The sequence below is a fragment of the Corylus avellana genome, chromosome 9, assembly GCF_965113065.1.
Source record: "Corylus avellana chromosome 9, dhCorAvel1.hap1.2, whole genome shotgun sequence".
Lineage (NCBI taxonomy): Eukaryota > Viridiplantae > Streptophyta > Magnoliopsida > Fagales > Betulaceae > Corylus > Corylus avellana.
Window position 1 is genome coordinate 11896826 of NC_142498.1, and position 70418 is coordinate 11967243.

At 38.7% G+C, this 70418-nt stretch overlaps 2 protein-coding genes across 3 annotated transcripts; both read left to right on the plus strand.

The window, feature by feature from the left end:
• Positions 1-1884: 1884 nt before the first annotated feature.
• Positions 1885-46276, plus strand: OVA4 (Nucleotidylyl transferase superfamily protein). Of its 2 annotated transcripts, XM_059604511.2 has the most exons (15): positions 1892-2094; positions 2174-2326; positions 3211-3298; positions 12690-12731; positions 15656-15745; positions 15851-15973; positions 27873-27944; positions 28250-28362; positions 28498-28519; positions 28605-28670; positions 29237-29293; positions 30844-30890; positions 31034-31115; positions 41724-41813; positions 45746-46276. In XM_059604511.2, the coding sequence occupies exons 1-15, from the start codon at positions 2024-2026 to the stop codon at positions 45878-45880; spliced, it is 1251 nt and encodes a 416-aa protein (XP_059460494.1). In that variant the 5' UTR covers positions 1892-2023; the 3' UTR covers positions 45881-46276. The 2 variants fall into 2 exon arrangements, with proteins under 2 accessions (XP_059460495.1, XP_059460494.1); XM_059604512.2 differs by lacking the exon at positions 41724-41813 and having other exon boundaries at positions 1885-2094.
• Positions 46277-54857: 8581 nt separating this feature from the next.
• LOC132190617 (histidine-containing phosphotransfer protein 4-like) lies at positions 54858-56414 on the plus strand. Its single transcript, XM_059605653.2, has 6 exons — positions 54858-54914; positions 55570-55700; positions 55800-55868; positions 55991-56062; positions 56148-56220; positions 56328-56414. The coding sequence occupies exons 1-6, from the start codon at positions 54858-54860 to the stop codon at positions 56376-56378; spliced, it is 453 nt and encodes a 150-aa protein (XP_059461636.1). The 3' UTR covers positions 56379-56414.
• Positions 56415-70418: the final 14004 nt, after the last annotated feature.

Below are 70418 nucleotides of genomic sequence, written 5' to 3' on the forward strand. Positions count from 1 at the left end.
ACCCCTCAAGCGTCTATCTGATAAGATTTTCGATTGTGCCAAGTTTGGAACATTGATCTCAGCCTCCTTGTACTACATTGAATACAACAAACATGGTCGAATAAACCTTTGGTTCATGCTTTTATGTTCTTTTTTTGAAGATTCTCCTATTTCCTAGTACTTTTTCTGATTCTTTTGCTAAACATTATTATTCATAAAACTTGTAGTGTTCTCCCCCTTTGAATCATCTTTCCAACGGTTTTTGAATGTTCCAAATCCAGGTTGAAATGGGCCAAAACAATCAAAATTACCAAGCTTGTCTTGAATTGGCCGGTTCAAATGAACCAGGTGGTGCGAATGAACCAAACCGGGGATGATTGAACCGGCGCTTGGTGTTGGCAGCTCGGCGCACCACGTGGCTCAGTTTCTTAGCTGGGCAATGTGGCATGGGTCAAATGCTGGGTCGGGTCACAAATTCAATCAGTTCACGAGTTGGGCTTCGGGTTTGGGTAGTCCAATGGATTGGGTTGCAAGGCTTCAACCATTGAATGGGCTTGGGATCCTAGGGCTAACTTCAGGGTTGTGTACTTCCACTTCGGGCCAGGGTGGAATGGTGTTGTCCCATTTTGGGCCTAGGGTAACCGCATCTCAACTTGATTGCGGGCCTAGGGTAGACCTGCCCCAAAAGTGAAATGGCATTGTCCCATTTTGCTGGGACGACGCTGTTTCCAAATGAGGCATTGGAATACACCTTTATTGTAGTGGATGAAACGGTGTTGTCCAACTTAGATGGGATGGTGTCGTTTCGTATAGGGTTGAGGGGGACGTTGTTTTTGGTCCTTTGGGATCTTCTTCTTCCTACTGTGGATCTTCTTCCTCCTCCAGTGTAGAATTCAAACCAAAGTCCTCAAATGAAGAAACCCTTGAATTTTCTTCTTCCTCCCACATTTCAGAAGTGAGATTCTTGTTTGGAGATGAAATTTCAGTCTTGTCAATAAGAACCTTTTATGGAAAAAAAATATTTTTTAAATCCTTTAATGGCAGACTGATAAACTATTTCCCATCTATTTCTTCCAACAAGTATCTTCTTCTTAATGCTTAAGTGTTGCCTGTATATTTCAAGCCACTCACAATAATCACAATAGATTTTTCTTTCGTCTTTTCAAAAGTTTGATGTAGATTGTAGAAGGCCACTATTGAAGCCAAACCAATTACTTGCCTATTGATGGTTTGCTGAATATCAGACAAAGAATTTGAGAGTTTTAAATTTTCTCTTGATCTTCCATAACCTAGTTTTGATACCACATAACATTTTTGATAGTTGATTGTACACAATTTTTTTCCTCTTTAGGGTGGAAATCAAATGGAGGATTAAGAAAAAATATGAGAAGCAATCATAAGAAAAATTAGTCAGAATAGTGTTCTTATTGGACTCTATTTATAGAGTCTCAATTCATTGAAATTATTACCTTTCATGGGGATAATTAGGTATAGGATGACCACACTTATTACAGACTGATCACCTCTACATCATTAGATCAACCCCCGCCTATTTTGAGGTGGCTGAACCACCCTCGAAATCATTGTTGGGGACGACCCGGCCACCCCATAATTTTTTTTTTAATTATAATTTTATGATTTTATTTTATATCCATTCAAACATAATCTTAACTTTTTTTTTTTTTTTTTTTTTTTTTCATTTCGATATTTACAATTTTGAGTTGAATTAATTAATTTTTTTATAAAAAAATATCACGTCAAGCCATTCTAAATGCTCTTTAGACCAGAGTCCGGACTATGACAAAAGTTATTCTCACAAAAAATTGGTTGTCTCGCCATGTACGTTGCCAGTCGTATCACCTCCGGGCTCCAACATGATGTTTTGCATGGGCTTCGAGACCAAAATTGATGACACCCACGCCGATCCAGTCCTCTAAGCCCTTCTGTCCTGGGCCCAACTTTCTTGCGTTTCACACAACCAGTCGGATAAAACCTCTGGACGCAAAACCGCGAAAGGTCGAGAAAGGCAAGGACGAAGAAGAAGATGAGTCGCTCAGTTCTTTCCCACTTCCTCACTCTCTCACACTCCCCATGTTCACGCTTTACTCCGTCACTGTACTCTCTCTTTCTCTCTGCCCAATGTAGTAGTATATCTCTGCTTTTATCGTTAACGATTGCGTTTTATGTGGAGCAGGTGCTGTGGATTTCCGGTGAAGTACATGGAAGGAACTGGTTTGGTTCGTCGTTCTCGGCGTCCCATTGGACTCCGTGGCACCGGTTTCCCGTCCATTTGCAGTGTTTCCGCCTCTGAACCAGTTGTGCAAGAGAGTTCTCCAAGCTCTGCCAAGTAATTCCGTCTTCTATTTGATTATTATTGCTGTTATACCGCTGATTATCTAGTTTGATTTATTGGTCATGAGGGAGCATCTGGGTTACTTGGCTGAAACCAAATTATAAATTATGTGTGTTATAAAGTTAGTGATTTATTAGTATGGAAACAAATGAGACCTATAATTAAAAAAGAAATGGAAACCGATTGTGTAAAAGTAGTAATAATCCAATAAATGCAAGACAATTGAAGAGTGCGAGGCTGCTTTGCTTGAAATACAAAAATTGTAGACAAATCAAGGAGCTCGGTCTTTTGGGATTCGATTGAATTGTTTTCCTGGGAACTCAATACTTGGTATTGACAATGAAGAATAAGATTACATTATTTTGTAAGTGTGTTACCAGGGTTTGGCCAATATACATTCAGTTAAAGGATGCTTTTCATTTCAGAAATTCATGAAATCTAAGTTCAATCACTATGAATTTAACTTAATATTCATTAGCTTCGAATCGAGGGAAAATGGTTTAACATAAGTAGCACTTGGAGAATTTACTGTACCACCCAAATTTAATTTCAAGATATTACTTATTACTTTTTTAAACTCATTTTATATGTGTGTGTGCACCAGTGTATTTTTTGTTAGAGAAATGCTAGAGCATATACTCCCATACTTCTTCATTTTTTTTTTTGTTTTTTTTTTTAAGATCAACTAGATTTGGAGGACCCACCTAAGTGAAGGTGGATTTAATGGTTGATTTTTTATTTATTTATTTATTTATTTTAATTATGGAGAAGGATGGGAGACGGATAGGAATGGATGCTCTAGCATTTCTCTTTTAGTTATATTTAAACTCACATGTATTTGGATGTGTGTTCAATTAAGTTGAAGCATTGTTTCACAGGAAGAGGGTAGTTTCTGGAGTTCAACCAACTGGATCTATTCACCTGGGAAATTATCTTGGCGCCATAAAGAATTGGATTCCGCTTCAGGTTGTTTTGATTTTTCTCTGATATGCTCTTTACCAAAATCTGAACACATTGTTAGTTGCGTATTAGATAATACCATAGCATCATCTCCTAATGTTCCCATTTCTTAGAGAACTCCCAAAATCAGTTTATATTTTTTGTGACCACATGCATGTTGCTGTTGTTGCTTCCACAGCTGGTTTTCTCCCTCACTATTAAGAGCAACACTCTTTGAGCAGGAAAAGCATCCCTTACCTTTAAGTTTCCTGTCTAACTACATTCCATAAATAGGGGCTTATTATGATTTGTCTCTCTTGTTGGCGCAAGGCGACATTTTCTCCTTCTGTGTTTGTTCCTTGGGGTTGGCGGGGTTGTTTACTTTGGTTTTGATTGTTGACGATGCTCTTGGTGAGTTGGTTCTATGTAGAGGCCAACGCTTGAGGTTTTGGTGGCTGAAGGGAGATCAGTTCTTTGCTTGGTTGAAAGTAGACAAGGGTTTTCCCGAGTTGTGTTATTGGGTAAGATGGGTGTTGCCTGGTTGAAAACCACGGTGGAGGCGCTGATTCGTATGGCAAAGGTGAGAGTTTCTCAAATCGCATCGGGATGGGAACAAGGCCTTCATTGTTTAGAGAGGTTCTATCAGGTTAGACTAGTATCAAGAGGTGGCCGAGTATGTAGTGGATGGTTTTAGAGGTCTTATCCCAGAGGGGTGAGAAGGGTTGGGATGGAGAAGTTTTACCTTTGAATTGAGAAAGGTGGTGGCTTTTTTTGATTCCTCTCTCGATACGGGGAGCAGCATTTTGTTTCTGCACCATTGGTGGCTCTTAGTCAGTTGGTGTGAGAGGCTTTTCCTCGGTTTCAATGGGTAAGAACGTAGTGTTAAGAGGTGGCAGAAGAACGTATATGGATGTGTTGGGTTGGATGGGGCAGTTGCAAGGGTGCCCTTGAGCACCAGTAGTGAAGGCAGAGCTAGTGCCTCGTTCCTCTATACCTTAGGGTCATATAAGGAATGAGCTCCATGCAAGGATTTGGGTCAAAAGAATGCTGCTTGAGGTACGTTTGCAGACTTGTCCATTCCCTTATTTTGCACTGCACCTTGAGACGAGGTTGTGCGAAGGGGTGACATGGTGGATATCTGTGGGAACCTTCTAAATTGGAGAAGCCAGTTGGAGAAATTAAAAGGGGAGGTGGACTAGAGTTAGTGATAGTTGTTTAGGGGCTGAATTCTACTGGGCTGGAGGGTTCTAAGGCTCATCTCGTGTTAATATCTCCTAGTCTAAGTCATAGCCCATTTTCGAAGGAGAAAGCTCATATTGTGGTCAATAAGCATAAAGATCATCCTCTCCAGCATTTGAAGCACACGATTCATCTCGAGCTTAGTTTTAAGTGGGCTCTGAACAAACGGATTGGAAAGGCCACTACTTTAGGTAAGGACCGGAAATTGCAGTGGGTTTTGGGAGCCCAGTGGTTGGTAGGTGCTCCGCCTAGCTTTGCGGCCCTTCAGTGGACTTGCCGGCAGTTTTTGTTTCCAAGATAGACAATGAGCTAGTTTTGTAGACTCCTTCGGGTTCTAAAGTGCCGGCTGGTAACCTTCCGTCCACGGTGGAACCTTTGGTGATCTGATTGAAGAACATTGTCTTCCCCTCCCTCCCCAGATTTCGTTGGTGATGTGGCTGAGTTGGTTCGTTTTCTTCGTGGGCCATTCATTGCGATTTCTGGTGGCAATGATTGTAGGCCTAGAGGTATGCCTCGCCTGGTAAGGCTAGTAGGCATTAACGAAGGCTCTATGGTTGATCCTGTTTGCTTGAGTAATGTGGATATGAGTGCCAAGTTAGTTCCTCTACCTTCAGAGGTGAAGATTTCCCCTGGCTGAAATGTGGACAAGTTTGTCCCCTTTCCTTCTAAGGTGTTTTCCTCTAAGTTTAGAACTTTGTTGACTAACCAGAGTTAGTTTTTGTTGCCGGTGGGGGGGAGGGGGGGGGGGGGGGGGGGGGTAAGCTGGAGTCGTTTCTCTCCTCTTTTCCTTCTTCCAAAGAGGTGTTGCAGGGGGTAGTGCGAGTGTAGAGAAGGATTAAGGTATTGACTTTGCTGAGTTGGTTGGGGTTGTTGTGGGTAGGAGTGATGCTCTTGTAACCTAGCCTTGTCTAGATGTGGATTTTTTCTTTGAGGAGGAGCCACCTCTTTGAGATTCTGTCCAGCAGTTACTAATAAGAAAAAAGAAGGGACATTGTCTTCAACCTGGGTTGTGCAAATAGTGAAGGAAATTCGTCATTTTGTGGGGCTTTCGTGTGGGGGTTTTGAAGAGGAGCTTCTACTCTTGTTTGCGGTCATTGAAGCAAGCCACTCTAAGCAAGTTTCGGCCTCTTGCTCGAATTTGGGAAAAAAAGATAATAGCGAATTAAGAAAGTTATCTTGTTCTATAAACTATGATGCGATAAGTGGTAGTGCTAGCCATGGTAGAATCAAGGGGAGGGTTGCAAGTGTTTTTTATGAAGCCCAAGTTGGTATCTTGGAATGTGAGAGGGTTGAATGAGGGTGACAAGCGCTTGAGAGTCAGAAATGTTCTTAGGAAGTGGAAGACGGATATTATTTGTCTGTAGGAATGTAAATTGGACCACATTTCCAGTAGTGTTGTGCGAAGCTTGTGGGGATGTCAACATGTGGATTTGTGCTACTCAGCTTTTAGAGGTGCCTTTGGTGGAATCTTGCTTATGTGGTATAAGTGGGTTGTGGAGAAGATCGAAGAGTGCGAGGGAGTTTACTGTTACTTGCTCCTTTAGAAATGTCGAAGATGGTTTCTCTTGGGCTTGTGTGGAGGGGGGGGGGGGGGGGGGGGGTTATGGGCCTAATTCCAACTGCGATGGAAGGTACTTATGGGAGGAGTTGGCTAGCTTGCTTAATTGGTGGAATCTGTTGTGGTGCATTGGTGGAGACTTCGACGTCACCCGTTTTCCTATTGAAAGACCAGGTGAAACTCGTTTAGTCTCACTATGATGGAGTTTTCTAATTTTATTTTTCAGTAGGGACTCATGGATCTTCCCCTTGTAGGGAGGACTTTTACGTGGTCTAATAATCAGGTTTCCCTTTCTTGGTCAAGAATTGATAGGTTTCTTGTCTCTTGGGAATGGGAAGTTAATTTTTTTGATTTATTTTAGAAAAGCTTGCATATGTTGTGCTTAGACCCCTTCCTCATTCTCCTTGATTGTGGTGGTATTCATGGGGGCAAAAGATCTATTAAGTTTGGGAACATGTGGATAAAGCCTGAAGGCTTTGTGGACAGGGTGAGCTAGTGGTGGTCTTCTTATCACTTTCAAGGCTCTTCTAGTTTCATTTTGGCTCCTAAACTTAAGACCTTGAAAGTTGATTTAAAAATTTGGAATGAGTAGGTGTTTGACAATGTGGAGTCCCATAAAAAAAAATATTTTAGAGGAGTTTCATGTTCTTGAGGGATTGGAGGAAGAGAGAGCTTTAGTTGCTTAAGAGAACTTGAGGAAAATCATGGTTATCAATGAATTGCAAAAAGTTACTTTATTGGAGCAGATTAGTTGGAGCCTAAAGTCAAGGGGTCTATGGCTAGAAAAGGGTGATAAATGCACAAAGTTTTTCTATTGGTTGGCAAACTTGAATAGGAGAAACAATTGCACTGAATCATTGTTAGTAAATGGCTTAGTTTCTTTTAATCCATTTGCTATCAAAGAACATATTGTACAATTCTATAATAGTTTTTTTTTTTTAAGAATAGTTCAGCTGGCGGCCCATGCTAGATAACCTGGTTTTGACTCCATAGATGCGGAGGAGGCCTCTTGGTTAGTGAGATCGTTTGAGGAGAGTGAGGTCCTTGAGGTGGTGAAAGGTATGGACACTGATAAGGGGTCAAGTCCCAATGGTTTTTCTATGGCATTTTTACAAGCTTACTAGGATGCGATCAAGGCAGGCATTATGGAGGTGTTCCATGATTTTCATGCTAGCAGTAAGTTTGAAAAATGCCTTAATGCCACCTTCATTGCTCTCATTTCGAAGAAATCCAGAGCTATTGATCTTAAGGACTTCCGACCTATTAGTCTTGTGAGTGGAGTTTGTAAGATTATTACCAAAGTCCTTGCCAATGGTTTGAGAAGGGTGTTGTGGAGAAGATAATTTAGAAGCCCTAGAATGCTTTTGTTAATGGTAGGCAAATCCTTGACTATGTTCTCATAACAAATGAATGTATGGATTGTAGGATCAAATCTGGTGTGCCAGGGGTGCTTTGCAAATTGGATATTGAGAAGGCCTATGATAATGTCAAATGGGAGTTCTTACTTTATTTGTTGAGGAGGTGTGATTTTGGGGGAGAAATGGTGCTCTTGGATAGCACATAGTATTTCTTTGGTGTTTTTTATTTTATTTTTTGTTTTTGTGAATGACAATACATTTGGCTTCTTCAATGGCTCTTGTGGTTTTATACAAGGAGATCCTTTGTCACTTTTTTTTGTTTGTTATTGTTATGGAGGCTTTAAGTAAAATGCTTTCTACAATAGTTAATGAGGGTTTTCTCTCAGGCTTTTATGTGGGGTCTAGGCACATTGATGTGGTTAACATATCACACTTGCTGTTTGCGGATGACACTTTAGTTTTTTGTGGGGCCCATATTGACTACCTTCTGTATCTTCATGCTTTATTTTTTTGTTTCAACGTTGTTTCTGGTTAGAAAGTTAATTTGGCCAAGTCAGAGTTGGTTCATGTGGATAATATTGATAATGTGGATGGGTTTGCTAGCATTCTGAATTGCGGGGTTTTATTCGTTTCCTTTGAAGTATCTTGATCTTCCATTGATGGGAGGCTTTAAGGCCAAGTCAATTTTGGAAGGGTGCTATTGAAAAGATAGGGCGTAGGTTGGGTAGGTGGAAAATGATGTATTTGTCAAAGTGTGACAGGTTTACCTTCATCAAGAGCACGCGTTCCAATTTGCCTATGTATTTCATGTCTCTTTTCCCTCTTCTTGTTGGTGTTGCAAATCGCCTAGAGAAAGCTTCATCGAGATTTCTTATAGGGTGGGATTGGTGAAGTGTTCAAATTTCACTTGGTAAGGTGATATAAGGTTTGTTATCGAATCTCTGAGGGAGGATTGGGGGTTCGGAAGTTGCTAGTGTTCAATCGTGCTCTTTTAAGAAAATAGCTATGCTATGGGCATGAGAGAGAGGCTTGGTGGAGAGTTGTGATGGATTCTAAATTTGACAGTTCCCTCTTGGGTCGTATGGGGTGTGGTTATAGAAGAATATCATGAGGGGTTGGGGGATATTTTCTAGTTATACCAGATTTGAGGTGAGAGATGGCTCCAAGATTAGATTTTGGCATGATCTGTGGTTTGGGGATAAGGCCCTTAAGGAAGCTTTTCTGGATTTATATAGTATTGCTTGCATGAAGGATGCTTCTGTAGCGGTTCTTTTGGAGTTTCCTAGTGGCTTCGATTAGTGGAACGTAAGCTTTGTTAGAGCGGCTCATGATTGGGAGGTGGATGTCTTTCTCTCGTTTTTCAATTTGTTGTATTCCTTTAGCACACATGGAGAGGTGAAGACAAGCTTTGGTGGGTCCCCTCCAAAAGAGGGTTGTTTGATGTTAGATCTGCCTACAATGTCCTGATCTCGTCAGCAGAAGTCACCAAGAACTTGCTTAAGGTTTTGAAGTTCTATCTTTGCAAGTTCAAGGCTAAGAAGGACTTGAAGTTGGATGTGGGTCTTCTTGTGGGTGAGGCAGTCAATATCTCGCCTGGTGTGTTGCCGTTGGTAGGTGGCCAGTGCACAGTTCCAAGTGGGTCTTCTAGGTTGGGCTTTTTTTGGCTTTAGAGCATAAGGGCGTGCTGGTGGTCATGGCGGAGCTATTCTTGGCCTCGACGACCTCGGCTGGTGAAGTTTGGCTTGTTGGGTATACTTCGGTGAGTCTAGATGTTGCTGGTGTCGTCCATCCGCTGGATGTGGTTCAAAGGTCGCCATCTGTTAAGAAATCCCAGACTGGTCGAGTGCTGATGCAGGCTTTCTTTGGCGGGGTTTTCTCAAACTAAGGTCGTCTGCGGTTTGGGGTTGTTCTCCTCCAGCAGGTTCTCATTCCCCAAAATTGCTAGATGTTTTTGACTCTTCTTCCACGCTGGTTAGTGATCATGGCGATGGGGAGGATGGGGAGTTTCCTTACCCTTTGGGAAATTTCCCCTGTCATGCCTTTAGACTGGGCTTCCTTATGTGTTACGGACCTTTGTTTCGTGGTGGGGATCCACGAAGGGCAAGAGGATCAGACTGTGGCTCTCCTAAAAGCCATTGAAGAGGATCATTATATGGAGGCTTGCTCTAATTCTATGGGTAGAAGGGAGCTTTTGAACCTAGAATGCTATATAAACTATGATTCTGAAGTGGAAAATGCAAGGCTCACGTTTTTTTAGCTTGGAGCGCTTGGGGTTTTCGGGTTTTTAGGGCTTCTGGTGTTCTGTGGGATTTCTTGGTTGGGTTCTGGTTGGTGTTAGGTGCTTCTTGTTGTATACTAGCTGTGTACCCAGAGGCCCCTTACGCTCTTTAACAAAAGTTTCCATTGCTTATCAAAAAAAAAATGAGGATAGTCCCTTCCCTTCGAACAATATTTGGCGTACTAAAGTTCCTTTGAGAGTGACTTTCTTTGCTTGGTCGGCAGCCCTAAGGTAGATCCTTACCATGGACAACCTTAGGAATCAGCATGTCCTTGTTGTCTATAGAGTTTTTGTGTAATGCTGCCTGTGTCAACCAGTGCAGCAGTGTTTGTATATATAGCCAAGAATGAATTACAAGTCATTGTTAATTTAAACTCTACAATACAATACCGGTTTAAACACTATAGGAGAATACTAGAGTCCTATAATAAGTCTTCTTCTTGTTGCTTATCATCCTTTGCTTTGTCTCTAGGAGTTTGAGTTTGAGTAGGTCTAATACACCCCCGCAATCTCGACGGTGGAGGTTTGACGTTGAGATTGGACTTTAGGATTGTGAACTTCTTGGAGACTAGAGGCTTTGTGAGAATGTCTGCCACTTGATCTTTTCCCGAAATGAATCCGACGTCTAGAATTTTGGAGGCCACTTTATCTCGTACAAAATGATAGTCAATGGCGATGTGCTTTGTTCAAGCATGGAACATTGGATTTGAAGTGAGATATGTCGCGCCAATATTGTCACAATGCCGAATTGGAGGATGAGATAAGGAGACTCCAAGTTCACCCAATAGAGACTGGATCAAATTGCGTGGTGATTGAGGTGACAAGAGAATCCTAATCAGCACCAAGTCCATTGAGGATGTAGGAGACAATATCGAAGTCCTCAAGAGGGTGACCAATGGCTGCTAGCATGTGAGCAAAGCCTTGGGCCTTTTGAAAATAATCGGTGATTGGCTGAGCACCTTTCTTCAAAGTGGCGAGTTGATGTCGGACTTGTATGAGCCGAGCTTGAGAGTGAGAAGAGAAGAGCTTCTCCAAAGTAAGCCATAACGAATGGGTGGTGGAAATCCCAACTACGAGGTAATAACCCGTCAGACAAAGTGGAAAGAAAAGCACTCATGAGGAGCTTATCTTGGTGATACCAAAGCCGATAATCGGGATTTGGAACCAGCATCCCAGAGGTAGAATCAGTAGTGAGTTTTGGTGGCTGGAATGCGTGCCATCAACGAAACCAATGAGATCATGACCTTCAAGAAAGGGAACAACAACAACAACAACCACCTTCCAAAGGGAATAGTTATCCCGTGTGAGTTTGAGGGTAATATGATGAGTGCCGTTGTGCAACGGATTTTGTGGTGCAACATACGTCATAGGTAGTGTGGTGGAAGAGGTGGTAGAGGAAGAAGGAGAAGTAATCATGAAAAAACAAATTGATGTTAGTCGTGTTGAGGCTCTGATACCATATAGAGTTTTTGTGTAATGCTGCCTGTGTCAACAAGTGCAACATTGTTTGTATATGTAGCCAAGAATGAATTACAAGTCATTACTAACTTAAACTCTACAATACAATACAAGTATAAATACTAGAGTCCTATCATAAGTCTTCTTCTTGATGCTTATCATCCTCTGTGTTGTCTCTAGGAGTTTGAGTTTGAGTAGGTCTAATATTGTCAATTGGTGTTGTATGTGCAAGATGAACGGGGAGTTTGTGGATCATCTTCTTTTGCATTGTGAGGTTGTTTGTGCCTTATGGAATGCTATCTTTAGTCGCTTTGGGTTGCCTTGGGTTATACTTAGATGAGTTGTAGACTTGTTTGCTTGTTGGAAGGGGGCTGTTGGTAGCACTCAGAGTGCAGTTTTGTGGAAGATGGTGCATTTTTACCTTCTATGGTGTTTTTGGAGGGAAAGAAATGATAGAAATTTCGGGGACCATGGGAGAACGATGATGGAACTTAAGTATTTTTTTCTTTATTATTCTTTATCTTTGGACAGCTGCGTTTGCCTTTCCTTATGTGCTTAGTTTTCGTGATTTTTTATTTTATTTTTTTATTTTTTATAATTTTTATTTTTCTTTCTAGCTAGGTGTTTCTCTTGTATACTTTCTATGTACCTAGGTTGCACTTTTCACTTTTAATAATATCTTGATTAGTTATCTTTTTTGACATAGATTAGCCTTTTTTTGTTTGGCTTGTCATCAATTTATAAACTATTGATGTGAAACATCTGGTGAAAATGTCTTGAAAATCACACCAGCGGTTAGAACCCAATGAGACAGTCTTAGGACCTTGAATAAGGTTGTTTAAATCACTGTAACTGTTTGGGCTCTAACAGAGTGAAATAAGTTTAACTGCTGTGAAGTTCTGGACGAATAATGTTCAGTATTAGTTCCCTTCTGATAATCAAATTACACCTTTTGCTAACTCCATTGGAAAGCATGTCAAATTTATTTGCACCTACTTACCACCGATTGCTGGTCTTAGTTTCTCGTTGGATTTCAAAAATTTGAGTTGCAGTGATGAGCTTGGAAGCATACGTTTTCAAATTCTTTCTTTTTGTAGAATGAGCGCCTTTTCTCTTTCTTCATAAGGAGTAACAATTTGCTAAGGCAAGGCTATGGATGACTATGTCAGTTTGTTATTGTATGCCCGTCATGTGTTGAGTGGGAGTCATATGTTTCACCATATTGAGTGATGGGATGAAATTTATGTTTTGTTTGAAAAACTGATTCACAAGTGCATATATTTAATTCAGCTTGCTAGATTAAACACAGAGTGAATGAGGTTTCCCTTCATTGCTCACAAATACCATTTTACGTCAGCTAAATGATCATGGTTAATAAATTCTATATTGCTCACTTTTCTTCAAGGAGGTGGTTGACAGTTTCAAACCATTACTTGCTTCTACATACTTCAATGAAAAAAATTTATTTTATTGACTTATTTTGTTTTACATGTTTTAACAAGCAATGCTGTGTTTTCAATCATGCAGAACACATATGATACTCTATTCTTTATTGTCGACCTCCATGCGGTATGTTTCATTCTTGAGTGACAACTTTTAAGTTATAAATAGTGATGTTATCTTTCTTGCTTTCTGGATGTATAGCCACAGGACTTAACAAGTATAAAAATTACTTTTTAATGTAAAAGATTGGATATGTTTCCTCAGCCCTGTGCCTTAGTGTCCTTTAATATCCTCTAAGCTCCTGGAACTCCACTTGAATAGCTTTTAGATTGTGTTGCATACTTGTTGTCTGGGTCTCTTATTCCAAAAATTTGTCAAACTCACTTATATCATTATGATTGAGCATGTATGCTTAATGCTTTACAGAGAACATTGCATCCATCGTCTTTTACTAGGTGGTGAGGATGGCATGCATTGTGGTTCATGGATGACAGGCAAAAGCAGCTTGTGTAGGGCTTCAATGCTTAATGTGAAGGAAGCAAAAATAATTGAAAAGATAATTTCTTAGAATGCAAGATAGAAATTTGGGCTGTCCTTTCATGTTGGGATAAGTGCAGTGTTGATGTGTAAGAGTTGACCAAGTTAATGGAGCAATATTCCTCCCTCAAACTGCCCTTTTGGGTGCCATTTTACTACTTACGTGAAGGTGTCTAAGAGCATTCACAGCAGACTCCCTTATAGGGAGTCTGTTCCCTAAGTTTAGGAAATATGTTCCAAAAACTGCAAAAAACATCCTACAGCAGACTCCCTAATGAACCCTAAACATTAGGATTGCTACAATGGAACCCAATGTTTTGGGTTCCACTACTACAATCCTTATGATTATTAAAATTTAAAAAAATATTCTCTCTCTTCTCTCCTTTCACAATTCTCTCTCATCTCTTTTTTTTTTTGATAAGTAAATGTAAGACTTACTTTTTGTCTTTGTTTCCGATTCCTATAAGTGTAGCTAAAAGGAATGAGAAAGTCCAAAGAGATTTCTTGTGGAGAGGAATGGGTGATGAGTCTAAGATGCATCTTGTAAGTTGGAATCAAGTTTGTTGTCCCCTACGCTATGGTGGCCTTGGCATTCGGAAGATGCACCATTTTAATTAAGCTCTTTTGGGAAAATGGCTTTGGAGATATGCGAATGAGAGCGAGGTTCTTTGGTGTAAGGTTATCAAAGCTAAGTATGAAGACAAGGAAGGTGGGTGGTGCACGAAGGAGGTTTCGGGCTCCCATGGTGTGGGCCTATGGAAGCACATTCGTCAAGGTTGGAATTTTTTTGCCAAAGGGATTCGGTTCGAGGTGGGGGAGGGTTCGAAAGTTCGTTTCTGGCATAATATTTGGTGTGGGGAGAATTCCTTGAAGCAAGCTTTTCCGTCCTTATTTAGTATCGCCAGACACCAAGCAGCTTGGGTGAAGGATAATTTTACTTGGAAGAGTGGGAGAGTTGAATGAAATGTCATTTTTGTTCAGCCCGTTCAAGATTGGGAGATGGATATGGTTTCTCCTTTCTTTGATCGGTTGTATTCTTGCAAGATTTTCATAGGCGTGGCAGATCGTATGTGCTGGATTTCGTCCAAGAAAGGAAAGTTTGAGGTTAAGTCGCTCTACAAGGCTTTGTCCCACTCCAATCAAGAGGTGTTTCCTTGGAAGAGCATTTGGCGCACTAAAGCTCCTATGCGAGTGGCTTTTTTTGGGTGGACAGCGGCTCTAGGCAAAATCTTGACACATGATACTTTGCGTAAGAGGAACATAGTAGTAATAGAGTGGTGTTGTATGTGCAAGAAGTCCGGAGAGACAGCCGATCATCTTCTTCTCCACTGTGAGCTCGCAAGTGCTCTTTGGCATTCGGTTTTTATTCGGTTTGGCTTGCATTGGGTCATGCCTTGCAGGGTGAGAGACTTGTTCGATAGTTGGTGGTCGGGAGGACGATCCCGAAGCGCGGTTGTGTGGAAGATGATCCCTCTGTGTCTTATGTGGTGTATATGAAATGAAAGAAATGCTAGATGTTTTGAAAATTTCACTAGGACTATAAAGAAATTGACCCATTTTTTCCTCTTTACTCTTTACTCTTGGATGGCCGCCTTGGCTAGCTCCTTTAGAGATTAGCTTTTCTGATTTTTTTTTTTTCATTTCTCTCTCTCTTAGGCGCTCTCTATTTATACCTCCCGTGAAAGTGGGTTGCGCCCCTTTGCGCTTTTGATATCTCTCATATATATAATATAATTAAAAAAATATATATTTTAATGATATAGGGAATGATTAAGGAAAGCTATTGGAGTATATTTTGACATAGGGAAGCAAAAAGTAGTCTGGATCCTTAAATGTAGGAAAAATGACGAGGAAGCTACTAGAAATGCTCTAACAAATAACCAGGCCTTTGTCATAAGGGCAAATAAAAAAGCCTCTGCATTTTTAAGTCGTGTAGCTATTCCTTAATTTATTATTCTGCAAGTGCTGCTTTTCTGGCTTAGTCAGTTTGGTATGAGCCCCTGGCTTTTGGGATCAAAAATTATATTGGAAGCTTGGGATCTGTTCCTATTTATATTTGGTTCTTAACTAGTTCAAACAGAAATGGTATTTTGTGATTTTGCTGTGCTAATTGAGCAGTCTAGACAAGTTCTTAATCATGGAACATGTTTACTTATAAAAAGAATGTGAGTAGCTACGTGAAGATCATTGGTCCAACTTATTATGTGCCCGTGCTTCTTAGGCTTTATATTGATCCCATATTTGAGTCTTTCTCCTAAGTAATCATATAGATATCAGTTATTTTGCCTGAAAGGTGCTACTTAAGCATCTTAAGGTTCTGGGAGTGGTTACTGGAATTGAATTCTAGCCCGTTTCTGCTCCCATATTAATATATTGTTCTCTTCAACAGAAATCAATGGACAGTGAAGGCTATGTTTTTAGTTGTACTTTCTAAATAATTTACTCTCATAGCAAATTGTTTCTTGTTTTTGTAGTATAGTATGGGCTGTTAACAGCTTCAGATTTGGTTACAGATTACATTACCGTATGAGACACAACAACTATCAAGGGCTACAAGGGATACTGCAGCCATTTATTTGGCATGTGGTGTGGACACTTCGAAGGTTTGAGGCGGCTATTCATCCTTGATAGTCTTGTTAAAATTATGTATTCAAGCTAAAAATATTTACATCTCCTTATAAATGAATGAATCTGAATTGTATATGCAGGCTTCTATTTTTGTTCAGTCTCATGTTCGTGCCCATGCAGAACTAATGTGGTTACTAAGTTCTGCAACGCCAATTGGTTGGCTCAACAAAATGATTCAATTTAAAGAGAAATCGCGCAAGGCGGTGCGTTTTTAGCTGTATGCCCATCCTCACTTAGTGTTTGCTTTGGTTTTTTTTCTTTGTTTATTTATATATTTATTTTATATGTACTATACTTGTACTTCTCATCCATAACCCCCAGGGGTTGGCTCAAGTGGTAAGGGCCTTGATCTTGGTAGCATTTTCATCAAGTTTAAAGTTCAAATCTCCTTAGGTGCAAACAATTTTTTGGAGCCAGTCCGCTTGCGAAACCAGAGTATTACCTGATCCGTGTAGAGGAGGTGCTTTGCATGGGTCAGAGGTTTACCCGACAGGAGTGGGTACATAAAGTGGCCCTGCCTTAAAGGGTTCCTCGTCATACCAAAAAAAAAAAAAAATTGTACTTCTCATCCATGAATTAAAATAATGTTGCATGTGAATCTGGTTGATGTGCAAGTGGTCAGATCAGTCCGGCTTGAAAATTAGTTAATAGTGGGAGAGTGATGCAGCAAACAGAACTTAGATCTAGAGTAGATCTGATATGAACGAGCCAAACAATTGACACTTACAAAGGGTTTAAGAAGAAATTTCAGCAATAGTCAAGACTATAGCAAAGAGAAGAAGATAAGATTGAAGTTGGAAGAATAAAATATCAATTGCCAGGCTTCAAAGAGTCCAAGAACTCAGATCTGAAATTTCATATATTAGGGAGAAAAAGGTTTCCTACTATTGACTCAAAAGAGGCTATTTATATTAGCCTTTAGTAACCTTAGAATTCTAGCCCGTCATCTTTCATGGAGCAATAAATCTTAACCATCCAATTTCATTAAAAGTCACATAACCTTTTTTAAATACTTTTTTTTTTTTGATAAATAACTAATTCATTAAAAAGCGTAAAGGGATGCAACCCTAATACACATGATGTATACAAAGAAAGGCCCACTAAAGGCGAAATGAAGAATAAAAAACCACAAATTGAGGCATAGTAGAAAACTGAGAAACATTAAATGCTCTTGCCCAATGGAAGAGGATATTGAGAAACAACTTTTTGAGCTCGTCTAGTGTCTTTTTTTGATTGTCAAAATATCGTGCATTCTGCTCTCCAAATAGTCCACATTAGACACAATGGGGCTATTCTCCACACCTCCTTTACTAAACAATTATCGCTTTGACCTTGCCAACATGCTAACAAATTGGCCACTATTCCATGCATGACCCATGTGACATCAAAAAGAGTAAATAACACACTTCATAAGGCTTGTGCCACTTCACAGTGAAGGAGGAGATGATTGATAGACTCCCAACTCTACTTACACATACAACACCATTCCACCACGATAATTCCTCTGTTACGCAGATTATTCAAAGTCAAAATCTTACCGAGAGTTGCCGTCCACACAAAGAAACTTACTCTCAATGGAATATTAACTTTCCATATACTCCTCCACGGGAAAGAAAAGACCCCCAATGTAGCTGTCTTTGAATAAGAAAGCACGTAAAAAAAAGACCTCACCTAAAAAATCTTTCGCTTTGAGGGATTCCACCAAATGCAATCCGCCACCCCTAGCCGTTGTCGAAAAGCATATAGCTTCCTAAAAAAAGCCACCACCACTGCTACATCCCAATCCTGGAGCGCGCGTAGAAAATGTACATTCCATTGGATAACACCATTAGAAAGCTGCATATTATCCCTAGCCCATGCCTCCTTATTTCTCGCAATACGAAATAATTCAAGGAATACTTTTTTTTTTGGGATAAGTAATTTGTATAAAACAAGAGTGCAGAGGGGCGCAACCCATTTACACGGGAAGTATAAAAGAAAGCGCCAAAATAGAAGAAGAGAAGAGAAAGAGGAAATCAGAGAAACTAATCGCTATAGGAGCAAGCCAAGTAGCAGTTCAAGTGAATAGGGTAAAGAAGAAGAAATGAATAAGCTCATCTAAAGTCCTAGTAGAATCGTCAAAACATCTGGCATTTCTTTCGCTCCAAACGCACCACATAAGACACAAATGAACCATCTTCCACACAACCGCACTTCTGGAACACCCTCCCTTCCACCAACTTGCATACAACTCCACCACCCCGCAGTCCAACCGGAGAAAGCTACACGCGTAGGCACCTTGGTGCGCTAGATACTCTTCTAAGGGAACCCCTCATGATCTGTCTTGGTTAATTCCTTGTAGAACAACTTTACCTCAAACCTGCCCTTTTTGGATCGGGACCAAAGAATATGATCCATGTTGCCATGAGAGATCTTACAAGAGTATAACTGATTGAAAAAAGAAAAGACGACATTCAGTTCCCAATCCTGGACGGAACGAATAAAGATGACATTCCACTCAACAATTCCATTCCTCCAAGTAAAGTTGTCCTTCACCCAGCTTCTTTGAATCTCACAATACTAAACAGAGACGGGAACACATTCTTCAAAGGTTGATCAGGACACCAAGTATCATGCCAAAAAGGAACTTTAGACCCTTCCTCCACCTTGAACCCAACACCTCTGGCAAAAATATCCCAACCTCTTCTAACATGCTTCCACAAACCCACCCCATGAGGCCCCGAAGCCTCCTTCGAACACCACCCACCTAACTGGTCTTCATACGTAGCTTTAATAACCTTGTACCATAGGGCCTCATTCTCAGTCGCATATCTTCAAAGCCATTTCCCCAAGAGAGCTTGGTTGAACACGCACATTACGGATGCCGAGACTGCCATCCTGAACAGGATGACAGACTTGATTCCAATTTATAAGATGCATTTTAGGTTCATCACCCATACCTCCCCACAAGAAATCTCTTTGTATTTTCTCAATTCTTTTGGCAACACCCACAAGAATATGGAACAAGGATAAGAAATACGTCGAAAGATTAAACAACGTACTCTTTTTTTTTTTTTTTTACATGTCCGCACAAGAGGGGGGAGGGGGATTCGAACTAGTGACCTTCGCTTCATTAAGCGTAGTCCCAGCCGATTGAACTACCTAGACAACGTACTCTTGATAAGCGTTAACAGCCCTCCCTTAGAAAGGTACAACTTCATCCACCCTGGCAACTGACGTTCCATATGAACAACCACTCCAGTCTGCATGGATGTATTCTTGAATGACGCCCCCAACAGAAGACCCAGATATTTCATAGGTAAAGCCGTAAAACTACACCCAAGGATGTTAGCAAGAGCTCCAATGTCTTCCACGTCTCCAATAGCAACCATTTCTGACTTACCTAGATTTACTCTCAATCCCAAGACAGCTTCAAAGCATAAAAGGATAAGGCGCACATAACGGATTTGTTCGGGAATAGCTTCAGAGAAAATCAGGTATCATCAGCAAATAAAGAATGAGAAATCACCAAATCTGAAAAGACCCTTTCCCCCATGGAGAAACCAGTCAAAAGACCTTGACCAATAGTAGCATCCACCATCCTACTCGGAACCTCCATAACCAACACAAAGAGTAAAGGAGAGAGAGGATCCCCTTGCCGAATACCCCTCGAGCTATTAAAGAAACCCTCCGGGGTTCCATTCACCAGGATGGAAAATCTTACCGTCAAAATACACCATTCAATCCAATCTCTCCATCTTTCACTAAAACCACAACGATGCAACAAATACAATAGAAAGTCCCAATTAACATGGTCATAAGCCTTTTCCAAGTCCAATTTGCAAATAATACCTGACTACCCCGATCTCAACCGACTATCCAAACATTCGTTAGCAATGAGCATAGAGTCTAAAATTTGACGACCACCAATGAAAGCATTTTGAGACTTGGAGATGATCTTTCCCATTACAGTTTTTAACCTTTAAGCAAGAACCTTAGAAAGATTTTATACATACCTCCCACCAAGCGAATAGGCCGAAAGTCCATAATTTCCTCCGCTTCCACCTTTTTCGGAACTAAGGGCACAAAAGTAGCATTCATGCTCGTCACCAGCTTGCGTCTTCGATGGAATTCAAAAAAAAAAAACAGCCATGACATCATGTTTTACCACGTCCCAACAAGCTTGAAAGAAAGCCATGGTGAAGCCATCCGGCCCCGAAGCCTTGTTGCCCTCCATACCTTTCACCACCTCCCAAACCTCTTTTTCCTCAAAAGCTCTTTCTAACCAAAATTTTTCCTCTACATCAATGGAAGAAAAAGCTTGATTATCCATTCTAGGTCTCCAAGCACTACGCTCAGAATATAAACTTTGATAGAACTGCACAATATGCTCTCTTATCCCCACAGGATCATAGGACCAGCTACCATTGATACGAAGCGCTTCCACTCAATTACTCCTCTGATGTGAATTGGCCACCTTATGAAAAAACCGAGTGTTTCTATCCCCCTCCTTCAACCATAGAGCTCTCGACTTTTGCCGCCAATGTATTTCCTCGCACAACAAGGTATTCTCCAACTCTTTCGTCACGTTAGCCTTTTTAATCTTATCCTCCTGATCTAGACCTCTCGTCTTAGCCATAACATCCAACTCCTGAATACCTTCCAATAATTCCTTTTTTTTTTCCTCCCAATGTCACCAAAAACCTCTTCATTCCATTTTTTAAGATCTAGCTTGAGGGATTTCAGCTTACAAGCTAAAGATGAAACTAGGTAAGCCTTCAAACATATAAGACCCCCACCAAGCTTTTACTTTGTCAACAAAGCCTTCAGACTTTAACCACATATTCTCAAATTTAAAGTACTTCCTCCCTCCACTAAGAGCCCCGCAATCCAAAAGCACGGGAAAATGATCAGAGAGGAGTCGTTGAAGTCTTACTTGAGAAACTGCTGGAAAATGATCCTCCCAATCCGAGGAGAATAAGAACCGATCAATTCTAGACCAAATCTCATTTTCTTGATTATTCGACCAAGTAAATTGACCCCCCACCAACGGGATATCCATCAAACCTTGATCAGAAATAAAGTCCGAGAAGTCCATCATGCCTGTAGAATAATTGGAATGACTAGACCGCTCACTAGGAAAACGGACAATATTAAAATCTTCCACCAATAATTCAAGGAATACTTCCTTTAGAGATTGATCCTCTTACCAAATATCATGCCAAAACCTAATAAGAGAACCATCTCTTACTCCAAATCTAATAAATCTCGGGAATACTCCCCACCCTTTCCTAATATGTTTCCACACTCCAACACCAAAAGGGCCCTCCACCAACTTAGTACACCAACCGCCATTCATGCACCCATATTTTACTTCTACAACCAGCCTCCAATACGCTTCCCTTTCCGTAGTTGATGCTGAACATAGATTATAGCTGCCCTTGAGAATAACAAGCAACATTCCACTAGAGAGGGCATACAACATGTGCATCATACGTGCATATCCTACAGGCATAACATCACAGCATCCTAGGGGATCACCCCTTGCAGCATCAAACCCTGCTGAATGCTGATATGATGGTGAAATCAGTAGCAAACTCAGAAACTATAGGAAACACAATATGCTGAAAGGCAAAAATATAATCATTGTTGCTAACTCCCCCACGACTCCTTGGTATATTTGCACAATATCCTTCTGCCCCCATGGTACCAACCTCATGTGCAGCTCCAATACCAGGATAGAACTTTCCTCCCTTGTGTCTATGCAATGATATATACAAGATCAATTTGTTCTGGTAAAATATTTCCTGTGTGCCATTTCCATGTTGAACATCCCAATCAACAATAAGCACTTTCTTAAACCCTGCAACCTGAGCTGCTAATGCAGCAATGACTGCATTATTGTGGAGGCAAAAGCTCATGGTCCGTCTTACACCAGTATGATGACCAGGAGGCCTAATCAGAGAAAAACCATTTTTGGCACTTGCAAAAAAAAATTGATGTAGCAAGATCAGCACACAAACCTGCTGCAAGCCTAGCAGATCGTGCTGAATGCTCATTGGCATGGTCAGGAGCGAAATAACTAGAGAGAATATGACTTGTAAGTTCAACGGTTTCAAGATGCTCCCAGGAATGGGCCATCTGAAGTTCTTTTATAATTTCTCTAGCAGAAATAGGATAGCATCTTCCTGGAAATATACCAGCTGTAGCAAGGCTAGCAGCAATAGCATGGAGACGATCTGGTCTTTTGGGATGTGGGTGTGACTTTATTTCAACTTTTGAGTCTAGCAACATTCTCCCATTAAACCTACTGCAGTGGAACAATTTGAGGTTGGAATTTAGGAGCCCTAGTCTTTTCCAAACCACACAATTTTATTGGGATGATGCTTTTCAATAGGCAATTTCAACTTTTCGGCTGCCTTTTTGGAAATAATGTTCTCACAACTACCCCATCAAGAACAACACCACACACCTTCCTACCTCAAAGAACTCTTGTTTGGAAGATATTATTCTGCCTCTAATCTTCTTCCTCCACTCTTGGTGTTGTCATCACTTGTCGTACCACCAAAAACTCTCCTTGTACTGGGTAGATATCAACATCCTCTTCCTCATCATCATAGTCATCATAAGTCGGCCCCAGTAGCATTTCTTCGTCTTCAAGTTCTACAAGGTTCACCCGCCACTGTGGACAAGCATATGAAGTGTGTCCCCTCTCTCATCATGCAAAACATTACACATGTGATCCAGACCCAGCCTTGGAAGAGGCTGGACCATAATTGCTTTGTGCTCTATATCTTACTACATCCTTTCCCTTTTCACTTCTGTCAATATTGGCATTATTTTTATCTGCTGTCCGGTTCATTATAGAAGTATCTTGACCAATCTTTTGAGCTGTTTGGCCATTACAAAAACTTTGAACAATTGTTGAACCGCTTTGTGTTGCACGCTCAGCTTTGCCAGACAAAGGTCTCCTTACACTGTAACACAACACCTGCTTTTTTGCCATTAAGGCACATTGTCGAGTATCTTCAAGATTAAATAAACGAACCACTCCCAATTCATCTGTAATGGGTTGGTTCAAGCTAGCAAGATAACCAGATGTCATCTGCTTGTTTGTCTCATTCAAACCAACTCGAATAGAGAGGTTGTTGAATTCTAAAGTGTGTTTCTCCACAAACGTCCCTTTTTGTTTCAATGAGTTGAATCCTTTTTTTTTTTTTTTTTTTTTTGATAAATAAGTAATTCATTGAAAAGCACAAAGGGGTGCAACCTAAGTACATAAGAAGTATACAAAGAAAGGCCCCACTAAAGGCAAAAAGAGGAACATAAAGATAAAAATTGAGGCATGGTGGAAATCTTAGGCACACTACAGGCGTCGGTCCAATGGAACAATGTTTGAATAATCTGCTTTTTGAGCTCTTCCATTGACCTTTCTTGATCTTCAAAACATCTTGCATTTCGCTCTCGCCAAATAATCCACTTAAGACACATTGGTGCTATTCGCCACACCTCCTTAGTTGAAATATTACCACGCTGACCACCCCAACAAGCTGACAAATCTGCCACCCCTCCAAACAAGACCCGTGTGACATCAAAAAGAGTAAATAATACTCTATAGTGCTCGTGCCACTTCACAATGAAGGAGAAGATGGTTGATACACTCACCACTTTGCTTACACATACAACGCCATCCCACCACAATGATACCTCTTTTACACAAGTTGTCCAAAGTCAGAATCTTTCCAAGAGTCGCCGTCCACACAAAGAAATTGACTCGTAATGGAATTTTGACTTTCCATATACTCCTCCATGGGAAAGAGGAAGTTTCTGTTTCCAAAGAAGAGAGCATGCGAAAAAAAGACTTTATCTCAAAGATATTTCATTTGGAAGGATTCCACAACATGCAGTCCGTCACTCCCATACGCTTGCGAAAAGCATATAACTTCCCAAAGAAAGCTGTCACCACCTCTACCTCCCAATTTTGGACAGCTCGTAAGAAAGGAACATTCCACTGTATAATGCCATTGGACAGTTGCATATGATCCTTAACCCATGCCTCCTTATTGCTAGCGATTCGAAATAATTCAGAAAAAGCTTCCTTCAAGGGCTGATTCCCACACCAATGATCTTGCCAAAACCTAATGTGGAAACCATCTCCTATTCCAAAATTGATAAATCTCGAGAAAACTTCCCATCCTCTTCGAATATGTTTCCACATTTCGACTCCATAAGGACCCTCCACCACTTTGGTACACCAACCTCCATTCATGCACCTAGGGATAGAACCAGGAAATTTTTTGGGAGGGGGCCAACCAAATTTTTTTATTAAAAAAAAAATATTTTGCTTGTTTTTTATGAACTAAAGACTACCCCAAACTATCATTATCGAATAAAAATTAAAAAATATTACAGTTTACTATTAAATAACTATACTTATTAAATAACAACTAAATAACTATAATTCTCACTGTCCCCACTTGCCTTGGAGCGCCCATTCTCACACTTCAATTCTCACACCCACACACACAATGCACGGCAAGTTTGGCAAGAAACAAGAAAATTGAAACTTGAAAAAATAAACAATAAAAAGTCACTGCACACTCTTGTCTCTTGCCATGTGTGTGGCCATTTACTCCCATTTCCCAAAACAAGTGAATAGCGGTCTCTTTTCTCTGATTCTAGAAATTTTGAAATGCAAGCCGGTTTTGCATGGGTAAGGCCGTAAGGGCCAAAAAAAAAAAAAAAAAAAAAAAAAAAAATTGATGGGTATGGCCCAAAAAATTTAAGAATAGGGTCAAAATTTTTTATTAGATAGGGCCAAAAAATTTAAAAATAGGGCCAAATAACTAAAATTAAAATTTTACTCTTTTGTTTGTTTGTTTGTTTTTACTTATAAATTTTTTATTTTTTATTTTTTTTTTTGGGGGGGGGGGAGGGGCATGGCCTATGCCGGTTCCCCCTCCCTCCGTCACTGCATGCACCCATGCTTGACCTCAACAACCAACTTTCAATATGCCTCCCTTTCCGTAGCATATCGATATAACCATTTATCCAATAAAGCGAGATTAAAAGTGCGCAAGTTTCGGATGCTCAAACCTCCACCTTTCATGGGCAAATAGATTTCCCATTTTACTAAATGGAATTTGGGCTCCTCATTTAGTCCATCCTATAGGAAATCTCGTTGTAGCTTCTCCAATCTTTTCGCCACACTCATCGGAATAGGAAATAGAGACAAGAAGTATGTAGGAAGGTTGGAGAAGGTGCTTTTAATCAGTGTGAGCCTCCCACCTTTTGATAGATACATTTTCTTCCAACCTGCCAATTTCCTTCCCATTTTCTCAACAATGTCATTCCAAATGGTGGTAGACTTGTAATGCGCCCCCAAAGGAAGACCCAAGTATTTCATAGGTAATCTTGCCACCCTACAACCAAAGATGCTTGCCAGCCTATCAACATTCTCCACCTCACCAATTGGAACAATCTCAGACTTTTCCAAGTTAACTTTTAGCCCCGAGACAGCTTCAAAGCATAGAAACAGACAACGCAAATTTCTGAGTTGATGCTCATTGGGACTGCAAAAGATCAATGTATCATAAACAAACAGCAAACGTGAGACACTAAGTCTAGGATTGTTTCTCTTCCCCACTGATAAGCCTGCCACAAGACCACTGTTTTTTGTAGCCTCCATCATCCTACTCAGCGCCTCCATCATACAATTCCATTGCATAATCAACCCACAAAAGTTGCTTCCGTAACTTCACTTTCATGTGCTCCCGTGTGTTGATTTTTGGCTTGCCTTGCTGAGCACGTTTTTTTCAACTCTCTTCCACCATTGAAGGTGCAGTACCCTTCAATTTAAGCTTCACAAACACCACCTTTCTGTCTTCACTTATCGACTTCCACACAAAATAAGTTTCTAAACTAGCTTCCCAATCTAAATGATCCTCTGCATGCTTCTTTCCAAAAAATCAGCAACTTCTGTCTTGATTCCTCCACAATTTAAGTCAACAGCATGCACTAACCAATCCTCCAATCCACCTCATGCTGCATGTTCTACGGGTCCTGCATCACGAAAAGGATTTTCATCTTCTATATCATTGCTTTCATTGTTAAGACCTTCTGGTATGTCCAAGGGCTCGTGTTTGCCTTCCAGTATCTCCATACGGGCTCCCACTAGTTCCCCTTGCTGAAGAGAGTGTACAGGCCGTGACAAATCTTCAATCATACACCTCATCTCAGCCATCTCTGTCTGCTGGCCTTGATTTCTGCTACCCCTACGACCCTCTACCATGACCAACTATATCTTTTTTTGATAAGTAAAAGGCATTATATAAAAAGCGCAAGGGGCGCAACCCATGTACACAGGAAGTATACAAAAGAGCCCACTACACGAGCTTCAAACTGAAAAAGACGCACATAGATCGATAAACTCCGTAAGCGTTGTAGCTTGCGAAGAAAACCCCATGACCCTCCAAGAGTAGAGTGTTTGGATCACCCTTTTCTTCAATTCTATAATTCCCATTTCACGATCCTCAAAGCTCCGCGCATTCCTTTCTCTCCATAATGACCACATTACACACAAAGGAGCCATCCTCCAAATGTACATGACTGTCCGCTTTCCCCTTTGCCCTCCCCAACTCCCCAAGCATTCCTTCAAACTCCCAGGCATCACCCACGTTATACCAAAGAGTTGGAGAATCATGTTCCATACCTCAACAGCAGTTTCGCAATGCACTAAAAGGTGATCAATAGATTCGCCACTCTTCTTGCACATACAACACCATTCCGTCACAATGATGTTCTTCTTCCGTAGGTTGTCCAATGTTAGAATTTTCCCCATAACTGCCGTCCATACGAAAAAAGCCACCCTCGGTGGAGCTTTACTCTTCCAAATAAGTTTCCATGGACCATCCACCGGGGCTGAATTTATTTTCACCTTGTAGAAAGACTTCACCTCAAAAATTTTCCTCTTTGAAGGCATCCAACAAATTTTATCTACCCCACCTTGCCTTACTTGTTGGGAATACAGCAATTCGAAGAATCTCGAAACCAACTATATCTTAAACTTGCAACCTTTGACCCAGATTTGAATTTTGTGGCTTTGATCTAGGATTTGTTGCTCTGATACCACTTGATGCAGCAAAGAGAACTTAGATCTAGAATAGATCTGATATGAACCAGCCAAAGATGCCACCTTTCTAGCAAATTGACACTTACAAAGGGTTGAAGAAGAATTCCAGCAGTAATCAAGACTATATAGCAAAGAGAAGTTGATAAGATTGAAGTTTTTTTTTGATAAGTAAGAAGATAAGATTGAAGTTGAAACATCAAAATATCAATTTCTAGGCTCCAAAGAGTCCAAGAACTCAGTACTGAAATTTCTTATATTAGAGAAGAAAAGGCTGCCTACAATGACTCAAAAAGAGGATATTTATATTACCCTTGAGTAACCCTAGAATCGTAGTCCATCTTTTATGGAACAAATAAAGCTTAATCATCCAACTTCATTAAAAGTTACATGCTAGTCACATGACCTTTTTAAAATACTAAAACATAATAATATAAAGCATAACATAATAACAAAAAGACTGGTCTTGAGATAGCTAATGAACTGGTTAAAATAGACTGGGAGCTTCTTTGCTCAGAGGAATCCAATTGATGAGAACTTTCTTCTATTAGTGAAATATAGTAAGTCCATAATCTAACATCAAGATCTAGGTTTGGTAGTGCCTAAGCACTTGGCATTGAAGACCACAGAAAAAAGGTTCCTATTTATGGTTTATTAATGAAGGCAGATGCAAAAGTTTGTGTTTTTGGATGTCAAAACCCACATTAAGATGTCCATAGTTCTAGGACAATATCATATTTCTGGGGATTTTTTTTATTTTTTATTTATTTTTTATTTTTTTTTATTTTTAAATTTAGTATTAATTATCATTTTCAACCCATAATCTACTCTTGTGCTTCTAAGGTGTAATGTTCAGGTTTTGATTTGAGATTGTTTGTTTTGCATAGAGGACCCCAGTTTCTCTCTTATTTTAGTCTTTCTGTGCACTTTACTGTCGACTGTATAATGTTTTCACTGATTCAAATTAATATGTTTCTTTCACTTTGATTTTTCAGGGCGATGAAAATGTTGCTGTTGCTCTTTTGACTTATCCTGTTCTAATGGCTTCTGATATTCTCTTATATCAGGTGGTCATCAACATCTGCAGCATTATGTAATTGGACATAGAAAATCTGTATCACTTAGTAGTTGGTATATGATTATTTGGATCTTGTCTATTTACTGATATTTTTGTTTCTTATGGACTTTTGAGGAAGCAAAAGAATCATTGTCTCTTAACTAGTGTAGTTGAGTTTCTATTGTCTGTATGATTTTGTATTTAATTGCAACGTGCTCAACATTATGGCTTGTGCTTAATCAGCTCCACATATTAATGTTAAGTTGATTACCCTGAAAATGTATGATTCTCATAAGCTGCAGCATGCCTCTGCAGTCTGACTTTGTACCTGTTGGTGAGGATCAGAAGCAGCATCTGGAGTTGACCCGTGAGCTGGCTGAGCGTGTTAATTATTTATATGGAGGAAGGAAGTTGAAGAAATTGGGTGGGTAAGAAGAAATTTTATTTTGACTTGGAAGTGGAAGCTACTAATGTAAAGAGGTTATGTATTTTCTATTTTTAGGCCCCCTTTTTATTTCTGCATTATTGACTTGACCCCTTATACTTTTATGTTCCGGTCACAGGCGAGGTGGTGCTATCTTTAAGGTGGGTTTGTTGAAACTCTTTAATTGAGCGCGTGAAGTATCATGGCAACTGGAACATTTTTTTCTAAATGTGTTTCTTGATATAGGTTCCTGAGCCCCTTATACCACCAGCTGGAGCCCGAGTTATGTCCCTCACTGATGGTCTTTCCAAGGTTTCCATAGTTCTTATTCCCCTGCTTTTCCATATGTATAGTTTTTATACATTAGAGTGTTGTGTGCCTTTTTTCTTAAAAAAATTTATCTATTAGGTAGGATGGCTATATTTATTGTATGGCATCAAACCAGGCAATAGATACAAGTGGAAACTAATTCAATATTAAATTGCTTGATATTGTCCCAACAGGAACTTTTTGCAATTTTACTTCAGTTGAACTGGAGTTTAAATTGGCCAAAAAAGAAACTAGATTGTATCTGGATGAAGTACAAGTTGGATTTCATGAGCGTTTTCCCATTTGTTAAGAAATATTGAATTTGAAGTAAATTTCAATTTCATGTGTGGATGGTATGCTACAAAAGGGCTTGGAGGGTTTTCTTTGAAGTTCAAATTTTATTGTAACTGGACATAAGTACTTCAATTACCTAGATAGGTATCATGAATTTCGATAGACCCTCCTGATCAATAAGTTATTATAACTAAGATTCTTTGAGGTTTTATATATAATTCTTATGAAAAGATTTTATATAATAATTGACATCTTTTGGAGGTTCAATATTACAGATGTCCAAGTCTGCTCCTTCTGATCTATCTCGAATCAACCTTCTCGATTCAAAAGATGTAAGTAGGCATACTTTATACATGTATGTGTAATGTAATTTAGTTTTGTTTAATAGATTTTATATTAACATGAGGTAATATATCATTGATGCTAACATCAAAGAGTACATGATAATATTGTTGTCATATGCATCAAGCATTGGCTGTCAGATTTAGCATAATGCCAAAGCAATTAGCTGTTGATCATATCATTGGTACCATGGAGGTAGTCTTTAATCTTGTATTTGATAACTTTTGATTTTGAGTATTGGATCATGCTAATATGTTGGTTACCATATGTGCTTTCACCAAGAGTGATTTGAAAAACAACTTGGGAGATTATTCATTGAGGTAAATAGAAATGTGAGTAGGCATTACATCGTCTCATTAGACTCCACACTGCAGTGATAGACCAGATCTGATGGCCAGGACGATTCCCCAAAGGTTGAAGCTGTCACTTCACTTTTTTGTGGCCTTTTAAAGGTTTCTAAAGTTTACTCTTGGGTTGGAGCTTTGATATTTTCATAGCATGGGGAGGCCAGATCCCCTGTGATACTTGAAGGGAGAACGGGAATTCATAAAGTCTACTGCTTTAGATTGTATTTGGATTCTGCCATTGCCTGGCTTGGAGGCGGACATTTTAGCTGAGGGGCAATTCTTACTATTCAGTGCAATTTCAGATCATCTCTTCACTGTTTTCCTTTTGTATATTCTTTTTTCGAGTTCTCCTTAATTCCTTTCTCAAAAATTTTTTTACTCCTTGATCAGTGAATCACTAAATGTGGAATAGGGTATAATTGATACATTGAAACTTTCAAGAAATCAGGGTTATCTACATTTAAGAGATATCTTGATAAGTCTCCCTAATGGGCTAATTTTGCTGTCTTCCAATATTACTTGTTATGTCCTGTTAATTTTTGCTTTTATCAATATCTCCCCCACCTCTTCTTCGTTTTAAACTATAGTGCATTGAGGCATTGATTTGCCACTGAAGTTCTCATCAATTGGCTCGCTATTTGTTCTATGACCTAATGTGGCTTCTGCACAGTCATTGAAATTGTATCTCCGAGTTCAAATTCATCTAGAATAATCTGAAAAACTTGGGGTTTTCACTAGAATGCCGACGATGTTTCTTGGCACCTTATCGAAATTAAAATTAACCGTTGTTTTTGAACATTAATTTGAATTTAGTGGTAAAAAACTATATGATGATGAGGTGGCCAATTCCTTTGAGCATTGAGTGGCAAAGTTAAAGTTGCTTTTAAATTCACAAGCAATTTGAAAATTCAAGTTTTGGTGCAACTTGATAAACAAAGTAGTTGATGTATTGGAACCTCTTGAGAGATGTTATCAGTTAGAGTCAACTTGTTTGCTCTTTACAATGAGACAATTGGTATTTGCTTTTGTTAACTCCGAGAATTTCAATTTTGAAAATCATATGTAGAGATATTCATCAAATTTTATCTTGCTTCTGATAAATTTGTGGGACATATAGTATCAGACTTTGCTAGTTCTTTGTCATTTTATTCCCCTCCTTTCATTTATTCTGAGTTGGCTTGTTTCTTTTGAAGGTAATAGCAAACAAGATAAAACGTTGCAAAACTGACTCGCTCAGTGGGTAAGTACTTAATCTCTGCATTTGCGATCTCATGAATTGTCTGCTCTTTTGATGGTCTGCATTGTTGGGATTATCCCGTCAATTGAATCGTTTTCTTCTCTAACCTCAATTCTATATCCTGTGTTTTCTGGTGATTTTTTCAGCTTGGAATTTGACAATCCAGAAAGACCAGAATGCAACAATCTTCTCTCTGTATATCAGCTCATTTCAGGGAAGACAAAAGAGGTCCTACAATTTCACCTATTATTTTTGTAGTTGATTAACCATAACTGCTTTTTATTTTTATTTTTATTACATAGGTAATCAAAATCCGTTAAAACGTAAAAGGGCACAACCAAGTATGGTGGAAGTATATAAGAGTAACAACTAACTAGAAAAAGAAAAGAAGATAACAAAGTCATGAAAATTAGAAATATGAAACAATTATAGGTAGCCGTTCGGTGGAATAGGGTTTTGAAGAAGGCCTTTTATTCCACCATTGTCTTTTCACTATTTTCAAAATTTCAATCATTTCTTTCTCTCAGGATGCATAACATTAAGTAGAACATGTTAAAGATGGAAACTACCGATATGCTATGATTTGATTCTCCTTGATTTATTCCTATTATTATTCTGATTATAATATTTCCTCATTTCTTTCCATATTAGTCTATAGGTCTCTTCTATTTAAACCTATGTAATCGTATGAAAGCTTTATTATCAAATAAGAGTTTTCCTTCTCTTTCTTTCTTTCTTTCTCTTCCACTTGGTATCAAAGATGAGTTTGGGTTCATTTTTTTCTTCTTCTTTTGCTCCATGTTTTTTCGTCCGTGGTGGTGTGACTAGTGCACCCACATCTTTGTGGTTGTGTGACTAAATGTTGCTCACCATCATCTAGGTCGCACCACCCACAGAAGGTACCACCAGCGTCCTTTGGGCCGTCCTTCCTGCAAATGGTGGCGATTTGGTGATCGCCTGATCCATCACGAGCACTAAACAATGTGTTTTTGATGTGTTGATCGTGAAAATAGCTGTCTCCTCTGTTTCTTTGGCACTTTCTGGTCTGTTTTGGACTTTTTGAGGCAGTGTGCCAAACGGTTTGGCAGGTCATCAATATTATTTTTTGAGTTGGTATAATGGCTGATTTTTAGTATTTTTTTTTTTTTTTTTTTTTTGTTTTGATAAGTAATGTTGTATATATAAAAAAAAAAAAAAAAAAAAAGCGCAAAATGCCTCTAAGTATATAAGAAAGTATACATAGGTAATCCAACCAAAGCCCAAACACAAAACACCCAAAAAAATCGAAAAATAATCCAAATCTAAAACCTGCAAAAAACCCAATAAAAGCCCTAAAAACCCAAAGCCCCTATTGCACCTCAGGGGGGAAGGAAAATACATTTTTAGACCCAAAAAACCCTCGCCTACCACTTCGCCGAAGAAGGCCTCCGACCTCTAGCATCAAAATTTATGGAGCATTCCAAATTTTTGAGCTCCCTCTTCTCCTTAACCTTTGAAGCAGAAATGTCAATTATAGGCTCTCTCTCCTTATCAGTGACTGAAAAAAGATCCAAAAGCCTTTTCTTGTCACCTCCCCAAGACAACCCCACCACGGGAGCGAAATTCACCGCATCAAGCACCACCTTGGAATAGCCCTCCACCGCCTCCATCGGAGTTTCTGCCACCACCTCGGCAAGAAGCTCCTTGTTTTTATTCAACTGCTTAGCAACTTTTTCCTTCACCCTCTGGGAATACCCCAGTTGAGACTTGGAGACAGAAGAATAAATGGGGGCACCACCCTCTGACATGCAAGGAAAAAATCGGCTAAGACTCACGCCCAGCTCAGCTGCCCCAAGGGAATGAGAAGAAGTCGAGACTCTAGAGCAGACCTGAGGTTCTACATTGTCAACCTTTGAGCCCTGAATAGATGAGAGCACCTCCTTCACCACCGGCATAGAGGGAGAAGCAGTTTTCGACCCTAAAAACCCCCGATGGATCAAATCTTTCACCGGAGCAGTGTTCTTATAAGCCTTAACAGCAACTTCCTCCATCACCAAAAACTCAAAGGCCTCCCTGACCCTACACAACTCCACCACCCCCATGGAGCTGTCATCCTTAAAACCCCGAGATGACAAGGATGCCTCCTTGACCACTGACGGAGAAGGAGAGACAACTCTTAGACGAAAAAACCCCGTCTGATCAAGCCTTTTGTCAGAGAAGGGATCCGCCAACCCAAAAAAAGAATCCTCCCTATCCCTACACAAAGGGCTTGCCGAAAAAATAACCACCGTAGATGAGACAGAGTTAACTGCTTGAGAAGCAGTAGTACTCACCGCAGCGATCTGCCGGACCGGCAAAGCTTCCGACACTCGCACCGACAACGGGTCCCAACCATCACCCGCAAGAGACTCAGGAGGCTGATCGTCCGTGAACACAAGCGCATCCAGCCGAACCTCAGACATCGGCGATGAAGGAGACTCCGGAACCACAGCAGGTGAAGGAGACTCTGGAGCCATCGAAGGAACCCACTCCGTAGACACCATCGACGGTAACTCCCTTCCCTAGAAGGGGCTATCCCGATCCTTCAACTGCACCTTACGAGAAAACTTGAGACGCCCAGAGGTTTTGTCATTAGGTTTAGGGAAAACCCATACCCAAAACCCTTAAAACCATATCGTGGAGATTGCTTGAGGCGATACAAAGCCTTTTCTAACTTATAGAAACAACTCCAATACTCCCCCTGAGCAACAAACCCAGGTGGTTGCTCCATATAAACTTCCTCATGTAAATCCCCATGTGAAAAGGCATTTTTGACATCCAACTGAAATAAGGGCCAATTAAGATTAGTAGCCAAAGAAATAAGAATACGGACAGATGAGATTTTGGCAACTAGAGAAAGCGTCTCATCATAATCAATACCATATGTTTGGGTATAACCCATAGCAACCAACGAGCTTTCAACCGTTCAACTGAACCATCAGGATTAAACTTAACCGTGTATACCCATTTGCAACTAACGGTCTTCTTAGCAGGCGGGTAATGGAACAAGTTCCCATGTACCATTATGATGCAAGGCCTTCATTTCCAATTCCATAGCTTGCCTCCAATAGAGTCAGATAAGGCATCCTGCATTGTCTTTGGAGTTGAAATAGTAGAAAGGTGGGAAATAAAGCAAGAATGAGAAGGAGATAAAGAACTAGTGGATACAAACTGACTAATAGAATGTTTAGTCGTGCAAGAATGTATACCTTTCCGTAGGGCAATGGGCAAGGAATCAGATGCAGGTGACAGCAGATCCGAAGACGGGACGGATGATGGTGGAGGTGCAGGAGCTGATGGGTGTGCCTTCGTGTATAAACCTGGAGAGGAGCAGAAGAGCGTGGAGGCAACACGACAGACTTAGAGAGATATGGAACAGGCAGCGGAACAAACTTGACATTAGGCTCAAGGGTAGATGCTTCGAAAGACGCATCAATAGGAAAATAGGAAAGAGACTCAACAAATGTGACATCGGCGCTAGTAAAGTAGCAGCAAAGAACATGATTATAACAACGATATCCCTTCTGAATTATGGAATAATCAAGGAAGACACATTTAGTGGAATGAAGATCAAGTTTATCATAGCTAGGACCCAAGTTATGAAATATCAAACACACCCTAAAACCTTTAGTCGTAAGGCAAACGGGGGTGAAGAAGAGTATAAGAGTGAATGTGGAGAAGCACCATCTAAGACCGAGTAGGGCATCCGATTAATGAGATAACATGCATATGAAATAAAAGACAACGTGTAACATCCAATAAAAGATGATTCTTGCGTTTAGCCACACCATTTTGTTGTGGAGTGTGAGCACACGATTTTTGATGTATAATTCCTTTATCAGACAAATAAGAGGCAAAGGAACTAGATGTGTATTCTTTGGCATTATTAGAACGCAAAATATGGATTTTTTAAGTAAATTGAGTCTTAATCATATTACGAAAAGTTCGGAAAACCAAAAATAACTCTGAACGATTTTTCATTAAAAATAACCAAGTTATGCGGGAAAAATCATCCACAAAGGTCACAAAATAATGAAATTTATTGGATGCAATATTCATAGGACCCCATACATCAGAATGAACTAACTCAAAAGGATGCGAAACTCAACTGACAACTCTTGACGGAAAAGAAACACGACGGTACTAAGCTAACAAGCTTCGCAAGGCACGGACAACTCATGACAAAGACTCAGGACTTGATGCTTCAATGTAGGAAGGGAAGGATGACCAAGACAACAAGGCCACTGAAGAGCTGAGGTTGACGACTGTAAAGCACGAGAGGAAAATGAAGGTTCAAGATCCAGGTAATACACGCCACCAACTTCATGCCCCATACCAATCATCCTCCTCATCTTGAGATCCTGAAAAATGCATAAAGAAGGGTAAAAATTGTCAAAACAATTAAGAGCTTTGGTAATTTACTAATGGATAACAAATTAAAAGGAAAACCAGGAACATGTAGAACAGACAACAACTCAAGATCTAGACTCAGATGTGTATGGCCAGAGCCGGCTACAGTGGAGAGAGAACCATTAGCTAGGGTGACAATGTGGGGTGTATCAACAGGATGATAATCAGAGAGAGAAGTGGACGAACTATTCATATGTTCATTGGTGCCAGGATCAATAATCCAGGGGTCACGAGTGGAGGATAAAAGACAATGAGATGCAGTACCTGATTGAGCAAGAGTAGTAGTGGAAGTGGAAGTAACCTGCTTATGAGCCAAGAATTGAGCATACTCATCTTTCAGAATGGAGATGAGATCATAATCTGGAGCAGGACTCGAACTAGTAGGTGGTCTAGAAATAGTAGGAGAATCCTTCATAGAAAAAGCCTGATTGACAAAATCAGACGGTTTGCCGTGCAAGTCTCAACAAAAATCCACAGAATGATGACTACGACCACAGTGAGTACATTTGTGAGGCTCACGACTACCAGTTCGACCACCGCCTCGAGAATCACGGCCGCCACGAAAACCACGACCACCACGGCGGCCACGATAACTACTAGAGCTGCCATGGGTAGTAACAAAAGCAGCGCACTCAGCAATACGCTCATAACTCAGCTAAGAGCCATGATCAGGAAGTGAGGGGAGATCAGAACCACCCAAAATCTGCACATGAACCTACTCAAACTCGAGTTTCAAACCAAGAAGAAACCGAATCACATCCACATCTTAACATTGCTTTTCCATTTTTTGCAGGTCCATAGACGGTGGTTGGTACAAGTTCCTCTCCTTACAGATGGCCACAACCTGATTGTAGTACTCATCCACTGTCTAAGTACCTTGTTCAAGCCCAAAATATTGTTTACACCTCATAAATCGGAGTGATATTTCCATTACTAGAATACATATGACTGAGATGATCCCAAATATCCTTGGCAGTAGGCAGATAGATGCATGAGGATCCAATGTGAGACTCAATATTGTTCAATATAAGAGAGATAATTTGATTATCTTCTTGTTCCCAAAGGCTAGGAGCAATGCCTTCAGGCATACCCGAAGTTAAATGAAGAAACAAGCCCTTGCCTTTCAGAAAAAACTTCAACAGACCGTGCCCAATAACTATAGTTCTTCCCATTTGGCTTCATGAGTTATTGGGGCATTAACTAAGGAAGTTCTCACGTTAATCAGCCATAATCTCAACAACAAAGAAGCCAAAGACTCCACCACAGAAATACAGCAGATAAGTAACTGTAACCCACCAAAAAAAACAAATGGAAAAAAAACCCATTGCAACAATGCTGGAAAAATGGCAAAAACCAGCTCAAACCAATGCCAATTAGTAAAATAATGAGAAAGAGAGAGAAACTAGTAGGAATACGGTTGAAAAAACCAAACAGGGAGCTTCGCTGGAGACTCGCTGGAGACGATCCAAACTCGTTGGGGATAGGCAGACCACGTTTGCAATACCAAAACCAGAAGCTAAACGAGACAGAAAATGTCTCCGGAGACCTACCGGAGGCTTGCCAGAGTCTTGTCGGAAACACGTTGAAACACGCCGGCGTTCATCAGACCTCACCGGCGATACCAACCACCACGGCTATAAACCCAAGCGACGACCACAAAGCAGCAACGTATTGAACATGCTGGCCACCACCACAGAACACGCCGGAAACCACCACAGAACAAGCCGGCAAGTCACCAACCACCATAGACACGCCGGGCACCATCTACCCCGAATCAAGATTCACGGGCATTAAGCCCACTTCTCAGACTTCCACGATCGGTAATACAAAGAGAAAAGGAAGAAAAAAAAAAAAAAATGAAGGGAGGAAGAAGCAGGGTGGGAAGAGATGTGTTAGTGGTTATGGCTTTGATACCATGTTATAGGGGTTTAGGGTTTGCATGAAAAGAGAATAGAAGAAAGGCTCAATATTCACGTAGCCTCCTTCCTCTCACACTATGGGTCTGTTTGGCAATAGGGATGTCCTAGACACTATTCACCATTTGACCGGTTGACCATCAACTTTGAAATTTCAGCCTCAAAATGTCACACGATTTTGACCATATTTCCCCTGCGCTCCATCCTTCACTTACTGTATTTTTTTCCTGAAAATCCCCAAAGCACTCCCCCCCGGCGCTCCATCCAATTCTTCATCTTCTTCTTCTTTCTTCTTCTTTCTTCTTCTTCTTCAGCTCCATTGCTCAAATCCCAAATGAACCTTTTAAAACCCCACAAATTCCCACTCAGTCCCTTCCTCTGTTTCCTTCTTGTATTCATTGCCAACACGCCGACTACTACCTCCGACTCTATGGTCGGTGACCGAAACTCAAACCCGAAGTCCTGTACACCCAGCACTGCAACGATGTCGTTCCCGAGTCCCCATTAGCCCCCAAAACCTCCTTCTTATCCTCGTCTATTAACACCTCCAATATCCTCTAGCTCAGCACCGGATTCTTCTCGGGTGGTGACCGGATTTTCAACCGAACCGCCACTGATACCCTGAGAACTCTCTCATTCATCTCCTACGATTTGCAGAAGACTGTCTCCGCGGCGGAGGCAGGAGAGGAACTCGGGCGCGGCGTCGTATTGGAAGAGGCAGTGGGCGGAGGAGGCGCTGTAGAGGGAGAGAGTGGAGGGACCATTGATGGCTGCGAGGAGACAGGAGTTGGGCTGGGCCTGGACCCAGCAGAGGTCCTGGATGTCGGGTTTCGATGCGGAGTCGGTCTTGAACCAGAGAAGCGGGGATTGGGCGCAGAAATCGAGGATGCAGATGTGTCCCTGGAGGTTGGCAGCGGCGAGGAGGAGATGGGACGATGAGGGCTCCATGGAGAGGAGGTCGCAGCGGATGGGGAGAGGAGTCTAGCGAACAGAGGTGACGAATGGCAAGAGGGAAATGGAGTTGGAGGGGCTGGGAGAGGGGAGGGGGATAGTGGAAATGAGCTGGAGAGAGCGGGAGTCGACGACGGATATGGAGCTGCCGGCGGTGAAGGCTAGGAGGCCCGAGGAGCTCAGGTCCGCCGATCCAAAGTTGTTGTGGCTCGGCGGCCCTGGGAGCGTGCAGTCCCACGAGTATAGGCCCGCTGCTCCGGCTGCTGCTGGTGCTCGTCTTGGGCTCGACATTGCCGCTTTTTTTGTCGCCGTCGCAATTCCGAGTGTACAGAGATCTCTCTGACGGTTGGGAGAGGTTTTTATTTTATTTTATTTGGTCTGACTTTTCCCTCCGGGGGAACTTCCGGTATGATCGCTGGGTTGTGTGTTCAACGGTTGGTTTTTTACTTTGGAAAATGCATTCGCTCAGACACAAGAGCGCTCGCTTTTACGAGTCGTGCGCTGGGATTTTTTTGGAGAAACAATTGTAGGGTAATACAGTAAATGCACGTCAGGGAAAGGAGCCACAATTTTGACTGAACAGTGTCTAGGCTGCGTGGGGCTTTTGCCAAACACCACCTATATATATATATATATATATATATATATATATATATATTGTAACTTTGAATACAAAGACCAAAATACCCATATAACATATTAACCCTAATACTCTCCTCTAACAGTTCTAAAAGCCTAAATGACATGTCATTTTGTGGCTGTTGGAGAACAGCATGTCTAGTAGTGTGCCAAACGACAGGTCATCAGTAATTTTTTTTTTTTTTTTGAGTTGGCATAATGGTTGATTTGTAGTATCCTTTTTCTTTCTTTCTTATTATTGTTATTGTATTTGTAATTTTCCTTGAGCCCACGTGGTGTGTGATGGAGCAATTTGTTTGGTTGGAGATCTTATTTGAAAATGTCAGAGACAAATGAGAAGAAAAGAGTAGAGAGTCAGGTAACCTCTCATAATGAAAATCCAACTCTCCAAATCATAACTGTAAAATTGGATGGGCTGAGCTATCTTTCTTTGTCACAATTCGCTCTTTTGTAATTTAAGAGTAGAGGGAAAATGTGACACTTGAATGGAAAAATTCAAGAACCAAAGCCAAATGATCTGACTTATGGTTGCATTTAATGCAACCGGAAATCAATTAGGGACATTTGTTTCTTTGTATGGAAAAAGATGTTTGGGATGTAATTGCCCAGGCAATTTCAAAATGGGGAATGTTGCACAAATTTATGACTTGAAGTGACAGATACAAGGACTAACCCAAGGTGACTAGTTAGTCATGGCTTATTTTCATAAACTCTATAGTTTGTGGCAGATGTTAGATCATTATCAGAACTTACAGAGTGTGCAGCAGATGTTGTCAAAATCAAGAAGATGATTGAGGAGGAACGTGTTTATGAATTTTTGGGTGGATTGCACTTTGAGTATGATCCTGTGCCAGTTCTGTTTTTGGGAAGGAACCTCTTCTGTCGTTGTGGGAGATATTTTCATATGTCTAAAATGAGGAGAGTCGTTGCAGCACAATGTTATCCCATTTCATAGCCTCAATTTGCTCTAGAAAGTGCATCTCAACACAGTTCGGAAGGTGATTTTGAGGTGGAGATGGTGGCAGAGTAGCTGATGCGACCTCATATTACAAGGAAAAATTATTTTGCAACTACTGTAATATTTTGCGGCATACTCAGGAGACTTACTGGAGACTTCATGGCCGTCCTACTCAAGGTCATGGGGGCCCGCACAGGTAGAGGAACCAGGCCTCAGGCCAATCGTACTTCCATGGTAGAGACAAATGTTTCCACACCAGATACTCAGCCTCCTTCTACTGATATGGGAAGCCTTAGCAGATAAGAGGTCGAAAGCTATAGATTTCACTGACGAGAACCATTAGAAAGCTATAGATTTGTCACGGAAACATCCCTATAGCAAGCAATATTGAATAACTCCAGAAGTCCTACCTTAAGGGACTGATCCCACACCATAGATCATGCCAAAACCGAATCTTGGAGCTATCTCTCACCTCAAATCTAGTATATCTCGAAAACCCCCCCCAACCCCTTTTAATATATTTCTAGAGCCCAACCCCATACGACCCATTAACTTCATTAGAACACCATCCACCCCATGAACTACAATATTTAAAGTCTACTACCAATCTCTGCCGAGCTTCTCATTGCACCATAATTACTTCCTCTGAAGAGCTTAGTTGAACTTAAGCAAATTTCAGACCCCTAAACCCCCCTTAGAAATTGGAGAACACACCTTGGATCAACTTATCAAATGAAATTTGAACTCTTTACCCATACCTGTCCACAAGAAATCTCACTACAACTTCTCAATGTGGTTGGCAATGCTAGCAGGGAGGAGGGAAAGAGATGAAATAAGTAATAACATTTGACAAGGTACTCTTAATCGAGGTAATCCAAACCTTGTTAGACAAGGACAACTGCTTTCAACCAGCCAAATGACTCGATCTTCTCAATAATGCCATCCCAAATAGATTTGGCCTTAAAAGGAGTTCTCAACGGAAGACCTAGATACTTCATAGGCAAAGAGGAAGCCTTGAATCCCAAGGTATAGGCCAGACTTTTTGCATTATCAACATTGCTGACAGGGACCAATTCTAATTTAGCCAATTAATCTTCAAACCAGAGACATCTTGTTTTCTATGACACTTTGAAAATAGTGTTCATTTTAATGATTATAGTAATATACTATAATAGATTGTATGGTCAGCTTGGGACTTTTTGTTTTTCGTGGTAGTGATTTTGTAATTAAATACTCATTTACACAAACTAATTAGCTGTAGTCTGATGCAGGACAATAAGCAATTTAAGAATAAAGCTTAGAGAACGAAGAGAATAAAGCCAAGAGAGGGAAGAAGCCTAGAGAAAAGCTTTAGAAAAGGGGGAGAAAACAGAAAAAAATTAAGGGAAGGGGAAGACAAATCCATGTCTCACAAATTTTCATTCATAATCAACTACTGAATGCAATAGAATCAATAAGCTTAAATAGACTACGTAAAACCCTAACCCTAACCCTAATCCTAGGGCAACGCCCATTTAATATACTACCGTAATTAAAATAAACATAAAATAAAAATAAAAAGATTAAATTAACCCTAACTAAAACCTAAATAAAATCAAGGTATTTAAAATATTGCTAAAACAAAATTAAAGGATTCACTAATTTATTGCTTTGGCCATTCCACATCATAGTCCTAGCACAAATGGCACATCTTCCCCCCTTAAGAATGGGGTGGAGTTGAGGTCATGGGCTGAATACTCATTAGGTGTGCATATTTACGTTACTTACCAGTCAACACAAAGTTTCATGCATTACAAGTTTGCTGTAAAGAATTGCTACTGCTTTTTAAAATTCTGACAATCATGTTGTAGTCATGCTTTTTTTATTTATTTTTTTATTGGGTCTCGTTATATTCAATCAAAAGCTTTTCTGTGAAACAATTTTTTTTTTTTTTTCTTTTTCCAGGAAGTTGCACAAGAATGTCAAAATATGAACTGGGGCACATTTAAGGTCCTTTTAGCAGATTCCTTGATTGATCATCTGCATCCCATCCAGGTTGCTCCTACTGATATGATATGGTGCTTGATAATTGATGTCTGCGTGCTATACCTTTTACTTGCATTACCTAAAAGTTCCTTTTTTGTTTTTTGATAAGTAATTCAATCTTATTAAAATGATAGAAGGGGTGCAACCCTAGTACATTGAAAGTATACTAGAGAAACTCCCTATTAAAGAGAAAAATAAGAACAAAAATCCAAAAATTCAGAAAAAATAGAAATACACGAACTATTATGCGCCACTATCCATGTATAAAGAGATTTGAACATGAAATTTGTTCGCTCTTCCACCGAAGTCTCGCGAGCTTCAAAGTTCCTTGCATTCCGCTCTCTCCATATGCTCCACTCAAGCACAAATGAGCCATCCTCCAATCTCTTAAAATGTTACGACTTCCCAATTGATCTTTCCAATTTGCCAACAACTCTATTACCCTTCTAAGCATGACCCATTTTATACCAAAAAGACGGAAAATTGAAGCCCATAATTCTCTTGCCACTTCACAATGAAGAAGAAGATGATCTAGGGACTTCCTACTCTTTTCACTTACAACATCAATCCACCGCTAAGACTTTCTTCTTTCTCAGGTTATCCAAAGACAATATCTTCCTTTTTCCCACCATCCACACAAAGAACGCCTCTCTCGAGTGAGCCTTAACTCTCCATATGCTCTTCCAAGGAAATTGGGAACCAACATGAATGGACACACATGATAGAAAGACCTTACTTCAAACTTCCACCACTGGGATGGGATCCAACATGTTATCCTCATCACCTTGTCTCAATCGGAGAGAGTATAATAGATCAAAGAATGAAGTAACCAAGTCTATCTCCCAATCCTATTCTGGTCTGATAAAAAAATATTCCACCAAAGATTTCCATTAAAAAACTGCATATGATCTGCCACGCACACCTTACAACGTGCAATATTAAACAATTCCAAAAACGTTACCTTCAAGCACTAGCTCCCACCTCCACAAATCATGCCAAAGCCTGATCTTGGTCCCATATCTCATTTCGTATCTAACAAATCTGGAAAAAACTCTCCACCCCCTCAAATATTTCCACACTCCCACTCCAAGGGATCCCCCGCTACCTCCTTAGAACTTCAACATCCACTTGTGTTATCATATTTGGATTCCATCACCAATTTCCACAAAGCCTCCCTCTCTATATAGCATAACGCTATAACTATTTCCCATGAGAACTCGATTAAAATAAATTAGATTTCTTACCCCCAAACCACCATTTAGCATCAAAGAAATAATTTTCGACCAATTGACTAAATGGAACTTAAACTCATCACCAATTCCACCCTACAAAAAGTCCCTTTGAAGTTTTTGGAATCCTTTTAGCCACACCAACAGGAATGGGGAAAATGGACAAATGGTAAGTAGGCAAATTGAAAAGAGAGCTTTTAATCAAAGTCAACTTGACTCCCTTTGACAAATAAAGCCTTTTCCACCAAGCCAAATGACATTCCATTTTTCCAACAATGCTGGTCCACATAGATGTAGTCTTATGCTGTGCTCCCAAAGGAAGACCCAAATACTTTATCAGCAAAAAAGCCACCCTACACCCAAAAATACTAGCCAAACCTTCTACATTGTCAACATCTCCAACATAAACTATCTCTATTTTATTTGAGTTAGCCTTTAACCCGAAACCGCGTTGAAACATAAGAAGAGAACACAAATGATGGAGTTGTTCACGATTAGCCTATCAAAGGTTCATCCGCAAACAAAAGATGAGACACTACAAGCTTTTCATTATTCCTTGACCCCACTGAAAACTTGATAGAAGGCCCTTATCCATTGTGGCAAACATCATCCTACTCAAAAGCCTCCATAACAATCACCAAGGATAGAGGAGATAAAGGATCCATTGTCTCAATCCACGAGAACTACTAAAGAATTCAGAGGGAGCATCATTAATAAAAATGGAGAACCGCACCTCAAAAATCCAATGACCTATCCAAGCTCTCAATTTCTTCCGAAAGCCACATCTCTTGAATAAATACAACAAAGTCTCTCAATTTACACAATACACTAGGTTCCCCTGATCTAATTTGACTTTCAAGACATTCGTTAGCTACCATAATTGATCTAGAATGTGTCTCTCCTTGATAAACGCATTCTGAGAGCTCAAAATAATCTTCTTCAACAACTTTTTCAACTTGTTCGCTAGTACCTTAGAGATGCTTTTATAAACACTACCCACTAGACTAATAGGATAGAAGTGCTTAATATCCACGGCACCGGCTTTCTTGGGTATAAGAGAAATAAAAGTTGCATTGATGCTTTTCTCAAACTTCTCTCGGCTATGAAATTCCTTCAATACGACCATGATAACCTCTTTAAAGATCTCCCTACAAGTTTGAAAAAATGTCAGGGCTCGGGCCTTATCACCATTTAGGGTTCTCACCACCTCATACACCTCACTCTCTTTAAAAGCTCTTTCTAACCAAAAACCCTCATGAGCACCAATTGAATTGAAAGAAAGGCCATCCAGTTTTGTCCTCCAATTGAGTTGTTCTGAGTAAAGCTGGTTGTAATATTGCACAATATGCTCCATTATTTCTAGAGTCTGAAGATATGGATCCATTAACAACTAAAGAACGCACGGTGTTATTTCTTTTGTTCGAATTTTCCACCCTATGAAAAAATTTAGTGTTCTTATCTCCCTCTCTCAATCGAAGAGCCCTTGACTTATGCGTCAAGCTCACTTCTTCATGAAGAATAAACCTCTCCAAGTCCCTAGAAATTTCTTCCTTTCTCAACCTTTCATCCTCAGTTAAGGGTCTTCCTTTTGCAATGATATCAAGCTCACATATACCATTCACTAGATCCTTTTTTTGCTTCTCAACATTGCCAAAATCTCTTCATTCCATTTTTTTCAAATCTGTTTTCAAGGCTCTCTACTTGCGTGCCAGCACAAAACTAGGGGATCCTTGAGAACTCAATGACCTCTACCATGTTTTCACTTGATCCACAAAGCCCTCTGACTTGAGCCACATATTCTCAAACTTAAAATATTGACTTCTCCTATTCGAAACCCCATAATTAAGCATCAACCGGAAATGATTTGGCAAGATTCCAGGGAGTCTTCTCCGAACGATATCAGAAAACTGTTCTTCAATCTATCAATGTTGGACTAACACTGAACATCACAATTATTGGACCACGTGAAGTTTCCACCTATAAGAGGGATGTCCATAAGATCCTGATTAAAGATGAAATGTAAAAATTCCTTTCAAAGCTGGGGAATGGTAGGTATTGCTTGATCTCTCACTTGGGTATTATATAACATTATAATCATCCCCAATACACCATGGCATCTCTCACTAGGTCATAAGCACAACCAATTCGTCCTAAAGCATTTTCCTGTCATTGTCGTCATTTTGACCATAAACACCCGTAAAAGCCCACTCAAAATTATTACTGAAACTTCGAAAAGATCATGCCACAGAAAACCTCCCCACAATCCTCAACGTTTTCGACCACCCTCCTATCCCACATCCCATCTCAACTTTAAATAACAGCAGTCATCATGTTGGCAATCCCACCGCCCATGCCCATGCGCCCTTGCTTATTTAGATCTGTCAAATATGTGCACCTTTTGGTCATTTACTTGCGTGCTGACTTTATTTGTATTATTTGTGTACTCTGTGTGTTCCTCTTTTTTTTTTTGGCTTTGCATTTGGATCACTATTTAACATTTTTCTTATGAAAAAAAAAAAAAAAATTTCTGCCCAAGACATGACTTTTTTTATCTGACCATTTCATTAATTGCCCTGTTTCTGCTAACAACGCTGGTGATTCTTTTCTATTCTTCTTCTTTTTCTATGTCGAAGATTACCAATTTGTTTGGCACTTTTGATGTTACGAGTAACTATGGTGTTCACATAATCAATGGCGTTTGAACTTCTACAGATTCGCTACGAGGAAATAATATCTGATTCAGCTTATTTGGATAGAGTCTTGGCAGAAGGTTCTAAAAGAGCTGCAGATATAGCAGATGCTACTCTCAATAATGTCTACCAGGCTATGGGATTCTTGCGGAGATGAGCAAAATTGATGCTGCAAGAAAAGTTCTTGCTAAATGATGAGTAATACAGAAACCTAGATTTAAGTTTTGGATGATACATGATTGTGAACAATTTTTTTGAAGTAAATCTCTAAGCATATTCTTTGAGTGAAAATAAAATGTTACATGAGGGCCCCACAAATTTTTGATGTAGTTACCTCTACTTCTCTTGTCCTATTGATGCACGTATGCATTCCTGGCGCTTCTAAGAATCAGGTAGTTTTAGGTTTTATTTTGTCTAATCTTTTAGAATTACCAACTCGTATTTGTTGTGTAATGGAAATTTTGATGTTATAATTATCAACTAGGTTTTGCTTTTCCATTTGTCATATTTACTCAGTCAGCCCGACAACAAATAGCATATTGTCGTTTGTCTCTCCTCTGAAATCATGTAGCATGAAGCAATAGCTTTGTCACTAGCCCATTTGACACCTTTCTTTTTTGTGTGGCCTCAGTCTGTATGATAGTTTGCTTTGCTTGTGATTTTTTATTTCATGAAAACAAATTCACTTCTTTTTGATTGTATTTCCTTTTAAGCATTTAAAGAGATTTGGTCTTGCGACCTAAGAAAAATCTTAGCCACATTTGTGCTATATCACCTAGTTAGTCTACGTCATGTGGCGCATCAACGCCACATGATGTTACTAGGTTGTGCTTGATACCATAATTATGTCAGTCAGATACGATATATATATATATATATATATATATATATATATATATATATATATATATATATATATATATCTATGGCATAATTTTGTATTATAGTTATAATATCTTGTAATTAATAGGTAGATTTTAGTTGCCTTATTTGTTCTCCTAGATTGCTGTAATCGCCGAGATACAGCTTGTAATTAGCTAGACAATTCCTATACAATATGAGAAACCCTCACATTGAGAGGTATTCAATACAATTGACATGGTATCAGAGCCTAAATCATCTAAATTAGGGTTGTGATTCGAGTTTTTTGAGTTGGGTCGAGACTGTGCTATTGGTCTCTTTGGCTGTCAGTAACTTCAGGGGAAGTTGTCGATAATTCTGGTGAGGGTTCCAAACTGCTATTCGGCAGTTTCTGTTGAAGTTAAGGAATTTATTCTTACTGGAATTTCTTCTTAGTGGCTGTTGGCAGACTCTGTGGAGGTTGTCGATAGGTCCTGTGGTTGCTATTCCTTGCCAGAGCAGTCTTGGAGTGGATGTCGGTGATTTCTGGAGGATTTGGGGCTGCCGGCGATTTCTGGAGGAGGTGGGCTGTCGGCTTTGATCTCGCTCTTGTCGGTGAAGTTCTCATAGCCGATATTGTCATGTGGCTTGTTTTTGAGCGTGGAGTGTGGAGCTATTTTTGGTGCGGTGAGCGTGGAGCGTGGTTTAGGGCTTGCTATTTGGACTGTCGGCTGTTTCTGGTTGGTGCGGTGAGCGTGGTTTAGGGCTTGCTGGGTGGGTTGAAGTTTGGATTTGGGCTTGCTGTTTGGTGCGGTCAGCAATCAGCAAATTAGGATTGCTGTTTGGCTTGCTTGGACTTGGGCTTGTTGGGCTTGGGCTTGGTTGCTGTTTGGGTTGCTATTCTGGTGTGTTGCTGGTTACTGTTTGGTGCTGTTTGACTTGAGTGGACTTGGGCTTGCTGTTCAACAAATCTGGTGGGCCTGTTACTCCTTTATCAGGTTTTATAATTTCTAATTCTTTGATTTCATCATGTCTTCTAGTGAAACTTTTGGGATCTGTTTTACTGGAAAAAATTATTCTGCTTGAGAATTCCTGTTTCAATTGTTTGTTATGGGAAAAGAGTTGTGGGGCCATATAGACGGTAGTGATCCAGCTCCTACGGAGACTAAGGAGTTGGCTAAATGGAGGGTCAAGGATGCACGTGTGAAGCCCTGGATCTTAGGGTCTGTTGATCCTCTTATTGTGTTCAATCTGAGTCCTTTTAAGACTGCGAAGACCATGTGGGAGTATTTGCTGAAGGTTTATCACTAGGACAATACTGCACGCCGTTTTCAGTTGGAATATGAGATTGCTAGTTACACTTAAGGCAATCTCTCCATTCCGGAGTATTTTTCTGGTTTTCAGAATTTATGGGGAGAATTTTCTGATATGGTTTATGCGAAGGTACATACTGCATCTCTTTCTATTGTTCAGGCTGTTCATGGAGAGATCAATTCCTGATGAAATTACGCTCTGAATTTGAGGTTACTCGCTCAAATTTAACGAACCGGGATCCTTCTCCTTCTTTGGAAGTTTGTTTTGGAGAATTACTTCGCGAGGAGCAACGTCTTCTCACACAGGCTATGTTCCAGCAAGATATCAACCCGAATCCAGAGCCTATGCAGCCTATGGGAAAGGGAAGGGTAATGATATGCGCAAGGTCCAGTGTTTCAGCTGCAAAGAGTATTGTCATATTGCCACCAACTATCTTTCAACTACTGTAAGAAACAGGGTCACTTTATTAAAGAATTTCTCACTCGGCCTCAGAATCGTCAAGCTACCGCCTATCAGGCTGCAGTGAACACCTCTTCTGCTCTAGTGATGTCCTCAGCTTCCTCTTCTACGGCCGGATCAACTGTTCTTACTCTTGAAATGGTCCAACAAATGATTATGTCAACCTTTTCCGCCTTAGGGCTCCAAGGTAATGGTACTATTTCGTATAAGTCTTGGCTTATTGATTTTACTGCATCCAATCATACGACTAGATCGTCTGATACACTTTGCAATGTTCGTCCATATCATGGTTCATCCCATATTCAAGTAACTAATGGGAGTCATTTAGCTATTAATGAAGTAGAAGATATCAATTATTTATTCAGAGATGTTTATGTATCTCTTGGACTTTCTAATAGTCTTATTTCAGTTGGTCAGTTAGTTGAAAAAAACTATGATGTCCATTTCTTTCGTGATGGTTGTCTTGTGCAGGATCAGGTGTCAGGGAAGATAATTGCGAAGGGCCTAAAGTTGGCAGACTATTTCCACTGCATTTTTCAATTTCTAGTTGTTTATCTTTGGCTTGTATGACAGTTAACACTCCGAACGAAGTATGGCACAAACGTTTGGGTCATTCGAACTCTGTTATTCTGTCTCATACGTTAAATTCTGATTTGTTAGGCAATAAAGAACGAGTTCTAAAAATTTGTCATTTGACTGTTTTGTATGCAAACTTGGTAAGAGTAAGACTCCATTTTCTTCTCATGGTAGTCGTGTTGCAAAATGCTTTGATATTGTGCGTAGTGATGTTTGGGGCATTTTTCCTGTAATTTCTCATGCTCAATATAAATATCTTGTGACATTCATAGATGATTTTAGTCGGTATATTTGGGTCTATTTTCTTCGGGCCAAATTTGAGGTCCTGTCTGTTTTTCAAACCTTTGTAGCATATATTGAGAACCAATTTTCTACAGGTATTAAGATTTTGAGGTTTGATTCTGGTGGAGAATACATGTCCCACGAGTTTCAAGATTTCTTACACTAAAAAGGAATTGTCTCTCAGCGCTCTTGTCGTTATACTCAGCAAAATGAGGTGGCGGAACGAAAGAACCGACATCTCTTGGACGTTGTTTGCACCTTATTGCTTGAGTCCTCTGTTCCTTCTAAATTCTTGGTTGAGGCATTATCTATTGCAGTTTACTTAATTAATAGACTGTCCTCTCAGGTCTTGAATTTTGATTCTCCTTATTATCGTTTGTATCATCAGCATCCTAGCTATCTTAATCTGCATACTTTTAGATGTGTTTGTTTTGTTCATTTACCTCCTCATGAACGTCACAAACTTTCAGCTCAGTCTGTTAAATGTGCCTTTATAGGTTATAGTCTTTTTCACAAAGGTTATGTTTACTATGATCCTTGTTCTAACAAATTTCGTATATCTCGTAACAAATTTCGTATATCTCGTAATGTTGTTTTCTTTGAGAATCAATGTTTCTTTTTTACACATGTTGTGTCATTACCTGAGATTAGTATTCTACCTTGTTTTGATGAATTACCTCCTCTGCCTGAACGGTTCAAACCTAGAATTGTGTATACTCGATGTCTACCGACTTTGCCCTTTCCCGAGATTGACCCTTCATTTGAAAGTGTTTTGACAACTTCCCCTCAAATTGACCCGCCATCTAAGACATTGCCTGAGTCTGGTTCTCGACGATTTGCCCGAGTATCACACCCTCCTGATCGGTATGGTTTTTCTCACACTTCTTTTAATGCCACTTTGTCTTCTATTTCCATTCCTACATGCTTTTCCGAGGCTGTTAAATATGAATGTTGGCGGAAAGTGATGCATGATGAACTTCAGGCTCTCCAGGACAGTCATACATGGGACGTGGTTCCTTGCCCCTCTAATGTTATTTCTATTGCCGCCTCCCAAGGCTGGCCACTTCACTAGATGGACGTCAAAAATGCTTTCCTTCATGGTGATCTCAAAGAGGATATTTACATGACTCCTCTGGGTTTGTTTTCTTCTCCATCTGCTGCTGTGTGTAAGTTAAAGCGGTCTCTCTATGGCTTAAAACATGCTCCCCGGGCATGGTTTGAAAAATTCAGGTCTACGCTGCTTCGCTTCTCCTTTGTCCAAAGCCAATATGACTCCTCTTTGTTCCTTTGCAAGACTCCGACTGGTTTCGTTCTTTTACTTTATGTGGATGATATTGTCATTGCTGACACTGACTCCAATTTGATTGGCCATTTCAAGCAGAATCTTCAGGCTTCTTTTCATATGAAAGACCTTGGTCCTCTTACGTACTTTTTGGGGTTGGAGGTGCACACCGATTCTTCAGGTATATTCTTGAATCAACACAAATATACACAGGACTTGATTAGCCTGGTTGGTCTTCAAGATTCTTCTTTGGTGGATACCCCTATGGAAGTTAATGTGAAATATCGAAGTGAGGAGGGTGATCTTCTTTCTGATCCTACGGTGTTCCAATAGTTGGTAGGCAGCTTGAACTATTTGATTATTACTCGACCTGATATTTCCTTCGCTGTCCAGCAGGTTAGCCGGTTTATGCAAACTTCGCACCATCTTCATTGAGCTGCAGTTCGCCGTATCATTCGCTATCTTTGGGACCTGGCCGTAGGTTGTTCTTTCCAACCGGCTCTCCTTTTCGCCTTGTTGCTTATAGTGATGCGGATTGGGCAGGATGTCTTAATACTCGGCAGTCTGTCACGGGTTGGTGCATGTTTCTTGCTGATTCTTTGATTTCTTGGAGGAGTAAGAAAAAAGCTCGCGTTTCTAAATCATCTACTAAATCCAAATACCGGGCAATGTCTGCTGTTTGTTTTGAGATTGTTTGACTTAGTGGGCTTCTAGCTGAGTTTGGTTTTTCTCAATCTGATTATACTCATCTTCATGCTGATAATACTAGTGCCATTCAAATAGTTGCTAATTCTGTTTACCATGAACGTACGGAGCATATTGAGGTAGACTGCCATTCTATTCAGGAAGCCTTGGACACTCGTGTTATATCTCTTCCTCATGTTTTCACTGATCTCCAGATAACTGACGTATTTACGAAGGCCATGACACGACAGCGTCATCAATTCCTTGTGGGCAAATTGATGATTTTTAATCGACCAACATCAATTTAAGGGGGGATATCAGTTAGATACGATATATATATATATAGTATCTAGTCTCTCTAGTTATGGCATAATTTTGTATTATAGCAATAGTATCTTGTAATTAATAGGTAGATTTTAGTTGCCTTATTTATTCTCCTAAATTGCTGTAATCGCTGAGATACAGCCTGTAATTAGCTAAACAATTCCTATATAATATGAGAAACCCTTACATTGAGAGGTATTTAATACAATTGACAATTTATAACGATTTAGGAAAAGCATTAACCACATTTGCACCACAACTCCAAAATGACTAATCAAATTGGAGTTACCTAGAATTATTTATGAAGCCTAAGTTTACCTAGTTGAACCCACGTGGGATATAGCATAAGCTCCGTTATAATTCCACTTACTCTATGTGGACAATTCATCTTTTCAATGTGGGACTAACTTTTTAGGTGTCACATTTGATCCTTTTTTTTTTTTCGTTGGGTTTTATGGACTATCATCATCAACATGATGTCTGTAACAACTTTCACCAGTAATATTGTGATGAAAGTATTGTGGATGTTGTACATGGTTCGTCACAACACATGCTTAACTTTCTATGTAAACCTTTTAAGGTTTTGTTAGCTTTTGTATGCAACACCCAGTTAGGAACATGCTGCTATTCATAGAATGGACAAACATCAACTTGAAAATTTTTGTAGTTGGCTTGATTCTGAATTTTTGCAGCATATGGATATACTGATGAGGGGACTTACTAGTTGGCACATAATTTAGGTGCCAAATTCTACAATTTTTGTTTTATAGAAATCCTTTAAACCATTTTAATGTTAACATCTCTAGATGTCATAATTAAATATTCAATAAAGGAATGTTCATGCTACTACTTTTCCATCTTATGCTAGGAAAGGTGTCATTAGATTTTTGAAAATTCATTTCAACACAGAAGAGAATGATAGCATTACTAGTAGGGGTTTTTCGTGTCGATGGTGAGATTCTTATCCAAGACACAAGCGAATATAGCAAGAGGGAATTTTAATCTCTCCAATAAAAGGGGGCGGGGGGGAAAATAACTTTATATTCTCATCCCATTCCACCCATATTCAAAGGCTTCTTTTACAAAGTAGGAGATGTGCCCACACGTCTGGAATTTCTGTTGGAACTTAACAGGGAGGAGCCAATGGCCCTGCAAAACCTTTCTCCACGCGTTCTACACACGCTTTCTTTCTGGAATTTCTGTTGGAACTTGACAGGGAGGAGCCAATGGCCCTGCAAAACCTTTCTCTACGCGTTCTACACACGCTTTCTTTCTGGAATTTCTGTCGGAACTAGCAGCCAATGGCCCTGCAAAACCTTTCTCCACGCGTTCTGCACACGCTTTCTTCCCTCCTCTCTTTGTTGGGTGGCAAAGGAATAAAGGAAAATCCTTCTCCAATAATTGTTTGCTTCTTTCATCTTCTGGTGAGAATTGTAGAGAGATGGGGATAGAGAAAGACAGTTGGTGGACCACTGCGTGCCTGCCGGCTAGTTTAAAGGTAGTATTCTCATTTCGATCATAATTTTTTCTTTATGCTTTTTTTGCTTCGTCACTGCCTTCTGTGGCTTCTCAGTTTCCCATGTAATGTTTTATTCCCCAGTTGGTGGAAGATCTTTGACTTTGGGTTGCAAAATTATGAAAGAAAAAATCTTGCTTGAAGGTGTTGCTGAGTTGCTGAAGAGGGACAGTATGGGAACTATGATTGCCTCTAGCTAAGATGCTTATTTTATTAATTAGAAAAAAAAAAAAAAAAAATTTGCCATCAACCTTTTCTATCGTACTGCCATAAACTTTTGAAGCTAGAGGAATCCCAGTATATGCATTATTGACACCTTTGGGTAGCAAGAAAGTTGTCAGATATCGTTGACGTTGCCGTTCTAATTAATCCTTGTATGAAAAAGAAAAAAGAATTTAAGGGTTGATTGTTATTTCAAGTGAAATGAAGAGAATTTACTTTTGTTGTATCTAAACGCATACATGATTCTATGTCATTTAAATTTTTTAAATAATGTTCTCTTCACCCGATACAAGACGGTCAAAGATGGGGAGCAATATGCTTTGACCTGCAAACTCAATCATTCCGTAGGATAACATATATGCTATTAAATATTTGAAAAACTCAAATTCACTACAAGAAAGAAAAATAGAAGGATTTTGAAAACATTACCATTTCGGAGTAAAGAAAATTCTAGTCTTTGGCTTTGGATTACCATAAGTACCTTAAAATTACAAAATAAATAAATAAAATAAAAAGAAAAGAAAAAGATGAATGACGTAGGAGGCTTTGGCTTCTTTGTTAACGCCTTTTATTGGTGTTTCAACTTGAAATTTCAAATTGTTTCTCTTTTTGGAGCAAAACACGAAGAAATGTTACGCTCACTCTTACTCTCGTATTTTCATTTTTGAGAAATGCCAAGTTTTTCAAGAATTTCTTTCAAAATTTAAGTTTCAAATTGAAGTGTCGCAATCCCTTCACCTTATGTCTTTATTTACTAAAACAATAGATCACGTGAGATGGTGATCCATCAGTTTGAAACCAAAATTTTGAGAAAAGCCTTGAAAAAATTACATTTTTTCCCACTTTCATATTTCTTAACGTAATTTCTAAAATAACCATTAGATTAAAATTTAATAATAATCAATTTCAAACTCAATAATAATTTTAAAAATCGCGTCAATAAATATGAAAATGTACAATACATTACTAGCTACAATACATGTCTTGTCTTTAGAAATTGGAAAGACCCCCATTTGGCCATGTAAAATATAGGTATAGATTGTAGTTAGTGGCTATTGCTCTTAAGTTTCACTTTAAAAAATAAAAAATAAATAAAAGGGAAGCTTAGTAGGAAGCTTCCCCTAAAAAAAGGAAATTAAAGCAGAGTGTAAAAGAGAAGGAGAATTTAGGAGGGAAGAAACTTAGGTATCAAATCTCTCAAATTAAAATCAAAATAGGTAAAAGCATAGAGAGAGGGTTCTGAACATATAATTAAATTTATATGAAATTGATATATTTATTTATTATTAAATGAAAATGAAAATGAAAATGAAAATGATTTTATTGAAACAAGTTGTGTGGGGTATTTAGAATCTCCGTACGTACTAGATACTAGGACCCAAATAAGGATATGAAAGAAAGAATCAAGTTCGTGGGCACGTACCCCTTGATAATAGAGGAAGAGATACTCTTTGTCTCTTTATATCTACCTTTTCACCACCTCTCGCTCTCTCGCCCGTGCATGTACTTTTATGCAGTACCTCCACCCATTCCTGGCCTCTCCCGTATGCCTATATATATCACTTTAGACGACAACCCATTTTCTAATTCGATCCATTTTGTCATAGAGAAAAAGAGAGAGAGAGAGAGAGAGAAATGGACAAAAATCGCTTGCAACGCCAGCTTGACATGAAGAGGTCCCTCATTGATCAGGTTAAAGTGCTCTCAATCTATCTAGTAGTACAATTAAATGAGACTGCACCTACTTCTTTGTATATGCTAGAAATATGCTTTGAAAAGATTTGTTTTACCGAAAGCAGAAGCTTTGCATATAAGGCTATATATAATATTTGCATGAGTGCATATATATTTTGCTTTCATGATTCTTTGTTTTGAATTTTGATCATGTTAGAATCAAATTCCTTAATTAAATCATATCTACGTGAGTCACCAAAGCTCTTCTTTTTTTTTTTTTTTTTCGTTATTCTGTTTTAGCCTTTCAACCATATGCAGCCTTGGTTTTCTAAACCATACACAAGAGATATGGTGGACAGAAGGTTCCATGGCGTTGCAATACGTTTTTGCTCTGGTTATTCTAAAAATAGTTTGTATTTACGTGCCCTTGACGATGGGTGCATGAGAATGTCGACACTGTCCATATTCAGTTGTATTTATTATTAGGTTAGGAGACAGGAATATTGGAGCCTCACAAACAGACTTTCTCTTTTGAAAGAAGAAAACACGCTCTTCACTATGATTTAATAATAGATGTGAAAAAACATATTAATGTTTTCTTTTCTTTTCTATATATATATGTAGAAAGAAAAAAAAAATGGAAGTTATATATATTTATGGTTGGATGTTGCAGGGGTACCTTGATGAGCAATTTATCCAGCTTGAGGAATTGCAAGACGAGGACAGCCCTAATTTTGTAGAGGATATGGTGACAATGTTCTATAACAATTCAGCTAGGCTGCTAGAAAACATAGAACAAGCACTGTAAGTACTATTTACAACGTTAATTAATTACTTAATTTTATTATTATTATTATTTTTTCATTGTTTTCATATTTATTAATGATCTATATATCCATTCAGGGTTACTGGGCCTATTGATTTCCCTAAGCTGGACGATTATATGCACCAATTCAAAGGTAGTAGCTCAAGGTAAAATCCCTCTCTCTCTCTTAAAAGTATGACAAAATTGATATGTTTAATTCTTTATATCATCAATAGATTGTTATCGAAATCAATTCATTCACTAGAGAATTTATTTATTTATTTTGCAGCATTGGAGCTACTAGAGTGAAGAACGAATGCACACGATTCCTAGAACACTGCACGGCAGGAAATGCGGAAGGGTAATTTATTTAAAAATGCTCGGCCTTGTTGGATGAACGTTAGATAAAATTATAGTATTTAACAATTTTTTTTTTTCTTTTGCAGATGCGTTAGGACTTTTCTACGAGTCAAACAAGAGCATGCAATTTTGAGGACGAAGCTGGAAACTTATTTTCAGGTATCTTTAATTCTCTCTGTACATGTAGTGTATATATATATATATTCTCTTTGTGTGTATATTTATCCCCTTTAATTATTCTTATATTTGCTTGCTATATCATGTAGTTGGCAAGACAAGCTGGATCATCTGCATCTGGAGGAGCCAAAGCCAGATGATGAATTTATCTGAAGGAAGATTTATGATCATTTTACCATGCAATTCAGTAAAACAAAGAATTTCGAGGACTTTGTATGTCTTATGGATGGTATATTCTATAGATGTTTTGAAAATCTGCATCGATACTAAAAATGTAACTGTACGTTGATGCATTTTAATATTAGAAGAATAATATTTAGTTAAATGGGTTATTAATAAAAATAAAAATAATTTGGTTAATTGAATTGTGGGAGTTTCATTGGTTAATGGGGCATTAAAGGCTCGCAAATAAATCACCCAATTACTGCTAAATCTCACAAAAGAACAAGAAGGCCAACATGTATGTGACCCGGCGTTTATGCAGTGGTATAACTTTTTCCCAATTTAGCAGCAGAATAACTACCTTCCAGCATTGTAGTGGCCCAGATTTTAATCCTTGAATATAGTAGTAGTCTTAATTTCTGAGATTAAGACTAGGTTATAATTAATTAATATGTTATATAGACGATGATAATTTCAGAGGAATTTAAATGATTATGTAGATATTTTATAGAGATAAATATTGATTGGTCGAATTTAGTTAATTAATAAGCCCTAACTTTACTAATAAGAAGCTTATTTGAGGTCTTAATTTTATTCAGAGAATATTTGAAGTAATAAGGAGTTGTTAATTGGACAAATTAAGAAAGACTTTTGAAATTTTTTACTTGAGTTTGAATAATAAGGGTTAAAGAGGGTGAGTAATTGGTAAGAGATGAAGTTAAATAATAGCAATTGTGTTAAAAGTAATAGAAAAGCAATATCAAAATGCTTAGAGTAAATTATTATTAGGTTTTCATATGAATTATAAACATACCCCAGAAATATGAAGAGTGATTGAGATACATTTGAGGGTACCCGTAAATAAATCAAAGGGAATATGTGACCGAGAAACTTCGGTCATATGAAATAATAAAAAAATGCCTTTGATAAATACAGCATTCAAATTTATAAATATTAATCTAAAACATGAAAAGACAAAATTAAACTACTGCACCAAATGTAAATTAAACATGAAAGGCAAACAATCACAAATGATGCAACCTTGATGTCCACATAAATGCAAATGGCTCAAAAGAAAGAGCTAGTAAAGCACAAACGAAAAAACATGGTAGACATTTCAACTTGCATGAATGAAAAATGGGGAGGAAAGGGTAATCACTTTAGTTCGAGCTCTAGTGCACGGAGCCAATGGCAGAGCTAGGATTTTGGTAGGGCCGGCAATTTTGACACGACCCGCGAACCCGACACGAACACGACACGAAAAAACAAGTATTGAGTTTGGGCTAATCGGGCTCGGGTCGTAATCGGGTCTACCCGATTAAGACCCGAAAATTTCATGTCTGGCGGGTTGACCCGCCAGACACGATTACTGTATGGGTCTGGCGGGTCGACCCGCTAGATCCGCACAGTAGCCGGGTCGACCCGCCAGACCCGCACAGTATCCGGGTCTGACGGGTCGACCCGCCAGACTCGGTTTTTTTTTTTCTTTCTTTCTTTTCTCAGTATCCGGGTCTGGCGGGTCGACCCGCCAGACCCGGTTTTTTTTCTTTCTTTTTTTTTTCTGCCTCGCGTTAGACGGCTCACCTCATGTTTTCTTTTTTTTTTTTGATTTTTTGCATTTCTTTTTAGTAGTACACTTTATTGACAATTTATACAATAATGGTAATTAAATCCATGTAGCAAGATTTACAAAACATGCCTACGGGCTATGGCTACATTATGGTACATGTATGTATGCAAGTTTCCGACAATCTCTTTTCTCTTTTTTCAATCACACATGTGGAAGTAGAAGTTTCCGATTTAATTGGTAAAGCAGATTCTATTTGATTCAATTTCTCTTCTACCAAAATTATCACTCTTTTTTTCTTTTTCTTTAATTGTTTTCTCTACCTTTTGTCTGAAGAAATTTTTGGAAATATTATTATTGGCACTCAATCCACAAGCAGATCTAATAACCAGTTAAGTACTACTGTGAGAAGTTTTTCCGTACTCTTAAGGCCATTTGTGCCCAAACAGATGCATATATATCAAACTTAAAAGGAGTTAAGTACGTAATTACCAACAAAAGAGAAAGCCAACAAGAAAACTCCAAAGGAGTAATTCCATTCATCAAGCTGACAAGAAACTGTGATTTTCATTGTTTAAATTAATTTGTTAGCACTTTTGTTACATGTGGGACTAAAGGGTGATGATTGAGAGCACACGGCGTGCATAGCACGCCTGTGCATTTTTTTTTTTTAATTAAAAGAAAAATTTTTACACGCCGCGTGTTGTCTTCATTTACCCGGGACTAAATTATAAGTGGACTATTTTAATAAATGAACTTACTTGTTTTAACTTTTAACTTTTAAGTTTATATGAAATTATGAGTTTAGTAATTTCTTTTGGAGTACAATTTGAATTTGTCAATTACAGTCACTTTCCAATTTTTTTTTTTTTTCTTATCCTTTATTAAAGCCTTTAATCTCTTATAACTCAATTTTTTGCATTGACTATATTGATGTATCAGTATTATTATTACAATTTTGAATTTTAATTTTTTTTTTAAAAAATTTATAGTTTAGGGTAATCGGGTCGTGTTGGGTCGTGTCTACACAATTAGATCCGGTTATTTTAAACGGGTAAAACGGGTCGTGTCGGGTTACCCGGTTATTTTCATGTCATAATCGTGTCAAACCCGATTACCCGTTTATCTAAACGGGTCGTGTCTGGATATAGGCTAATCGTGTAACGGGTACCCGCGGGTCGTAATCGGGTCGTGTATGGATACCCATTTTGCCACCCCTAGATTTTGGTTCGGGGGGTCAGATTTTTATTTTTATTTTTTCTTATGAATATAAAAAAAGATTAAAGTTGAATAAAAATTAATTAAATATGTTGTAAAAAATAACTAACGCAATAAATAAACAATTCAAAAAAATAATTAATTATTGACAGTTTTTTTTTTGTAGATATGCTCCTTGAATTTGATCTCTATCACTAGGATGGTAATCTGAAATTTTTTTTCTTAAATAAGGATTTGCTAGCAAATTTGCTAAATCTACGACACGAGCTCGTTTAAAATTTGATTGGAATTCAATAGAATCATTGTTGTTCTATATAATCACAGGTAATTACAATTATATATTTCATAATATTAAAATATGTAACAAAAATTATATATTCATTATGAATTAATTTAAAGATCAATCTAAATATAAAAGCTTAATCAATGTAAAAATTTAATTACATAACTCTTAGTCTCCAAAAAATTGATTTGAATTGTTGAAGGCTTCGAATTGGAAGAAATACTGTAATAATAAAATAAATAAAAAATTTAAAAAATTTAAAAAAAAAATCTCAAATTGCAAATTATTGAACGGTCAATCGCAATTGCAAATAAGAGTTTTGATTCTTTTGAATATAATATATCCTATACCTATTTAAAGACTTAAAGTGGGCTAGGGTTTTAAAAGAAAAAAAAAATGTCAGACTTGCGGTGCAGCACTTACCTTTTTTTTTTTTTTTTTTTTTTTTAAGTATTCATAGACTTGCGCGCAGCACTTGTCCACAGCCCATGCGTCTTTTAATTGTTTTCTTTCTTGTTTTTGGTTTTGGGTGACAGTGCCGTGCGTTCCGACTTCCGACTTCCGACTTCCGAGTTTCTTTTTTATTTTTTATTTTTTGAGCTTTAGTGAAACTGTGCGTTTTGGGTACTTAAAACAGTGCATTTTTTGTCATCTTCAACCTTTGTTTCCGGTATCTATGAGACTTCATCCGTAGACTACTAAACCTAATTTTTGAAAAAACTCTTGAAATATGGAAAAACTTCCACGTGAGTTATGGAAACTAATTCTTTTGGGAAAAAGAAAAAAAAACTTGCCCTTGATGTGTTTTTAAGGGTGGGCAACCAAAAATTTCGAAAAGGTTCTTTAAGAGTAAGATAATTTTTTGGGAGGTGAGGGGGGTATTTGACCCCTCTCAACCCCCCTGCATGGAGCCGTGGTTGGAGGTGATGTCCACCGACGACGGTGTCTGGCAAGAAATAAATGCATTCTAATCTTTGCTCGTAAGAAGTTGTAGATTGCAACTATGTTTTTCTTGAGTAAGGAAGAAGACGGTAGTTCATAAAGGTAAACGCATGAGAACGAAAAAACAAAAACAAAAAAAGTAAAGCAGGTTAATATTTGAAAAAAATGGACAATGGTATTCTGGTACATTCACAGGGAGTTTTAATGCCTTGAAATTCTCCTTCACGACTGACAGGGCCACATGACTATGTTAAAGCGTGATTGGACAGACAACACATTAGACAGGAGATACAAGGTGGATGAGTATGGCTTAACGCTTGTGAACTTCAAAAACCTTATTCATAGGGGAAAGTTGATTACTAATGAGCCGTATGTGCTGACTTTATAAGTGAAACAAGTTTTTTACTTCGAAGATAAAAGAAACCCAGATTGGGCTTTTACTGTAAGAACTAAACCTAGAAATGTATATGATGTTGGTCAGGGTCAAGGGCATCATGATGATCATGCCAACTATCACGAGAGTAAGCCACTACTATTAAACAGAAATCATGATGATCCGTATGATGACGTCGAATACGTCCGCCCAGATTTAGAACTGATCGAAGCGTATGTGATCATATTAAATTTGAATATTGTACATGTAATGCTTTGTTATTTATTTATACATTGATTGTCATTCATTGGTTTGTTGGCATATATTTAAACATTGATTGCATATTTGCTCCATTGTACAAATAACTAATATGTAACGTGATTTATTTCGCACAGTAGTATGAGTACTCGTGGGAGGACGACAAGAGGACGAAGGATACAGTCTTCTACGCGACAGACTACAGGTGGACATGGGTCGAGACTGTACGACCCTGATGATAGTGAGACGCAAGACGTTGCTATACTTATGAGGCAGCAGTCAGGGTATCGACCGATATTTCTAGAGCATGTGGAAGGGCAGACCCCTACGACACACAATTATATCTTCAACATTGAAGATATTCCAGGCTCTTCGAGTCTAGCCGCTGCCAACTCAAAGTCTTGCATAGGATAATTCTGCTCGTAAGTCTTCAATTGGCATAAAGCGTAGGCTATAACATTGCCTTTTTTCATAAGCACGCACCCTAATCCCTTCTTAAAGGTGTTGCTATACGCTACAAAATTGCCAGATTCCGTAGATAATGCCAACACAGGAGCAGTTATCAAGCGCTTCTTCAGCTCTTGAAAACTCTTCTCACACTCGTCAATGAAAACCACGGTGAACTGTATTCTTTCAATTGGTATCAAAGCGGGTTTGCTTGATTTTTGACTCATGGTTTAAGCATGTTCATAATCGTTTTTCCATTTTTTTTTATCATGTCTTTGAATATTCCTTTTCTGGATGAGCTTGATTGTTTAAACGACTTTGATATGTCCTTGGTTTCATGTGCTAGTATCGTTGAATCTCTTAATTCTTCTAACAGTAGTGAAAATGATTGTATTGACCCTGCTGTCTGATGTGGTCTTTTTGTGTGCAAAAATAATTAATAATAAAATTACTGCTCGCAATAGGACGAATCCTTATAGGATAGGGATATATAGAGGGTGTCAAACCTCAAAGACTACACTAGTATGGTTATCAAGTTGTCAAGATTAAAAGTAACTTTTTTGTTTTACTTGTTTGTCAATTTATTTTTATGGTTGTTTTTAGTTTTGTTTGTTTGTTTCTTTTTTATTTGTTTTAGTGTTTATTTTGCAGGGACAAGTGTGCTTCAATTCAAGTTTGGGGGTGTGCTATGAGCCATGCTATCCCAGAAAAGTTCGTCCATATCTCGGGTAAATTCTTTCCATGTTATAGACACATTGGGGACAATGTGTAATTTAAGTTTGGGGGTATAGAAGACACTTTACACACACTTTGTCCCAGTTTTATTCTTATTTTTATTTTTATGAAAAGAAAAAAAAAATGCGTGTTTATGTTGTCTTAAAATTTTGATTGATCTTAAAAATTGTGATTTGATTTCATTGGTGAGCTTAAAATTTTGAACACATGATCTGATAATTGAGTTTTTTAGTTTGGTTACTTGCTTAGGACAATTGAGAATTCACATGTTTGATCTGATCACACAAGCACATTAGCACATAATTTGTGAGGTATAACATGAAGGCTGATGTGTGTGTTTCTATGTCTTGGATGAAATTGGATGACTTATTAAATGGATACTTTGGCATATATATGTGATAAAAAAAAAAATACGATCATTGAGAAGCTTTTCACTGAGTAACTGGACCTCTTGCCTCAAAACATTGAGTGTTCACGTCAAAAGGTGAAAATTTTTTATTTGATTAATGTCATGGTTAGTTTGGTTTTGTAACCTTTTTGACTTGAGTTAATAAGTCCTAGGGGTGTCTCTACACCTAATGCCCTAAAACAATTTGGTTTGTGAGTCATTGACTTAGCACTTGTTACATGGGTCAATTAGAAAGCTTAAGGGAACTAAACATTGCACAACCTGACTAAAAAAAAAAAAAGAGAAGAAAAAGAAATATGCCATTGTTGTTCATTCTAATAGGGATTTCACTGAACTTCGAGATGTGGAGACATTGCACATTGGAAATAATTGAAAACCTCATAATTTTGTGCTAGTTCACTTTACACTGTTTTCAAATTCATGATATTTTAGCATATCCTTTGTAAGTAATTGAACTTTGAGGTTCCAATTCATTGTGAAGATGGAGTTCATCTTTTTAAGCTTACTAATGAATGAAAATCATGATCTTGAAGTAATACTTTAAATTTTGGAATAACATGAACTATGCATGATGTTTGTGGGTAACATTCCTAGAAAACCCTCACGAGACTTCACTCGTCCTCTAGGGAATTCCTAAGGGTTTAAAGGTTTGTAGCATATGCTAAATGCAATCGTACATCCCACGAAAGATGGATTTATCTTTTTGTTTTTTGTTCTTTTCTATTTATTTTGTTTTTAGTTTTGTATTGCTAAGGGACTAGCAATATGTAACTTTGGGGGTGTGTTAAGTGCCAAAATGTTCATATTTTAGCCCTTAAACTTATATGTGTTAATTCCTTAAGTGCTGTTAATTTATGCTATTTTAGTTCTTTTATGTGTTTTTCATGCTTTTGTAGGCTTTTGGAAGAAAATGAAGTAAATCTGAAAAATTTGGGCTCAAAGAGAGAAAATGGGAAAAGTTGGAGCCCCTAACAGTGCGATCGAGTGCGCTACCAGAGAAGACAAAGCATGAAGCGGCCATGTGTGATCGAGCTCACAACATAAGAGGTTCGATAAAAAACGTGCGATTGAGCGCACACGGGTTGCGATCGAGCGCACCTGTGCGCAGGTGACACATCAAGACGCGGCCAGACTATTAGTATTTCCATATTAGGGTTTTCCAACTCCCACTTGTAATAGGATTAAAACCCTAGGAATTTTCTAGGTTTACTAGTGTAACAAGGACTACTAAAACCCTATAAATAGACCTCTAAACCTTGAGAATAATCAAGCTGGAAAAGACACAACTTTGGGGAGAGGAATTGGAGGCTACCTTTCGGTTCTTTCTTTACCTTTTCCCTTTTCTTTTATTATGTATAACTAACTCTTAAGGATGGCTAGATTGACGCTCTAATTATGTTTATTTAATATTTCAGTATTGGCGTCTTTGTGATAATCATGTTGTGTTGCTTAACTTCATTAATTCATGTTTTCTTGAATTCCTCATATGTATGTGACTGGCCATTATATGCATATGGTATGGACTAATTAATTAAATCAATTTGGATGACTGAGTCCTGGATTTAATAAAAGTAACAAAAGAAATCCACACCGGGTTCTTGGGTTAATCAACATAGGGAACTAGGAGTAAACACCCATGCCCTAGGCCTCATGTGTTTGTCGATTTCCATAGATTTATGCTTTCTTAAAGAACAACTTAGTAGACACCCATGCTAAATCCTTTAAGAAAGAAAAGAATTAGAGTAGACACCCATGCCTAATTCGTTGCTTAAAGAAATCAATAGCTTAAAGAGTAGACACCCATACCCTTAGGTTGCAAACATTAAGTACTCATAATATGATTGGATCATTGGCATATTGTTATATTATCTAAGTATGATTAGTGGTGGATATCAAAACCCTACCTTTACCTTTTCATTTATCTTTATATCTTTATATTTATTTTTCTCAATATCAATCTCGCGGCAATTTTGATATTTTTATTAATTCTAAATAAAATCAACAATCATCGTGGGATCGATCTCATACTTGCTACACTATACTATCGTTTGATCTTGTGCACTTGCGAGTAAAACGTACCAAGTATTTGCCTATTAATTTAGGTGGGTATTTGGCACAACAACCATGTAGTCATGCCATCTCAGCCATCTTATACCGTAGTGGCAATCCAGTAGATTATCTTAGTGACTACTATATAAAGGAGAAGTACCTGAAAACATATCAACCCATCATCTATCCTGTGCCCAGTGAAGAGCAATGGCGTAGGAGCAATCAACCTATTATTGAACCACCAAAGGAAAGTGTAGCTCCTGGAGACCTAGAAAGGTAAAGATGAGAGAGGTTGAGGAGCCAAAAAATCCCAACACAATGAGGAAGGGGGGCAACAAGAGCTAATGTAAGAAATGGGGTCATCACATGAGAACATACCCTGCAAGGCAGGCAAGATGAAAGAAGAGAATAAGTACGAGAGTACTGCAGATCCATTGCAGGAATTGATTGGAATCTTGATATAGTAAGTTGGAACTAATCTCTTGTTAATGTTTTGTTAAATTGTGTTAATTTAATTCTTTTAATCTTAGTCCTTTATTGTTAATTTTTTATTATGTTATTTTGTAGTTGGATGACTCATCCAATGCTGCATCAGCAATGGAAGTAAAAGACAAAGGGGAGGTAAATCAACCAGTACTGGAAAAAAAAAAAAAAGGCAGAGAGGAGGTAAAACAACCAATGTTGGTAATGGACATGATACAACTCAAACAACCCAATCAAGCATGGTGAGCCAGATTGCACAACCTTCTGCTCCCCAACAAGGTTCATAACCAACTACCCCAACTGAACTTCCCACATCCCAACCAAAATCCCAACACAATGAGGAAGGGGGGCAACAAGAACCAATGTGGGCAATGTAAGAAATGGGGTCATCACAAGAGAACATACCCTGCAAGGCAGGCAAGATGAAAGAAGAGAATAAGTACGAGAGTACTGCAGATCCATTGCAGGAATTGATTGGAATCTTGATATGGTAAGTTGGAACTGATCTCTTGTTAATGTTTTGTTAAATTGTGTTAATTTAATTCTTTTAATCTTAGTCCTTAATTGTTAATTTTTTATTATTTTGTAGTTGGATGACACATCCAATGCTGCATCAGCAGTGGAAGTAAAAGACAAAGAGGAGGTAAATCAACTAGTACTGGAAAAAACAGGGCAGAGAGGAAGTAAAATAACCAATGTTGGTAATGGACATGATACAACTCAAACAACCCAATCAAGCATGGTGAGCCAGATTGCACAACCTTTTGCTCCCCAACAAAGTTCACAACCAACTACCCCAACTGAACTTCCCACATCCCAACCAAGTGCCCTAACTGAACTTCCTACCAGACAATCCAATGTAAGGTGATGAGTGTCAAATATTGCATAATTGGACCCCTTAATTTACATGAGTTAATCCCTTAACCGTGTTGTAATCTAATGTTTTGTGTTAGATTTGTGTTTTTAGTGTTTTGTAGATTCTTGAAGAAAAACTGTAGTTTTAAAAAGAAAAATGTAAAGTTTGGAAGAAAGCTAGAAAATCAGCCATCCAAGGTAGGATCGAGCGCACCATCCTGCGCTCAAGCGCATGGGCACTCAATCCCAGCTGGGCTACCCTCCAGCGCACCCATGCCCACAAGCCAACACTAGTGCACGAGTGCTGCGCCGCAAGAAGAAGGAACGCATGCACGAGTGCGATCGAGCGCACTCGCACGGTCAGAAGGCGGCAAGACTCCTTTTCCAAACCAGATTGGGATTTAAGACTTTTAGTTGGATTGGAAGACAGACCTCCGAATTATTTAGGTTTACTATGGCTTATAGGACTCTCATAAACCCTATAAATAGACTTCTAAGTTTTAAGAAAAAGCAGACAAGTTTGGAGAACAAAATTCCACAGCTTTTCTCTCTTTAGGCTCCGTTTTCTCTCTTTAGTTTTAGTTTTTCTTTAGGGTTAGGTTTAGGCTTTATTTTCTATAATGTGGAGCTAAATTTTCAATTAAAGTTGGGGATGAAGCCTCATCAATGAAGAATAATAGTACTTTCATGTAAGTCTTTATTGTCCGATTTTATGGTTTAATATTTCTATTGTTTTACTTCTTTTCAATGTGTGGAATGATTCTTGGATATCTTTTGTAATTCAAGGATACATTTGATGATTTGGGATAGTTTCACATAATTGATTGCTCGGTTTTAATTGCCTAAATAATTGGATATCCCTTATGATTTGTTCTATGGATACATATGGTGTTTCAATTGAAATTGGATATCTTTTGTGATTTACGGATACATCGGATGATTTAATTGATATTGGATTCCTTTTGTAATTTGTGGAATGAATGGATATATGGGATGGTTTTGATTAACTGTTTGAAGCATAGTAAAACATATCTAAGATTTTAATTGTGAGAGCTTCAGATTAATATTGATGAACATGGAGTATGTTGTTATGATTCGGTAAGTGTGAATTCTCAAACCTTAGTATTTTATCTCTTGGTTTATTTTATTTAGTTTATGTTTTGTCTTTTAATTTTCAAAAACCCAAAATTCAACTTTTATTGGAACTAGGTTAGGGTTTAATTAGTTTAAATTTAAATTTGCTTTCAAGAACATAATTTTCTGTGGCTTGGCACTTGCAAAACATTATATTGCAAACGATTCGAGTACTTGCGAGTACATTAAAATTTGCACAACATAAGGCCTTATTATTTATTGTATGTGCAGATTTTGAATTGATTATTGTATATATGATTTTCATGATTTTATTTAAAATCTACAGGCAGGTCCTACATCCCAACCAAGTGCCCCAACTGAACTTCCTACCAGACAATCCAATGTAAGACCTTCTTATTTATTGTATGTGAAGATTTTGAATTGATTATCTTATATATGATTTTCATGATTTTATTTTAAATCTGCAAGCAGGTCCAGCAGTTAGAACCAGAAAGAAGAAATTGTTGGGGCTAGCCACAAAATCAAGAGCTGGTGATGGTTTGAGGATAGATGCTGGCAATGTTGGGGAGCCTAACCGTAAAGGCAAGCTAGAGATCGATATCACGGGTGAGCCTGCTGGACCACCAAAAATTTCAGGAGGTAGACCACTATGCTCTTGGGGACTTCCCCGGGCAGGTGGTATTACCATTAGGGTTGCCCCCCCTGATTATGACATACCCAAATCCCAAACGGCAGCAAGTGACACACTTCCACCTAGTTTTGAAGGAAATGCAGAAATGGACAAGGGGAAGGGGAAATGGAAAGGAAAGCAGAAAATATAGCAATCATGAATTTTTGTGAGTTAAGGAATGTTTTGTAATTATTTTGTGACTTGAAGACAATTAAATATGCTTTGTAATTATTTTGTAACTTTAAAACAATTTTGTGACTACTATGTAATTGCAATATTTTGTGTTCACCATATTAGCCAATGTGATGGCTTTTTGGATGGTAATTGTGGATGACATATTTATGGTAATTGATGAGTGCCAAATACTGCATATTTGAGCCCCTTAATTTACATGTGTTAATCTTTAGCTGTGTTATAATCTAATGTTTTGTTTTAGTTTTGTGATTTTAGTGTTCTGCAAGTTGCTAAGGAAAAATTGCGGATTAAATGAAAGAAATGCTAGCATTGGAAAATGACAATAAGAAGTGCTCGTTCGGACGGTGAAAATACCTGTCCGGACGGACATGCACTCAAGCGTACTAATCATACACTCGAGCGCACACGGGGGAAGAATTGAGTGCGCCCTAGCAGCACCTGTCCGAACAGTGGAAACACCTATCCAGACAGGCATGCACTCGAGCGCACTGATCAGGCGCTCGAGCACACTCAGGCAAAGCATACATGTCCGAACGCTGTAAAGGCCCGTCCAAACGAATCACTTATCATATTCTGTAGCTTCAAAGTACAGTACTATTTTTAGGGTAAAAAGCCCTAGAAAACCCTAGAAAAAGCTCTATAAATAGAAGAGACATAAGAGGAGGCTGCATAGTCCGAAATTCCACAACTTTTCTCCCTTTTAGCTTAGTTTTTCTTTAGGTTTAGGTTTTATTTTTCATAATCATATGTAGCTAAATTCTCAACTAAGGTTGAGGTTGAAGCCTCATCGATGAAGAACAACAATATTTTCATGTAAGTTAATTTTATCCAATTTATTTATTTATTTGGAAGTTATTTATTTATTTCGTTTCCCTCTCGAAACAAAAAACAACGTACAACTCGTTTCCCTTCCAGAACAAAAACAACTTGACACTTCTTCTTCCTCATGTCAAAGTGAAAGAAAATCTTAGCTTTTCTAACTTCTTTTGGAAATTCTGACAAAAAAAAAAAAAAAAAATTGCAGCTTTTGATCTCATATGTTTTGCATAAGAAAAGGAAAAATAAAAATTGGAAAAGAGTATTACGCAATCCTCTTCTTAGAAAGAGTATTACATACAGTGACAGAGGGAGGGAGGACCGGGGTAGGCCATGCCCCCCTCCCCCCCTCTCCCCAAAAGTAAAGTTTTAAGGCCCTTACGGTTGGCCCTTACTTTCAAATGCCCACTTTTTTATCCCTTACAGTAGTCTTTAGTTCATAAAAAACAACCAAAAATTTTTTTTTTAATAAAAAAATTCTAAAGAACAGGAAAAAAATAATAATAATAATAAAAAATTGGCTGGTCCCTCTCATAAAATTTCCTGTCTGATTACATATATACGTTTGGAGAGCATTCTCAAGAACGCCCAATCTTTTCTACAGAAAAAATTCTGAAATATATATATATAACGAGTATTACATAATCCTCTTCTTGAAAAAGTTGAATATATGTATGTTTGCTAGAGTATCGTCCAAGTTCAAATCTAGTAAGTTCATGTTCACCTATTCCAACGAATGATTTTGTTCGTTGACATCAATGTGTTTGTCGTTTATTTTCTTGAAGTGTAACGTTTTGAACTAATTCAGAAATGTAGGAACAAATTATGAGTTGTTTAGGGGCTTGGGTGTGAGATTTTTTTCTTGAAGCTGCATTTTTTTTAATTTTCAGAATTACCGGAAGAAGTTAAAAAAGTTCAGATTTTCTTTCACTTTAACATGAGGAAGAAAAAGCGTAAGTTGTTTTTGCTTTTGAGAGGGAAACGAGTTGTACATTATTTTTTGTTTTAAGACAAACAAAATAAATAAATCACTTCTAAAAAAAATAAGACCATATATGCGGTGCCTTTTTTATTTGAAAATATAATGAGTTATTTCATTTTCTTAATAAGAACCTAAAATGTAGCATTTGTTTTAACCCTTAAATATAATGGATGGTCATATTTAGAAATTTGAAAAACTCGAATTCTTTAAGAATTCGAGGGATCTAGATCCCATAATATTAGTGATGGAACCCTAACAATTCGTCATGAAGAATAACTTCTATAAAGGTCTTGGTACAAACCAAGACCTTTGTGCCCACCAATAAGAGGTTGACACCTCAGCTTGGAACAAGATAACAAAATGAGAATGAAACACCGGATCATACCAAATTTAAACCCTAAAAAAACTCTTCATCTACTTTTTCACAATAACCATCCATCATGCAACCACTGCCGCTCATTCGGAAGCCGGATGTTGCCGCCCTAGATGGCACAAACTCCATCGTACAAAGCTTTGTTAGGTTCATCCCTCTCTTTGTCTTGATTTCATCAAGCAACATCCATGGCAGTTTTAGTCTAAGCTTATTGCGGTGGGCATGGTAGTGCGAAATTGAGGAGATCTCATAGTTGGGCATTAATGTT

Excerpts from the sequence above, each read along its gene's own strand:
- OVA4 (XM_059604511.2), top strand. The coding sequence starts at position 2,024 with ATGAGTCGCTCAGTTCTTTCCCACTTCCTCACTCTCTCACACTCCCCA. Across the intron at positions 3,299-12,689 it reads AGAATTGGATTCCGCTTCAG|AACACATATGATACTCTATT; the intron begins GTTGTTTTGATT and ends TCAATCATGCAG. Across the intron at positions 15,746-15,850 it reads GTGGTGTGGACACTTCGAAG|GCTTCTATTTTTGTTCAGTC; the intron begins GTTTGAGGCGGC and ends TTGTATATGCAG.
- LOC132190617 (XM_059605653.2), top strand. The coding sequence starts at position 54,858 with ATGGACAAAAATCGCTTGCAACGCCAGCTTGACATGAAGAGGTCCCTC. Across the intron at positions 54,915-55,569 it reads AGAGGTCCCTCATTGATCAG|GGGTACCTTGATGAGCAATT; the intron begins GTTAAAGTGCTC and ends TGGATGTTGCAG. Across the intron at positions 56,221-56,327 it reads AGCTGGAAACTTATTTTCAG|TTGGCAAGACAAGCTGGATC; the intron begins GTATCTTTAATT and ends TATATCATGTAG.